The following is a 72089-nucleotide window of genomic DNA, read 5'->3' on the forward strand; positions in this document are numbered from 1 at the left end:
AGTGTTATTTGCAATTTTATGGACTTTAGACTCGAACACCAAGCCAAATTTGTCATACATTGTCTCAAAAATATTACTCTATTGAAAGAAATGTGGCAATATTGTAATCTTTATACGACGTATTTCCTCAGAGTGATTGCACTGAAAATTGATTTAAATCAATTTAAAGTTCCTGATCTGTTCCGGCTCAGCACTTCTGAGTTATGAAAAAAGGAAAAAAAGGAAATGGTTAATAACCTGTGAAAATCACAAATTTGCCCGTTAATTAACGGTCACAAATGATTTTCATACATTTTATCGATTTTCTAGCGCTGTTATTCAGTTTTTGACGAGAAATAATTTTTTTTTTTTTAAAAAAATGATTCATATATTACGCTAGGTTGTTCTGAATAGAGCGTATAATTTTTGTGTATTTTTTACGTTGAAAATTGAAATTTTTGCCAGTGTTTTGACGAAAACTTTCAACAACTTTTAGAAATTGGCTTGTGGCAACAATTTTTACGTGACGTCAAGCACCCTCTTCTTTGCCCCTTCATGTCATGCGCGGGCCAAACCACACCCCTGCTTTTATTCCATAAAACAATTCAATAGCCAACTCTACTGACCACTAACGGTATCATTAAGCTGGGAGTTATTTTGGCTGCAAAAAAATAAAGCACTAATGAAATCGAGGAGAACTGTTTTTATTGAAACATTCTATCGTCAAATATCTGAGAGGTGTTTTTAAGAGCTTGACAACAAGCTTTCAAAAAAGTATGGTACAAATATAAAAAAATAGCTTTAGAAAAAAAAACATGCCATGAAAAAGGAAAATTGTTGCTCCAATCAGACAAACTTTATAAATTACAGTTTTCCTCGCAGTTAAGGTCAGAGGAACTAAATAAGCAATTATACAACATCATACATGTATATATTATATTTATGTCTTTTTTTTGAAATGCACATACATTCCGCAAAGAATAAGTTCCATCCCAACACAACATTTTTGCCTTTTGTTTAAAATGAAAAAAAGTTACAAGTATAGTTTTCTTTTTGGTATTAAGTTTTATGCAGCCGGTTCAATGGTTTTATTTTGAAAATTTCAGATGGAGGGAAGATTCATAAACCTTTTGAGAGAAGGAGATTGTCACTTTAAAAGATTTTAAAATAATCATCAACATTTTGATGATAGTGGAGAATCTCGGTGACAGCTAGCAATTAAAATGTGCCACACATGTATCATGAATATAGATAGCTATAAAATAAAATTTGAAACTGGAATAAATGTGCGCTTTATAAGCTATCCATTCACAGTGTAATAAATGGTATATAATGAAATTATGATATATAAAATGAATGATTCAATAATAAATGAACAATTTGTGAACAAGAAATAGAAAAAAAAATCTCAGAATCGTTTATGAGTACATGAGTAAAGAAAAAAGAACTCGGACTTATGACGGATTCATGGAGGGTTCGGATTTAAAGTTTCTATTAGAGATTATTTGCTGTTACGAACTGCGATTTTTTTGTAGGCTAAAAAACGTAGAGTCAAGTTTTACCTATGAAACTGTATGCTTAGTTTTGTACTAATAATATTTCAAAGAGAAGGCTCTTTCTTTACACAATTAACAATCAGATGAATAAAAAAGAAAAAATAATTGGTGATGCAGTGTTTCCATTTTTTTAAAAAAACAATATTCCCGCCTTAACATTGAACATGAAGGAATTTTGTTCTCACTAACTTACGTTTTGGAACTTTTAGAGTACTTAAATTGTGTAATCAATCAAAGGAAGAGAGGAAAAAAGAACCGCTAAAGTTTTAGTGGAAAATGTTTTACAACCCCTAAATTTAGAGTTCCGTAAGGTAGACGACTTTTTTGCATTTTTTCTCGAGCGAGCCCTGCATGAACCGAGTTCAGCAAGAAGAGACTGATTTTCTTGGTTCACTTCAAAAACAGCTCACCTGCCATTGATCTTCCTATGCAATTAGATACTGCAATAAACGTGCCCTGGTAGTTACTAACTTGGTCTCTCCCTTTTGAACTCGTTCCAAGTAACGTTACCATTCCCGAAACTCTTGTAAGGCGGATATGAGATAAAGTCGGTTTTTTTTTTACAATATTCAACAGTCATGATTCAACACTTCAACGGTCAGGGCAAAATACAACATGGAAAAACAACATGAAAGAAACGGCATGGACATGTATAAGTCGACAACGCGATTGAGGAGCAACAACGAAGGTCTAAAGTTGGTGTGTGAGTGACCCGATTGAGATGAATGCCATTAGTTGGTGCTAGTCCCGGTAAACCGTCGTGGTAAGGGGAGTCTTTGCGAATCGAAGGGGTAGAAGAGGGGGTCCACCTGGCTACTAGAGGCGTCTGTCTCGGGTCCCAACTCCGGATTCGATCCCGAGTGAGGCCTGTCATTTCTGTCGACGAAAGAGAGCTGAAACAGAAGGGAAACATCGTCATCAGAAAAAAAAATCTTGATGAATCTTAGTCAGTTTATAAAAGTTTTTTTTTTTTTTTGTACGCAAAATAATTGTTTAGAAACGAGAAAAAACACTAAAAAAATGACCCGAAACTGTACGTAACAATAAGGAGAAACGGTGCTGGGCCCACACCATTTCGCGGGGAAATTAAAGCCGAGAAATTCTAAAAATTAGAATTAGAGTCAACAATTTTCTTTAACTCTAATGAGTTTTTGGAGCCAAATGGTGTGGGCCTTGTACCGTTTCTCCACATTGTTAATTTTTTTAGAATACCCAGAAACGGAAAACTCACACGTAAAACAGTTCTTTTAAGGATTTTTTTTAAAAAAAAAATTGACGCTTTAAGAGTCAATGCCACCAATGGTATGCAGCGTCAGAGAATTGAATTTGAGTGAAAAGTGCGAAAATTATTCCGTCCACGGCACAGGCGACCAAGAAAAGCGAAACTGAAGATCCACAAACTGCTTTGCCCGAAAAAAACGCCCTAGAAACATGTAAATGTTGCCAAGTTTAGAAAGGTAACATATACATTTCTGAGGAATGTTACGAATGTTCTTCCTTGAAATTTACTCTTAATTTAGAATATATTTCGAATAACATTCACTATTAAATTCGAAGGCGAACAGCCCCAAGTTTTCCCGGAAATTCACGGTACAAAATGAAGAATTTGGCAACGTGCAAATTTTCAAACGTCGTTTTTCCTCGTCGAAAGAGAATAGGTTATTAAAACTTGGGGCAGCGACGGTCGACGGTGGTGGGCCGGCCCTTCGTCCGATCACAAAGGTGTTGAAATGAAATCAAGGAAAGTGTTAAGTTGCTCACATTAACGATCGAATTATACAGCGTTCCGACGCGGACGCTGCATAATATGAGTTATTAGAGGGAATTAGCCAGTGATCTCTGCGGATCGGCCATTATTGTCACTGCTAATTCCAATGATCCGCCGTTTGTGATTTCACGGTCTCGGCCGTCGCCGCGCTCTTCTCGAGTGAGATGTCGCGAGATTTCCAAGTCTCATCTTCGTCTCTGTCTCAATTCGCCTACCCCTTGGCAATATAACCGTCCCAAGAGAAAAAAAAGAGCCGTATCAACATTGAGACGTCGCCAAATCGGACTTCTTTATCACTGAACAGTGGAAAAAGTCTCTTGGATCTAGAGCCCAGACTCTTTAAAAAACAAGAAAAAATACTCTCATTTTTAATAATCGCGCGCTGATAACACAATATTACGTATTTTACCTTTACTTTTATTTATTTTTTATTTATCGACAAGTTCGCGTGTTCGTGACCACCACGACCTGAAGATGGACCAGTAAAGGCCCGAAATGACGTCATAGTTAAGTTAGAAGAAGAGTCAGAAATCAGGACCGAAGATTAAGAAGTGAGTAAAACAATAAGTTAACAAATACCTGATACAGTTATGAATCCAGCCAAAAAAAAAAAAAAAAAAAAAAAAAAAAAAAAAAAAAAAAAAAACCCTCGATTTAATCGGATTTTCGATTGAATCAAAAGGGTATTCGCTTATATGAAGAGGCTTGGCTTGTTTCAAGCAAAAATCCGATTGAATCGAGAGTATTTTTTCTGGTCAACTTTTTTAAGAGTCTGGAAACTGAATCCAGGAGACTCATTTTCCTGTAATTTTTCTCCTTGTTTTTTTTCTCACACCTTCGAACTTCTTATTCAACAGATGAGACACGATGATGGTGGCTCACTGTCCGTAATTGTATAATGTATAGCTATGCAGTGAAGCACACACAATGTCAATACACGGCAAAATATTTTCGATTTGGAAACATAATTTGCGTTAGTCATCCTTGAGGGCAAGTCAGACGCGCGCTAATATTTAGGTTGACAACAGGCCATGAGCCGTAGTTTGAATCCGAAACTCATGGCGCTGTTCTTGTTTCTTCTACGTAGAGATCCATGCGACGACGCGAAAATAATACTGCATTCTTGCAACTCCGTCTTTCATGAGGTCATACATCTGAGCGCACTCAAACAAAATAAGTCCACCCTCACAACATACGCCTTGAAAATAGACGAATGTGCAACAGGTCAGGACTGATGTTGATAAGTGAAGGATCATTCGGGAAAAAGGCACACATTAATCTGTCGCTGCTAAGATTGTGCAGCGTTCGATGGTTTAATATGCGTTTTTGCTGGCTAAAAGCTTTTTATTTTATGCGTTAGCCCTCTATAATATTCTAATTTTATGAGGCAATATTCCTGAATATTCTGTACAGGGGCAAGTAAATTTTTATTGGAGTAAATGAACATCAACATTGCACAATCTTAGCAACACTAGATCGACTTGCGCCCTTTTTTCAAAAAGCCACTTCAGAACGGATGCACGTGATAGGTATATTTAAAAAAAAGCATCGGTGGTGAAAAAAATGAATAAAATAAAACCACCTAGGTCTTATAGTTACATGACACAACTGTTGATGGTTAAGCATCCTCAGATGATACACCTCCTCTAAATTTCCTTTAACAGAGAATACAAGAGGTAATTTTGTCAATTTCAAAACAAATTCCAGGTATGTATTTTACTCTAAAATCAAAACAATTTTGTCACACTTTAAGTTTAAAATTTTACGGATGAAGTCCCGATGAATAACAAACTCGTAACAGTGTTTAGATTTGAACCTAACATTTCTCCCTGTGCCATTTTAATCCGCCCTTATGAACTTTACTTCAGAGGATCTCTAGCAACTAGGATAATCGATTCCGCTTATTCCATAGATCAATCTAGGTACATAGTTCCTACGTGAAATCTCGTCTTTGATTCCTGATAGAAAACAAATTTTTGGGCTCATAAAAAAAATGATAGCTGACCTGAAAAAATTGTAAAAAAATAACTTAACAATATCCTAAGCATCGTATTGCAATTGAACTAACGATCGCTCAAGAGTGGCGTCAAACTTGTGCAACTTCCGAGCAGCGGCGCTCGTAGATTTCAGAAATGGGCGTTTTGCGTTTTCGGAATCTATTCGGCGTTGCGAAATTAATTTAGCTCCTCGAGGGTAATTTGACCGAAAAAAGGACTGCAAGAAGTGGAGTCGGCAGACAAAGCTGGACACTTATGAGTTATGGTGAAAACGCCTTTGTTTGGAAACGATGGAATGTCGAAAAAACTAATTTGTTTTCGGCTGTGAGACGAGACGACTGAGACGCCGGGGCCGGGGCCGGGGCCGAAATCAATTGCCATTCATCGCGGAGTTGAGTGGATTCGAGAATATTCAAAAAAGGAAATTAATCGGAGAAGTGCGTTTCATTAATTCACATCCGAATTGACCGAGTGACAAGTCCCAATGCGCCGTCGTCGTCGCGCCGTCCGTCGCGCGCGCCGGAGTCAGTGCCGTTAATTGGTGACTCTTGAGAGGAGATTTACCTCCAAGGTTGCCTAATCTGAAAAGAAATCAACCCTCTGCTATGTCAAGATTGGCTGAAAAATTCTCTAAAAGAAAAAAAAAAGTCCAAAGTTTGTGAACTACACTTCCGTATGCTATTTTTAGCGAGAGCATTATCACAGAAAAATAACAAATTTTAGAAAAAAAGTTAATGCTAAATTTACTTGCTACAAATGATGATCAAGACGCAAAATTTTAGTCGCAATGCCGATAATGGGTCTTAAAAAAAAAACAGACACACACACACACACAAAAAAGAGCAAAAAAAAAAAGAAAAAAAAGAACGGAAGAAAATAATTGAAAGTTACGATGAAAGAGAGCCCCCTCACTTTGGAGTATCAATGCTGAATGATTCTTCGTGGAGAGATTAGGCGGAAAAACTTCTGAATTTTACCAAAAATTTGTCTTAAAAATTTGTCTTTCTAAGATACGATGGGCACATTTCTGTTATTGAAAGAGTCGTAAGGGAGCTCGAAACTCTGAAATGCCCCTCGACTTCCCTCAATTGTAATCACGATGCGAACTTTTGAAAATGGAAAAACATGGGTATAAAACCTCAGCCTAGTAGTGAGTGCAACGAGGGAATGAAAAAATTAACGAACATAACTATGTCTTTTCATCAATGTTTCTTTTTTGTTTCTGGTTGAAAATACAGTTACAATAGCTGCAAATCATTGCGATTTGTTACTTTTTCATGAATCATTTTACGGCCGAGGTCCTACTTTAAGTTTTAAATTTTGCAGGGCGTCTACTAAAACAGGCTGGTCAAAAATAAGTACTTCTATAGTGCTTTATCAATACATTCTCTAGAAATTCAGTACCTCCTCCAACAGAAAAATTCCGTACTTTTTCAGTACCTCCATTTGACGAAATAAGAAAAAAGTCAATTTGAAATTGCGACAAAAATGACAAAATATTTAAAAATACTCCGCACCTTTTTGCGGAATTTCCGCATTTTTTCGGTACTTCCGGACCTCCCTTAAAAGATAAGTACTATTTCCGGACTTTCCAAAAATTCCGAACTTGTAAACACCCTGTTCTGTATCATCATACAGTGGACTCTCTATAATTCGAACCTCGATAATTCGAAAACCTCGTTAATTCGAAGGAAAGTCTGTTTCCCTTGAAAATCTCTCGATAATTCGAAGAAAATCAATGTATTTTTCTCCCCTCGTTATTTCGAAATTTTTAAGCTAGCGCGGCCCTCTATAATTCGAAATTGCGAAGAAAATTCTCTCTGTAATTCGAAGCGTGGGAAATAAATATGGCCTTCCCTCTATAATTCGAAATAAGACGGTACATTCCCTCTACAATTCGAAGTCAACTGTTTATGTATCTGGGTGTCTGAAAGAGCTTGACCTTTGACCTAAAGATCTTTTGGCGTAAATCCGTCAATTTGCCCCTCTATAATTCGAATTCAGATGGCGCCTTCCCTCTACAATTCGAACCTCTCTAATTCGAAATTTCTCCACATGGAATCTCTTTAATTCGAACTCTCTTTATTTCGAAACCTCGCTAATTCGAGGAAAAAGCCGATTCCCTTCAATTTCGAATTTTCGAGAGTCCGCCGTTTGAAAATCTGAGCAGAAGAGATAATCGAGCTTTTCGTTGAAATGTCTGCGGTGAGGTCGAGGACAGTGGCAGAACCGACTGCCGCTTCCTCGTTGACTTTTTTTCGGAACGGAGACCCGGACGAAACCCGCAACGACGGAGCCCATGACTCCATCAGGCGCGGGCGACGGAAGCCGGGAAGCGGACGAAAGTTCTAAAATTGCAACTCGGGTCGGGAGCGGTGCCGGCGCCGGCGATTATTCAAATCTGTACTCGAGTGCGTTTATTACCTCGCTGATGAGAGATAATGGTTTATCATTCGCGGCCGCTGAGCTGATGCCTGATGCCTGCAAACGCGGAAGGAGGCAGGCGTCACGGTGTTTTGCCGCATGTAAATTTAATTAACAGTGTTTTTTGCCCGACCCGCCCGAGTGGCTTCGTGACTAGGAACTCCGCCCCGGAGTGGAATTTTAGTCGGAATTTTCGCCCGGATCCCGACTCCCGGTTCCCGCCCGAAATGCTCCTCGGGGGTCCAGCGCCGAAAACGAAGTAGCCTCGAACTTTCGAGAGCCTGCAAGAAAGTGGCGGATAAACTCGGTGAAAATGCCGTGCAGCGCAAACCTTTGAAACAGATATTGCACCCGGGCCACCACCAAATCTTGCTTGAGGTGAAGCCCTACAATCCTTTACCACAATGGTTGTGGGACAACCGGAATTGTGTGCTGTTAGAAAACTAACCTAACCTAACCTAACTAAACGCTTAGTTAGCCTAAACTCATCAGTGGCGTGGCGTGCTTTGCGATATATCGATTGTTATGCCATTTAAACCTATGGGAAAGGATCGATTGACATAGGGTGTTCGCAGCGCACACCTTAATAATCGATTCTTTACCATGGGTTTAAATGGCATAACAATCGATATATCGCAATTCACGCCACGCCACTGCAACTCATCTAACCTATACTAACCGCCATTATTATGGCAATATAAATCCGGTTTGAGGAAAGTGGGTTAATAGTTTCCACGGCAAATTCAAGAGAGGGTGAGAACACTGGAAAAAAAACACATTGGATCTAGAGTCCGGACTCTTAAAAACATCGACAAGAATACTCTTGATTCAATCGGATTTTAGCTTAAATCAAGAACCAATCCTCATAATTTGAGCGGATTTCCTTTTGATTCAAGCAAAAATCCGATTGAATCAAGAGTATTTTTTCTTGGCAATGTTTTCAAGAGTCCGGACTCTAGATCCAATGTGTTTTTTTTTTCCAGTGAAGAAGAAAATATAAATGCTTTCTTCTGACAAATTTTCGGATGTATAGGGTCACGAAGAATGAGCCCTTAAACATAATATGGAGGCCCAACGACCTGGAGAAGGAGCATGTGCGGAGGCCCCACAACACCACAACCAAGGGTCATACAATTCCAAAAAGTAAGTATGTAAGTTCCTCAGTGTAAGTATATTAAGTGTCACAGTCACGTCAGTGCGCATTGAGATTGCAGGCTGATTATTGAAAATGACAGACAACGCAATTGACAAAGAAGACGAATAAAATGGAGCGATCCCATTGATAAAGAGGGAGAGATTGTTGTAAATTATTTGAGAGAATTATGGACTAACTATAGGACCTTTCGTGGATTGCGGTTGCCGTCAGTTAGTCCTCAACTTGCTTCTTTTATTCATTCCAACCGCGCCCTACTACTTTTTTTCCTCCTCCTTATCTATCGCTTTGTCTATCAATTTCAATAATCAACCCGCAGGTACCCAAAACTATGTAAACTTGTCGAAAACTGGTGAGACACTGAGCTCATGTACATACATACTCCAAAAATACGGTACGCTGAACCAAACGAGAGATCGCTAGGACTACAAAATGCCCCAGAGACTTTAATGCTGCGACAGAAAAATAAACGCACTTGCACATGCGCATGTACATTGTGCAGTGCGTAAATAACTCTCACTTTAAAGAGTCACCGGGAATGTCCTCGGGAACTAACTGTGGAAGAGTCATACACATTCCCGGCGCTTAACTTTCCCGGAAAAAAGTTCCCCTTTCACAGTTAGGGTTACTAATATTACTCAAAGTATACGGCAAGATTTGAAGAGAGATTAAACGACATTAAGAAAAAGATGAAACTGAGTATTTATTCAGCGGCTTGGAGAACTAGGCGCATAAGCTCAGTTTTTTTTTAAAAAGTTGAGATGTTAATGATTTCAAGAAAGCTAATCTTAATGCTCATTCTGCAAAAAGTTCCTCCCCAAATTCCAAATTTCAAGAACCAAAAAGTCAGCTTTCTTTCCGCCGTAAGATACCATGTAATCTCTAAACTTCAAACACGTACTTCTCAAAATAGCTTTTATAAGCCAGGCAGGCCGATTATGAACGATCGAATTCAGACGGAAATTCTGATCGATTTGGGGACGCTATCGATTTAGAAAAGCATTGCGCTTATGGGCCGGTCAAATCGATAGGACACAAATCGATGCAAAAATGCAGAAATACGGCCCTAAATCGATCAGAATCCCGAAATCGATGGAAATCCAAATCGATGGGTCCGGACCCATCGATTTGGATTTCCATCGATTTCGTGAAAAACCAAGTTTTCCATCGATTTGGGTTTAGTTTCAAAGATGGCGAATCTCGTGCTAGGCTAGTCATTGAGAACTACGAAGATGTTGTAAATGAAGAGATAGAGGAGCGAATACGAATTGAGGAGAGAAGAATATTGAGGAAAACATTAAGGGACAATTGCAACTCATTTAACATGCCAAAAAAAGTATTCCAGCAGAATTTCCGCGCAAATTTACGCGCGGATTTTTTTTTATTTTTTTTTTATTTTTAATTTTTTTTATTTTTTTATTTTTATTTTATTTTTTTTTTCCTACGCAAATTTTAAGGCTCCTTCTGTTCGTTATGTCTCCGTGATGAATTTCTCGCTCGGAAGAAGTCAGTGGGAAGTGTTCTGCGCCCATGAGAATTTTTGGAAAATCAATATCCATTGTACATTGCCAGTCAATCAACTCAGATAACCAAGATAACATAAAAGAGGGCGGGTGGGTTCATTCCCTCCCCCCTCCCTTAAAAAGATTCGTCTTAAAATTGGAAGTATACTTATTTATGAAACTTCAGCTATCGCAATAAATTGGATTTTTTTTGGCTTTCACAAATCTCGACCCTCCCTTCCCCCCCTAAGTATCGCGTGGAGATAAAAGTTCATTGACTGCCTTTGGCCGTGTACAGTAGACATTCCATATCTTGGGTTCTACTGGTCCGATTTTGACCAGAGAGGACTTAAATTATTTATACAAAGTTAGCTTGGCTGGAATCAGCACTTGGAAGATGTGCACGAAAGTATCTAGAGAAAGTAATCTACGAATATTATTTCTCAGCAAAACTGGAATATTCTATGAATTCTATGAATATATCCAGGACTTCTAACCCTCCGAAGGGCTCTCCACCTCAGGCGATATGCGTTATCTACTCTTATGATTTTAAATTGCAGAGCATGATTTCTCCATGACAGCAATTTGAACTTAGGCCTCACTATCCAATAAAGAATTTTAAATTCTGATTTCAACTACTTACACTTAAGAATTAATTAATTTTCCACTTATTTTTTCGCAAGACTATGAAGGAAGTTTGCACAAATATTATAGGGGAAAGAAGAACCCCAAAGAGTATAATATGAGAGGGATTTTACCTTCATTGAGGCTGGCTCTACTGAAACAATGGGCTGTTGAGTAGAAAGCAACACAGAGATTTTTCATAATTTGCTTTCAAGAGGGGAAAAATATGATGGAACATGTTCTTGATTTCAACCGCCTCAGCTCTAACATGTAAAAATACTACCCAGCAAGACTGCGGGATCTAGGGAAATGAATCTGAGAGAATAAGAACTTTACACAAAGAAACAGGAAAAGGCGCATGAAAATTTGTAACTGAAACACCAACTTAGATATTTTAATTGGGACGAAAGTGCAGGCATACAAAGAAAAATTTGCATGCAGCAAAAAACTGAATGGAAGAGTAAAAATTATTTTGACACCAATATTAGGATTTAAAATATGAAATCTCTTTAAGGCAGAATTGTTAAACCTAGCAAATAGTGTTAAAATGAGGTGTATCATTTGAAAATTGAGTTCGCTGTGCATGGATGGTTATGGAGATGTTCAAGGTTCCAAATAAAAATTGTATGAAACGTATAAAACTACAGCTAGATAGGTACTTACAGAAAATTTTGTTCCTCTTTGCGACATTCTAGTAGATTCAAGTGATGAAAAGGGAGTTGATGAAACTTGGTGGAATTAATGGCTGTTTACAATCAACTTATAGTTTCCGAAAATCCTTAAAATGTACGATAGAACAAGCGGAAGCCATAATTCTGAGTGACACAGCTATTTAGAATTGGTGAAGTCCACGGTGACTTGTCGCTCTAGCTAGCAAGTGTTTTAAAACATTTTGAGTTGAACACATAACTGAGAATAATTGATGATAAACTGATCGCTTGCTGCTGTGAGATTGGACTAGTCGAGCTTGTTAAACGCTGATTATCCTGGACTTTAGTAACTATCAGGGCTCTTAGAGCCCCCTCATGATTGCAGTTATTATTGCTTGATCAATCAATCTATAAAGGGGCAGCATATCAAGATAAATAAGCCTCTGGTTAGGCATGCAGTCATGTAGATATTTCTATATAAGGCTCTCCCATGAGTTCATTGTCAATCATCACTCGGGCCCATCATGGAAACTCTTAGGGACAAAGATGAAAATCAAGGACGATTCATTGAATCAGTAAGGAATGGGAAAACTTTCTTCTCAAATAGTTTATGGTATTTTAATACTACATGTGTTTTGGCACTGTTGGACCATTACGCTAGTACTGGTTAGCTGCGCTAACCTAATCGCTACCAATGATCCGATGAATTACAGTTGTGATGTTATGCGCAACCACAGAATTTTGGAAGTGAATTCCTTAAATGGAGAAGTGATATTATAAAATCTTTGACACATGGTACCTGAGGATGTGAGATATAATTACTAATGAAATCACAGATGATAAATGATTTGGAAGCTACCCGAAGAAGGTTATCATAAGCGGCGATGTTTATGATGATCACTCAGTATCCGGCACGAACTAGTTTTCGAAAATTAGAGCACGCACTTGCGAGGGATTACACTACAAATTACGGATGAAATATTAATGACTAAATGTGAATAAGGACCTCGTGTATCACCATTGAATAGCTTTGATCGGTATTCAGAGAGCGAACCAACATCTCGTAGATCCGTCACACACACCACTTTCCGGTTTGCTAACCATTTCTCCAAAGGATAGAATGTGATCCAAATTGACTGCCTTATAATGGAAGTATTGTAATGATCTAATTAGTTCGATAATATCATCAAAAAGTAAAATAACTGACAAGAAAACACTCATTCACCAAGAGACGAAGAGAGAATACAGTGATAAGCAGTACATAAACAAACCTTTCCGAATCAACCGTTCATCGCGCGCGCTTTCAAATATTTTGAATATTACCGCGAATATTTAATTTGACGGACTACAAATCATCATTTGTACACTTTTCATTGTAATTCTTTCTTAATTTTCTTGATTCTTTTCTTATTTATTGGATCTGTTGTCCAAAAAACGGCGCTTCCACTTGGAAGCCATTTTTTTTTTTTGGAAATCGATCGGAAATCGATCGAAAATCGATAGGCCTTAAAATCTGTCAGAAACTCCTAAAATCGATCAGAATTCGATCGTTCATAATCGGCTTGCAGAGTACCTTTATAGGAAGAGTATTGACAACTCGATTTATGTAGCTCTTAGAGCCCAAGTGATTGACAACGTGAAAAACGAAAATCACTGGAAAAAAGCCACTGCCAACCCATGCATTTGAAATATCAATCTATAGGGCCGACAGCGCAATATAAACAAGCATTTTTAAGGATAAAGACTTCGAAACTGGGAAAATGTATGCAAAATCAAAGATTTATACGTGATTTTACAATGTTTGATCAGTTTACCTACTCTCGCAGTTTAAATTGGTACCACTGGATAGTTCGAGTTCATAGGTTGGCTGCCTTTTGGGCCCCAAGAGCTACATGACTTGATCAAACCTCCAAACATTGGCGGATCCAGCAATTTGGCAACATTCTCTTTTCTCCATTTAAATCTATGGTAATGTATCGATTCTTAGAGGGGCCAGGCGCCCCCACAAAAATCGCTCATTTGGCATAGGTTTAAATGGAGAAAATCCATTGTTGCCAAATTGCTGGATACGCCTCTGCCTCCAAGTTTTCGAGTTGTCCTGAGCCTTCTCCTCTAAAGTCCCTCAATGCTGGAAAAAGCGTTTTCCAGTTGGGTGTCCGGAACCAAAGGGTTGAACGGCAACGACGCGACGTATCGAAAAGCGCAAAGTGCTTCGAGAAGTCATAAACAAACGGGAGTCGGGTCAGGGGCGGAGGGGGGGGGCCGCGGGCGGGCGGGCGGGCGGGCGGGCGGATGGTCGAAAGCGGTGACGTAACAAGGGGAAAAAGACCTTGTGGGAATCCTCGAAAAAACCGTGAATCTAGAATCTGGTCACACGCTGGCAAGTGCAGCGTAATGGACTCACACTCACACACACGCCGCGCCGGTCGGCCCCACGCTCGACACTCAACACTTTCACCGAAACGCCTCGACGCCCGGCCCGCGCTCACGCTCCGACGACGCGGTCTTCAGATCGCCAACTAGCGCCCGACCGAGATGCGGATACTACACGCAGTGCAGACTTGAGCTCGGTGGCAAATTACCATCGGTGTCGTGTTCCTGGAGGCAACGCAAACTCCAAAATTACCGATGGGAGTCGACAGTGATGGATGAAGAGATTTTCGTGAAAAAAATAATCAAAAACAGTCGAAATCATGCGAACTTTAGTTGAAATTGGGTAAAAATGACGGATTTAGTGCGTAAAAAGCCGAAATAAAGTGCCGCAATGATGTCACGAAAAGGTGCTCCAAGATGTCATGAAGAGGTTCTATAACGGCGTGATCAGCCAACAGTACCTCAAAATGACCAAGCAAAGACGGAATTAGCTAAAAAAAACCCGAAATCGGAATAGGTCGGATGACATCCGGATGGAGTAGGCGGTTCCCACCTCTGTGGGAGGGAGAGGGGGGATGGAAATTGTAAGTAGATAAGGAAATTAAAATGTCCGGAAAATACTGCTGAAATGATGGTGAGATGATGGTGAAAAGCGCAGATATCATTAACAAATACGTAAATAATCACTTTTTATATAAAAGAAACATATTTGAGAAAAATTCGATAGGATGGGCCAAAGGGGTGGCAGTTCACACGAAATAAAGCCGAGGATACAGCTCTCGCCCTAGTGAAGGTGAGTCAGCCTAACGTCAGGATGTTTCATAAACTACCCTGAGTCTAACGAATTCAGGCTGGCATCAGTCTGTCATCAGCCTGACATCAGCCTGACATCAGTCTGAATCAGTCCGACATCAACCTGAATCAGTCTGACTCAGGGTAGTTTATGAAGCATATCCTGACGTCAGACTGATTCACTTTTACCGGGGTATCTCGCGTGATCAACCGCTTTGCATTCGTTGCACCGATTGTTCCGATCCTAAGACGTTTCGATCACGCAGTCGTTTCGCGGTCTGCAGTCCTGAAATTAAAATTCGAGCGTTTCTCGAGCGGAGGAATTAGGAAAGAACGAATGAGCACATTTCAAGAGCGAAGCGTAGCACGCACGGGTGCACCCCTCCTGGAGCGAACAACAGCGCGGCAAGCACGCTTGACTTTCGACCGCTTTACGGCTACGGCGCGGCGTTGAAGTGCTGACGGCTGGTTTTGTGACCAGAACCATCAAGATGACCAAGGTCGTCGGGGAGCATCTCCCGATCCCCACGATGACGTAAGCCTCATTACGGCGTGCTGGACCCAGACCCTCCCCCCCCCCACCCCCCGATCTCCAAGGGTGCGCGTAGCCCGTTCCGCCGTGCTTTCGGATTTGGACGCTTGAGACTGTCCGTGACTGGCCGGGTTTCCGTTGTGTTGGGTCCGATTCCGTTCGATTAGAATTATGTAAAAAAAAAAAAATGGGAACTCGTTGACACAGTTCCCCTTGGACCGCGGCCGCAGTCGCTGCGACGCCGACGTGTAGTTTCGCCACCCGGTGCGGCCGCGCAACTGGTCGAGTGAAGAGCCGTTGAAAGTTAAGGTCAGGGCGCATTCACGCGGGCCAACTGGTAGACTCCGTGTGGACTTATCGCTTTTTATCGGGATGAAATTTGAAATATTAAGTCGAAATTTTCTATCAAAGTTTTAGTTCTAGTCCAGAGAGTTGATACATGTTCCATACAGTTCATGTCCACGTCCAAAAATGTCCCCCAAATAAGTCATTTTCAGTGAATTTTAAGTAATATTTTTCTTGCGATCCCATGAGATAGAGGAAATGAGTCAGAACAATAAATTTTTCTTTGAATATTTTCTTTCTCCCTCCTCTCTCGCATGGCTTTGACAAGTGGTTGCAAAAACTACTCTGAAAAAATATTAAAGTTGCAGCAACGACTTACGACGTGATTTTTTGTGGTTGCCAAATGGAATATTTTTCTTCTTTTCTTTTTCTTCGTCGTTTCCTTTTTTCATTCGTTCTCTGCTCCTCTCCTGTCTTCGTCCTTTGATCAAGAAGAAGACGACTAGGTTCTCAGACTCGAGTCAACCGAGTGATAATGTCTTTGGAGCTCCTCAAAAGTTCTGAGTTTCCTCCGGTTCGTCGACCGACGCGACGCCACGCCGGTGCGGCCAGCGCAGACCCGGGGCACAGCAGCGATCGAACGAAAAGCGAAATGACCTTGATGAATCGAAGAAAGCAGTCCACTTTCTCAGCAAGCGCCTCACTCCGACTTGGGTAGTAATAACGAGCAACATCCAACATGACTCATTACCCGCTCTCGGTGCCTCGTCATTTTCAGTTGCATGTCGGATTGTCGGTCAGTGAATCTTTTCCTCCTCCCTCCCTCCCTCCCTCCCCCGCCACCCCCTGCCGCCACCACCGCTTCCACCCTCTCGCCAAGCGCCGTGCGTCCGATCCGAAAGATAAAGGTTCAAGGCACTGTAATTTTACGGGCCGACTTTCGTAACATGCTCGGGTATCCGAAGCCAGGCTGCCAACTCACCTTAAAACGAAAAACGCGATTACATCAATCGCTCCTCTGAAATTATTTTGGGGGATTCACGAGGTTCGACAATGAGGATTGAAAGTTACGCGTGGGGCTGACTTCCAAATCACTCGTAATCGTGGTTTAAAGTCCAGCTTCTAGGGCTTGGTCCTCCCTGTTTATATCATTATTAAGTCAAAGGATCTTACTTCTATTACAGATTACTGCCAGCTGCCAGCCGCGGGACCATGACTGCATTAGGTAAGAGTGTGAAATCAGGGGAGATGAGGTTCCAACACTGGAAAGCTCAGGAGTTGACAGTGAAACGCTGGACACGTTTGACATTTTTGAAAAATCGTCTTTTCCGTCGAAATCGGCAAAAGAGAGGAAAATGAGACTTGAAGAGGAAGATAAGAGCAAGGGCAAGAAGAAAAATATTGTAAAATAAAAAGAAGAAATGAGAAAATAAAATATATTTTTCCAGGGAGAAAAGATTACATTAACGCCATGTCAGTTCGCCTTCAATCACGCTGCACGCAACACGAGCTCCCACGTGGTCGAATAGTGGTATCCTCGTGAAACGACACTGACCCTCGAGACTCGCACTAACAGGGTCTTTTTACCAAACGGGTGGATCGAGATAGTATCAGATTGTCAAAAGTCGATGGAAACAGATGGACGTGAGCCTATCGGCATCATTCGATCGAGACCTATCAGAAAAACAGGTTCATTTTTCTTTTTCAGTCGAACTTTGTCACTCGGAATAATGCCGGTCTGTTGCTCCGGTATACTCCAGCAAATTACTCAATTAATAAAGGGAGCAATTATTATGATTGTAATTCATGACGAGGCATCTACACTCGTCACGGACTTTTTGCTAGTAAAAAATATAAATGGCGAAAAATGATACAGAATAGGAGAAATTCTAAACAAGAACAAAAAATACCAATGCTTTGATTTCCAAAATTTCTACAGAAAGTATAAGTTTTACATTTATTTGTGGGATATCCTGGCATAAATATTATCCTAATTTTATCTTGCATTTTCTCTCTTTCACTGTTCCCTCCCCAATTTTATCACTTATTACACCGGTACATTCAAGTAGAGGGTGTGTAACTCTATGCACTTTTACGTTTCAAGATATCCCGAAAAACCTTCGCCGCGACCTCACGACAGCTTTTCATGTAGTTTGTAAGTTTTAAGCCACGTGTCAAGCGTTCGACCTAAATCACCACCAAAATTGTTCGCTCCTTAGTTTGCCCTTCCCAGAGGAGTGGATCTAGCAATTTGGTGACAACGGATTCCTTCCATTTTAACCTATGTTAAATAATCGATTCTTGTCGGTACACCTGGCTCCTCCAAGAATCGATACATTTTCATAGGTTTAAATGGAGAAAAACAGTGTTGCCAATTTGCTAGATCCGCCAATGCCTTCCGAGACATATTGGAAAATCGACTACCTCGATTTTTCCAAAATTTTCAATTACGATTCTTTTCCTTTGAGCTACTAATATGTAAAATTTGCAACATCCGTTGTAAGTCTAACGAGCTTTTTTCACTTGTTAAACTCCTGTAGGACCTATAACTGAGAGATGTGCAGATGCGCGCTGAGTAAAATGATTAACAAAAGAGCAATGTAAATGGACTCTCCCTGCGTTCCAGAATCGAAATTATATCATTTTCTCTCTGTCACGGTAACAAACAACCCCACTCTCAGTAAGGTCTCGTGTGTGAAAGTAGGCTGCTGAGAGCAACGAAAGTTTATCGCCTCCTCTAGTCAATGCCATCTGTCTCTCCGAAGTGAATCCAGGGAAATCCAATCCCGGATATTAGACGGAAAAATGAATAACAATTTTTCATCGAATTTAAGATGTGAAATGCCCCTGGAGGGCTAAACGGAGAGCATTCCCGCCTTGAACGAGTAAAAGGGAGGTTCGAGCCAAAAATGAGGTGAAGATTAAATCAAGCAAGATCATCTGCCCTCTCTACCCCTTTTCTCCGAGTAGAGCAGTGAAAAACGTCTTCGCGTGGTCGTGTTTTCTATTATTCCCTCCTTTGTTTTATGCTCTTGAATTCTCTCGATTCGATTCGAGTCGTCAGTTTCCTCTGCATCAAACATGACATCAACTTCCTAAAATGTTGAGATCTTTGTCGCAGTCGAAGTTATTAAACCACAACATTTTATATCAAAACTGACCACGCACATTATCAGCAATCTATCGTTAAAGTGTCCCCTAAAATAATTGCAATCTGAAAGTTTAATGTAATAAAGCGTCCAATTTGGGCAGTTTTCCGGAAAAATCTATTATTTACGATATGGAATTTTAGAGGTCAAACTTTACTTTATTGGCTCTTTCAGGGTCATAGATGAAGCACTGCACACTAACTAGAATCTTTACAATTTTTCGACACAATTGAGGCGTCCGTTCTCAAATAGATATGGTTAGCTGAAAGCCCCGTCGCGTCGTAAACTTTTAAGAATGGTTGAGAGAAGGCATTACAATCGGCTATTCTCGCATGATAGCCATTGATCACCCGAAATTTCAATTAAGGTTACCATGTTTTCCGTTATTTTACTAACTTTCGTCACTTTTTCAGTATTGAAAAGACGAGGCCGCAGCCGTATCTGCTAACTGTCGGACAGAATAATTCAATGGCACAATAAAAATATGGATTTCATAATTAAGAATGGCAGAAGTCCGTTTCATTTAATTTCAATACGGATGCTACTATTATTTTTAACACAAGTTTCAATTATGTGAGAGGCATGCCGCTGCACTACCTCCTTTCATTTTCCACTAAATATTGATCAATCAGCGGATTAGATGATTTATTTCAAATATTTACATCTAAAATTGTTGATTCCTCAAGATGTTTACTGTTTCACAGTTATTTTGCAGAAAAACATCCGATTACACCCGATCAAACGTACCTTGAAACAAGTTAATTTTACTCGTCAAATTGCCATGACTGATGTTTAGAAGCTCTTTCTTGGCTTTTACTCTGGCAAATCTGACCGCATCAAATTCGTAGTTGCAAAACTTGTGATGACCAACGGATGCCCATTACGCTTTGCGATAGTTGCAGGCCTCGATTCCAATAAGGAAAACGATCAATAATTGCTCGGCGGGTAGCTTCGGGCTATTTTGCAGGCGCGGAATATTTGAATGAAGCCCGGGTGAAAAGAAAGTGAGAATCGTCGCACTTGAACCTTTAAACTTGACGAGGGCAAACAACTTATAAAACGCCGGATATAAATTGGAGCTATAACTTTTTGCATCTATATCATAATTTGTTGTTGCAATATTTCAATTTATGTTCCCCATTTTGCTCTCCTCGGGCATACTTTCGATGGACAGGTAAGCTTATTTCCTCTTCTTAAAGACATCTGATGTTTTGCATCTTAAATTTTATATTACAGAATACCTTCAAAGTATTTTTTGTAAGGTTTCTCAATCTCGAAGATATCTGTCCTTCATCTATTGAGTTTGGTATGTAAGAAAAAGTGGGAGGGGGAGGTACCTTTAAAAATATTTCATTTAGCCATTTGTAAGAAAAGTTGAAGCAAGTTTAACGTAAACGCACCAAACGAATTTTTGAAAGTTATGCATTGAGAGTAATTTTAAATTGAACCGGTCGCATGATTTCTCCTTTAAAAATTCAAAGCTAAGAAAAATATATACGTAAAAATAGTCGTTATAAAGCGTTCTTGACATTGAGTCTTGCTGAGAATAAAAACACAAACCTCTTTTTCTCGATTTAAACTTGAAGTGGCAACTTGGTGCATTTCTGTCAGATACGGTCCAGATGTCCAAAACTTCAATTGACGTAAATCTCTCATCTTACTACAATAAAATGTTTTTACCGACGCTACAGACATGCTGACTGGATACATTGAACTTTAGTCGTTGCTAAGTTACTAATCTATTGTGTCACTTTAGCTTTCCGAGAAAATACTTCACGTTAAATTATGTTGTAATCTTCTTAAAACCGATTTCAAATTACGAATATTCCAACATAGCTTCATTTATTTATTAATCTCAAGCAAGAGTTTCATCATCTGTATAATGATTCATTAAAGATTAGAGCATGGAAAAGCACTGCACATCTGTAAAAGTGTTATCGTGCATAATTCACGTATTCCCTGTGCTCGATTTGATACTTCATTCACAGAAAAGTAGTTTCTTTGGGAAGCAATGACCGAATATACATAACTCTGAGTTCTTTTGCATAGCATATCTCAGTTATCATTAAACCAACAAAACTATACCTCCTCACTCTCTCCGTCAGCTCTGGAGAGCAAAAAAGCCTCTTGAATTATTCCAGTGACCGAAGAAGGAACCAGTGGCCTTTCGTCCTGGCTGTCGACATGCAGTAAGATCGATTGCCACTTTTCAATCGGATTTCAATTCGACATTCCGGGCGAGCACTCATGTTCATGAAAATATTGATAAGAATTATAATTACACTACATTGCCAACATTGGGCGTTGGCAGAAGTCACTAATTACTGGAGGTGAGTGAAATATTATTGCGGCAAAGTCAGACTGGTTTGCATGTTGCGAAAAGCGAGTATGACCGGTGGACATCTGAGTGTTTCCCATTTGTCGCTGTTGATATCACAATCTCACCGCGCTTCTAACGGCACTCTACCCTGTATCCGTCGCGTAGCTTGTGAATTCGGCATGCAGTGTTAAGGTGGCACTAGGTAAGTACTAGATAATTCATCGAACGTCTGTGATGCAATACTATATCGGGTATTTAATGTGCCTTCCGAAGTAAAATTGCAAAATTAAATGTTGAGATATTATTTAAAAAAACGAGTGTTTGAATTGGATTCTTTTTTGCAATCGTTCTGTATTTCTCAAAAGAAAGTCTTCGAAATGTCAACTTCAAAGGGTCATTCCTTCGGGTTTGACTCAAAATTTGAAGAATGGAAACTCAAAACCTGGTGAGCGCCACACATTGGATCGAGTCAAAAGGAGAGGTCGGACAAAATTTTGAAACTTTAAACGCTCATAACTTTGTTTATATATAAAGCTTTGAGGTTCCACAAGTGGTTTCATTGGTTTCCTCGTGAAATTTTCTTCTAGAAGCACCCCTGAATATTTAAAATGTGACAAAATAAACATATCAATTTGCAATTTTAGTCAAAAACTTTGTATCCGACCTCTGCGCCAGGTGAACTAAATTCGTTTAACTGTTTTTCTCCCTCACAGTGACCCAATGCCCTGAAATACCATGAAAATAAGACAACAATTTGGAGAAATTTTCCCCAAATAAAAGTCCTTGAGGCGGAATCATCTAGGTTTTCTTACTGTGAGAAACACATTATTCACAATCTTCGCAACACCTGATGGCACTTACTAGGTTGTTTCAATCCTTTATTTCTCAGCGTTTTTGTCCGGATGTGTTCGTAGAAAAATTCCCTTTTATCAATGACGCAATTTTAAAATGCGGACTAAGGCCCTTTCTTCCGTGGGTCACGCGTAAGGAAAATTTCCAACAAGTTTTTCACATTTCATGAACTTATTTTGTAGGTACTTAGGATATTTCACAGGAAGGAGCGTCATGTCACACCGAAAAAAGAGGATACTGACTTAACATTCTATACGTAAAAAAAGTTTGCGACAGCTCCCAAAATGCTTAATTAACTAGAACAGCAGTTACTATAGGAATTTCAAGGTATAAAGCTAAGTGCTGTGGCGGTTAATTCAGCGTTTTGTGGTTTGTAGCACACACTGGAAAAAATACACATTGGATCTAGAGTCCAGACTCTTGAAAACATTGACGAGGAAAAATACTCTTGATTGAATCGGATTTTTTCTTGAATCAAAACGAAATCCGCTTAAATTGAGAGGCTTCGTTCTTGATTTAAGCTAGATTCTGATTGAATCAAAAGTACTTTTTCTTGTCGATGTTTTCAAGAGTCTGGACTCTACGTCAGAACAATGTGTTTTTTTTTCAGTGCAGTTTTTTACATCCAGAATGTTAAGTCACTATCCTTTTTTTTCGGTGCATAATCTGAGGAATTTCTGAGAAAGCCAAGATGCTTTGAACTTCGTTTGTCGGACAGTAAGTTTCGTGAATCGTAAAGGTAAAGCGGCACTCCTTGGCCAGTCTTCCGATGATGAATCCAGGAGGATTACAGGTTCGTGGTGTAAGGACCGGAACCAATGCATGTTGCGGACGCTTCACGTATGAGGCGATTTCACGGTGGCGCATAACCCGGCTGGGATTCAATCAATTCAAGCGGCATCAATTAAATGTGATTAAAAACCCCTTAGCACGCTGTAGAACAAGTGTTCTGTGGGTAGAATGTCGAGAGTCGAGAGCGTGTTTCAAACTCGAATCGGTAAGCAACCGACGCACAGTTGCCTGGTTTGACGTTTTTAAAAGATTTAAAAATGGAGATCCTACCTCCGAAAAGTTTGAGATTCTCTGAGGAAGATAACGAACTAACATATTCTTCAGTAAATTCAACACTGGAAAAAAGCACATTGTATCTAGAGTCCAGACTCTTGAAAACATTGACACGAAAAAGGACTCTTGATTCAATCAGATTTAAGCTTAAATCAAAAGTAAATCCTCTCAAATTAAGAGGCTTGGTTCTTGATTTAAGCTTAAATCTGATTGAATCAAGAGTATTTTTTCTTGTCGATGTTTTTAAGGGTCTGGACTCTAGATCCAATGTGTTTTTTTTCCAGTGAAGGAGAAAATGTTTATTATTTTCCTTACTAAATATTATTGATTGGGTAATTTGCAACTTAAGGATCTAAAGTAAGTATTGTCGAACCAATAGTCTTAGCAGTTTATCAAAGCGTGGTTGTATTGTTCTCAAATTTTTCTTAATAACTTGTTTTCTTTATTTCAATTAATTGATCATTCGCCCTTAAGAATGTCCCTAACTGCTTGATAGCATTCTGTCACGGAGAAAAAAACTTCGTGCATGGGACCCGAAGTTGAGGTCATATGGATCTCTGAAGTTTTCGGATCACGTATCTAAAAAATTGAGGTCCACCTGCCGAAGTTCGGATCAGACATCTGAAGTACTTCGCTACATACCAAAGTGCCTCGATGTCTAATTTGAACTTCGGCAGCTCGACCTCAAGTTTTCGGATGCGTGATCAGAAAACTTCAGAGATCCATATGACCTCGCAACTTCGGGTCTCATGCACGAAGTTTTTTTCTCCGGTCGGATCGACTAAGACAGATTGAATTGTCGAATTGAATGATTTGAATTGATACATGTAATAGCACAAAAACTTTGGAATGAATAGTGCAAAATTTGGCAACCAGAAACGCAAGATATTAATTTTAAAGTGGGGAGGGCCTGTTTGCGGAAAATGTACTTTTTGTCGACAAAAAGGTCGAGGCAATTGCCAACACTTAGTAATTATATTTCATTATGAACTTCAAGAGAGTTCCTAATTTGCACCCTCCCGAATTTCACCCACGGAAGCGGTTAAACACTCTTATTTGCACTAAATGGAAAGTGCAGCAAGTCCATTTTAATGACCTGGAGTAACTAATTTCAAAATATGGAATGCATTATGCAATTTCATGATAATGTCAAAGAAAATTTTCTCCACACAGTATATTTTTCAGGATTTTATGCTGCGTTCATAATACATAACTCTCCTTTGAAATTTTACGCCCCTTCTGAACACGTTTGGACAGGCACCATCTTTCGAGTTTTTGTGAGGAACGCTTCTTTCATAGAAATCAACCTACCTACATTTCACGTAACCTAATTTATTCTCAAATTTTATTCTTCTACCAGAGAACAAAACAAAATATGCCCTTGAAACTGTGTGCACATTTCCCTTGGGTTTTGAAGAATATTCTCACACAATTTCAAGTCAGTAGAATAACTACTTTTCTGTTGAGAAACAAAGGCAACATCTTACGTAGTTAGGCTAGTTTTGGTCATGTCCGTCCAATTTTTACCCTATCTGAATGTACATTATGAGTCTTGATTCGGGCTTTGTAATGCCCAATCGTCATGGGTTAAGGCACCTAAGGGTTGGCGAAGAAGGCCTCAGTATGCGACATTATATGTCAAATATTTTGAGCTCTATCGCACGGAGAGGACAAGATGGACAATTTTGAAAGAACGAGGTGTGGGTAAGTGTTTTTGCACCGAATTCAGCGTCATGCGATTGTGGTAATTTATCCGTTGTGTTTTAATGCGCTAGCCATTTGCCGGGTGCTCGGATATTCCGCGTAACCCAGTTGGACGCGATTAGTGCGCAAGCACGTCTATACGCTAATTGCTCGCCGAGTCTAATGTGGAGCATCGCAGGGCGCATGCCCTACCAGGCGCCCTGCTCTCACTTCAAAAATTCCCAATCCGCCCTTCCCATTTGCTGATTGTTTTGCCGGAGAGCGAAAACAGTCGGTGGCGTGATTTAGCACCCGCAAACAGTTACTACTCTAAAGCTACGGAACCTTAGGCGCGTCTGGACGCGGCGTCCTGGACGCCGGCGGAAAATGCTGCTACCGAGTGGAGGGCGAGAAGACGCTCACATTTTGGAGCACGGCACCTTAGGAGCGGAATCTGTGGATTTTTTCCGCTCCGTCCGCCGTCAATTTCTCGAATTTTCGTTGATCGGACTGTATGCTCTGGGCTGCGAAAATGGCTGTACGCGCTTTTTTTTAGGAGGGTGTGGATTCGATCGACAAAAATCGACCGAAAAATAAAAACGTGAATCGATCGACACAAATCGATGGACAAATTACTAAAAAACGGGTGTCGATTCGATCGACAAAAAATGTGGATCGATAGACGAGAAATGATTGACAATTACAAGGAAAACCGGTATCTAGTCAATCGACATGAATCGATCGAAAAACCAAAACGTGAACCAATCGACGTAATTCGATCGATTCACAACTTGGTCGATCGATTCACGGGTTTGTCGATCGATTCACGGGTTTGTCGATCAACTCACAGGTTTGTCGATCGACTCATAGGTTTGTCGATCGATTCGCAGGTTTGTCGATCGACTCATAGGTTTGTCGATCGATTCACAGGTTTGTCGATAGACTCACAGGTTTGTCGATCTATCCACGGCTCTTGTCGATCGATTCACGGAATTTTCGATCGATTCGCGGCTTTTGTCGATCAATTCACGGCCTTTGTGATCGATTCGTGGGTTTGTCGAACTAAACACATTCAAAAATCGGTAGGAAAGGCAGCGGACTGAGCGGAATTTCTCGGCGTCTTCGCTCCGATCTGTTCGCGACAGATCGGAGCGTCCTCGATCGGCGTTCTCCGCAGCGTCTCTTCGCCGCTAAGGTGCCGTCCCCGCGCAAAAATCATTAGACAGATTTATCGGCGTCTGGACGCGCGTCTAGGACGCCGCGTCCAGACGCGCCTAAGGTTCCGTACCTTAACAGTTATTCTACCCCCAACGCCTCCAGAATTTCGCAATTCTCGACACATAAAAACCGGTCTGTAGATCCCGATCCCTACGACTCTGGTCCAAGTTTTCACTAAACGGTCGAGACCATGCGAAATGGGAGTTTTGAAAGCATATCCAATCCTATCATTCGTAAATTTTTTCCCGTCGAAAATTCCAAAAATATGTTGTAAATGTTTAAAAAGTCGTTATATTTGGCCTTTACGGTGAGTCTAATGGAAAAATGAAACTGCAAACATATTTTCCTCGTTTCGCACTTAATGCGACTTGCTGCGTTCTTATTAAAGTCGGTCCGCATTGAAAAATATTTTTCTTGGGGTTTTTATTTATTTTGACTTAAAGCGTCGTTTCTTGTCGATTAAATGTTTTTTTTTTTCCTTTGCCTTATCCTCACCCTCTTATTATTCCCTCTTTCCTTCTCTCTGCCGCTTTCTCTTCTTCTTATTTTCTCTTTCCATTTCGTCCCTCTTCCTCTCGCGAATTGAACGTATTTCTGTCAAACGAAACTGAGCGCCAATTTTAGTTCCTTTTGAGGATTTTAGAATCCCGGGTAGCGAGTTCTGTCAAACGGAACTAAGCGCCATGGAAAAACATTGCGAGTATAGGACGGAACAAACATTGTGTTCCGCAACACCCGCCAATCCAAGCCCCCCTCTCCCTTCCTGTCCCTACGGAGCTTAGTTCCGTTTGACAGAAATACTTCCAATTTTGAAGCGCCTTCGTCTAAATTTGTTAGGAATTAATCCCACCGAGAGTGTCGAACCGTGATCAGTAGTTAAAAGAAGAACACTAACCCAGCATTAAGCTACGAAGTCGCACATTAATAGAGATGTCATTAGGTACATGCCACAGGAACATGAAAGCAGCAATGCATGCCGTCACTCCTTACCTCGCGATCTGCTATTTTACACTCTGGTTCTTCGAAAATACCGGTGATTTACGTAATCTGCCATGGTAGACCATACGACGATTTCTACAACTTCTCTTTATCGGTGAGCAACCAGCACACATTTTTGAATCACCGCGTGATGAAGCCAAAGTGAAACCATATCGAAGGGTGTTTACCGTAGTGAATGATGTCGCGCATATCTCATACCTCTTTCCAATGGGCGATGTGTAGAAGCTGTTAATGGATGCAAGAACTTCGCACATCAACTGTAATAATCATTCACCAAAGAAAGACTCCGGTCGTGGACGCCGTGCTAACGGGCTATATGGACATACCGTCCGCATTCTAGGCTTAGAGGCCAAAAGTTCCGGGTGGAGAACCCAGAGCAATCGAAGCTACGGCTCCAGCACTCGGAACTTTCGGTTTCTGAGCCCGGAACGAACGGTATGTCTATATAGCTCATGCTTTTTTTTTCAGTGTAATCAACTAGGTAGGTAAACAAAGATTTGAAGTTTCTAGGATGAAAACCCCTATTTTCATCCTAAGGTATTTATCTAAAGGTTTCCCTTACGTTCCAATGGCGTGGCGTGAATGATCGATTATCGATATCTCGCCATTTGAAACTATGGTAAAGAATCGATTACTAAGGTGTTCGCTGCGAACACCCTGATAATCGATCATTTCTCATAGGTTTGAGTGGCATATCAATCGATATATCGCAAAGCACGCCACGCCACTGTTACGTTCGATCTCATACTTATTTCAATGCTATACGCTACGCGCCTGCAAGGAAACTCTCTCAGGACGGAAAAGCGTTCATGAAAGCTCCTGCCTTTGAGTGCTTTGATTTATTTGTTATCCTGTGGACACAATCCATCTTGAAACAAGTCGGAGCTGTCAATGCTGGCGTCGTGTCATGAGGGTATAGTCTCCTTTGGGAGTGAACTCGGTAATTAGACTGTACTAGATTATGAGTGCGCGTGGAGAGTAACCGGAACTCGAAGTCGGCCCAGTGCCCTGCGGACAGCCGGACGGCCCGGCCGGACAGACTGACAGACGTCTGCATACCGCGTGCTCCGATCCAAACCCTCCGCGATCTACCGACTACGACCCAACTGCTCATTAAGCCCATCTATCTCATTCTATGTTGCCTGCCTGCCCACCGAAACAACCTGATAATTAAGAAATTCAATTTTTTTTCAAAACGGTCTAAAATAGTTCTAAGTTGCATTTTTGGACGTCCTTCGTGGTTAACACACTGACAGCTAACTCTTGTGCAAAGCGAGGAAGTAGGACACAATATGAGGGATTAGGGAGCTTAGAGGATGGCAGAACCAATAGAAAACAAAATAAGTCATTTGAATTGGGGGCCGAGTGGCACCCTCAACTTTTACGTGTCCAGAGGGTGGATTATTGAGATTGATAGAATAAGCGATAGACAAGCACAAAGAGAAATTGGGTAGTTGCGACAGACACAGGAGATAGTAATAGACTAACTGACGACAACTCTCGAGCGCCCCACCCCCCTCTCCCTTGGTCTATAACAACCACCCGACTCAAACACACTGAAAAGAAAACTCCGGCCATGGAAGCCGCATTTACGGGCTATATAGACATACTGTCCACGTTCCGGGCTCAGCGGCCAAAAGTTCCGGGCGCAGCGTCCGGAGCAATCGAAGCTACGGCTTCAGCACTCGGAACTTTCGGCCTCTGAGCCCGGAACGGATGGTGTGTCTATATAGCCCGTAACTCTTTTTCCAGTGTAACATGATCACTCCGCATTTTCCCTCTGTCCTCTTTGTCTATCGCTTTATCTATGGATTTTATTAATCAGCACTCTGATTCGGGGCGAACTTTGATCCGACAACGACGCGGGCATGAGTCGGCCATGTCCAGCTTGGGCATCCAGCGATTCCAGTGGCCGATGCGATGCCGATTAGTGAGCCATTGTCGTCGTCCCCCCGACGTACAGACTTATCTCAATCCCCACGTGAGCCCAGGAGAACATGCAGTTATATAGAGACCAGGGCTCATGTTAAAATCAAGGTACGCCCTTGCGTCACGTTGTGACGGAGCCGCAACTTTGGTGCTGCTCAGCCGGCTCCGTCTCCGGCCTCTTCCGTCTTACGTTATGCGATCGCATTGCGCAATGGAGCTCCTCCTTCTGCGCCGTTGCCGCCTCGTCCGAAATAATCCCGGATAATCCCGGCTTCGACCCCGAAATTCCGTCAATCCGGCAACACCGCCGCTCACCAGACGACCCGCGTCTTTTCATCAATGAAAGCAATCTCGCGGGAGATGGACGGAGCTTCTGCCGACACCGCCGATGAAATTGAGTCGTTTTTTGCAGGAACCACGCATGGGCCTTGCAATGCTGCTCGTATTCTACGTTTTCGTCTACATACATTTTTTCTACATTTGCTAAGGAATAGATGCAAATTTTTAAGAGCAGTCCGAGACAATGATAACAGTGGGAAAAAGAACGATGAAAAACGGGGAACAAGGCTAAAAATACACAATTAATAAAACCCGAGACGTTTCGCCTCAAAACTGAGTCATTTTCATCAACAATAAAAATTAAAATATTTTTTTTTTAAAGAAACGATGAAAAACCTAAGCCCCAGGTACATGGCAGTGGCCGGGATCTGAGAAATAAGCACTAAGCCTGCTAAGGAGGAACGCCGTATGAACATTCGAGAGTTGCCCAATTTCCTCTGATAGAACATGCATTTCTGAGGCAATTTATGCACATTTTTCCTTGAAATTTTCAAGCAATCAAGACCAAATTGATGACAAAATTATCTCAGAAATTGGAGGAGAAATATCATAAATTTTTCTTGTAAATTTGGTTGTTACTGAAGGGAATTTGGCAACGTTTGAAGGCCATAAGCGTAGCTAGGTCATTTTGCTGGGGGGACATGGCCCCCCACCACTGGGGGGTCTGTCTGGAGGATATGGAATATTCCCCAGCTCAATGGGGGGTCCCAGATTTGAAGGCGTTCTAAGAGTTCGGTTGGGTCACGCAACTAAACTAACTTCTCGGCAAAGCGGGAGGTATCGCCAGATTTGAAGGCGTTCTAAGCGTTCGGTTGGGTCACGCAACTAAACTAACTTCCCGGCAAAGCGGGAGGTATCGCCAGATTTGAAGGCGTTCTGAGCATTCGGTTGGGTCACGCAACTAAACTACCTTCCCGATAAAGCGGGAAGTATAGCCAGTATATTTGAAGGCTCTCCCGGCGATCACAAACTAACAGTTAACTAAGCGTTCACTAAAACTTGCCAGGTTCCAAAAGATTTTCAGGCAGAACTAACATTTATTTCAGTCATATAAGATTAAGCAGACGACTGCGATGTGAGCCTTATAAATGCATTATATCTTTTGTACCAAGAAACTAATAGTTCTGGCTCAGGCTCATCCAAAAAAAGCACCTATCTGCACCTATCTATCCCTTCTGCAAGAGACTTCATAGGCGTAGCTAAGTCATTTTTCTGGGGGGGCCTGGCCTCCCACCACGGGGGGGATTTGGGGGATATTCCATATCCCCCCTAAATGGGGTTTTCGGGGGGCCTCCCCCGAAAAATTTTTGAAATTGTAATTCTATTTGAGCGCATTTCGAGGCACTTGTGGCGCTAATCTTCCTTCAATTTCTGCCTAAAAATCACCCAGTTTTATGCATTTTAAGGTTAAAATACTTTGAAATTGTGCAGTAAACAGGTTATTCTACTTATAGGCATCCTCTCACGGGCCACGGCGACAGAGACTTACCGTTGAAGAAGGTGTTTTTGCACCATCCATAATTTCTGGGGGGGCCAGATGATACTTTTTCCAATTCTGGGGGGGCAGGCCTCCACTGGCCCCCTCCTTCCTACGCCTCTGTTGAAAGCTCATTCGGCGTTCTTCCTTAGCACGGCAGTATGACTTAGAAAGTAGAAATGGAGGGTTGAGAGTTAGATCATTGCAATGTTACAAAGTTTTACTTGACAATTTGTTTCTTTCCCAGGGATGGTTTCAAATTGTCCTTGCGATTTTACTGAAATTTCTCGAAATTTCAGTAAAAAACATGCACCTGGTCAATAAATAAAAAAGTAATTTATCATATTGAACTTCGTGACTTTACCATTCCCTCCAAACTAAACATTTTGATGGCTAGAGGGCGAAACCACTCATCTCCGTTGTGTTACAAAATCTCCGCTCCTTGTTCATTCTTCAAACGGAAACAAGTGGACTTAATAGCTTGATTTATGCAGAATATTCTGCTGATAGAGAAAAATCAGGGTTTTTTTTTCAAGAAATTACGTCAACTAGTTTTCCACGAGAAAAGTCTGCAACGTCGCAAACGGATATACGTGGTCTCGTATACTTCAGCTATTGATTTGTGAGCGCTATTAAGTAAGTATTGCTAAGATCATGGAGCTATTTCTTTCATTTATCGGGGACCTGATGACCTGTGATTCTTGTCATGAAAATAAAAGTCAAATTAGGCTCCAATACAGTATGGGAAGTGAAGGCATTTAGTTTCCTGCGCAAGGAACACCATGCCAAATCAAAGTGACTTATGATGGCGCATACCAATTTTAGTTCTGAATTCACACTCTTTGGTTATGGCTATCTAAATAAAGACACCCCATAGACAACCTGTTTTTACAAAAGGGGGCGAAAACACGATGGATTTTGAGGAGCAAGTTCTGGTCGTCTTTAAATCCTTCGGCTCATAATGATGCTTCAACACAATGCACAACCTGGGTGATACTACAAAAACTATTGAACAAGCAGTTCTGTGAAACTGAAAGTGAAGACAATTCCCGGATGGAGCTGATACTCGGGGTGAATGGTTGAAAATCGAACACCTTGAATTTATAGTCTCGACTATGGAGTAACCAAAGTAACACCGTTCAGTCCCTATCGAAAAGTGGTCTTCATTTTAGCGTTCATAAGGAATCACTTGTAAATCTCTGCGAGATAACAGTGAAATATATCTGATAAACAAAAGCAGACACGACGCGCCTTTTTCTAAAAGCGCCTTCAAATACAGGAGCGACAAAACACTATACGCACGAGTACGAGAGACATTGTTATCCCTTCTCCTTTTAACCATTGGATAACAGGCACAAAAAAGTGCGTCTAGGGATCGTATTGATCATTTAAGAATCTCATTCTTCATAAGAAGATCATTTTCACTCTACCATCGAGTTAAGAGGTATTCAATTAATTTGTGGATGGAGAGCGAGGAAAGAGGAAAGAGAGATGAGCAAGGAGAAAAATGCAGAAAAAATAATCAAATGTAACTGCAAATTTTGGCAACTAGAAATGAGAATGCATGCGTGATTTCTATAGGACTTTGAGGTTACTCTCTTCAAAACGAGATCAATTTTAGGGACAATTGAGGCATTTTAAGTCAAATGTGGCGAATAGACCAAAAAGTATATGAATGCATTCGAAAATATTGACTCCTAAAAGTGGGTTCTCTCAAAGATTTTAAGAGAGTTTAAGGAAAAAATAAGTGTTAATGAATAATTATGTGAATCTAAAGAATACATGCTATGCTTGGATTTGAGGTGTTGATAATGGTAATAAATATAACAGTCGACCGATTTTAGATGATCACAGTAGTGGATTGGTTGAGTATTATCTTCCATGACCACTTTTGTAGTATCACCATTGTTGTGGTATTTCACACCCGAGGATAACGACTAATTTTTATAGCAATTACAGTGTTGCTTTTGATTTGATTGATCAAACCCCCAGTGATGAGGAGGAGCAAAGTCACCCATCAAAGGACTGGCGACTTTTTAACCTATGCGCGTTTAAGTCGCTGCCGCTGGGCCTCGGCGAAGCAATTAGCAATGTGTGAAGCCCGTGTCCGTTCTATCACTTACATCAGTTTGAGTGAGCGTCCAAGTGTCATCCCTTCCGTTTACTATCCTCCTATCAATTTCATATCTGCAATTTTTCATCTCTCTCCTTCTTCTCAACTCGTGTTTACATAATCATACAGTGTTGTCAGCATGAAAGTCTACAAGTAAGCAACAAATGTGACTCCGTTGGTTCAAATATTACAACAACGGCCTACAAGAAAAATACACGGAGAAACTTCAGTTCATATACGGACACTGAAACCTTCAGTTCAGGTATACGCATGCGAAATTCTCAGTCATGGGAATCGAACTTCATGTTAGTAATACTAGCCGCAAGAATCGTATTCTGTGCGAAAGACGTCGGTTACTTGAACTGAAGTTCGGAGTGTAGAACTGCAAATTTCGTTTACCTGAACCGAAAACTTTAGTGCCTCATTTGAGCTGAAGTTCAGCCCTTGCAGCTCTCCGTGCAGAAAAAATTCCTCTAATTAGAATGAAATTCTGATTCCCCCTTGTTAAGTGGCAACTTTCGTTCTACCTCGGAGATGATAACAATATGATTTATATTACTTTTATCCTTTTTTGAAATCAAAATTACGTATAACTTCTCTCTTATAGAACAATGTTGCATTCTGACAAACGTCGCTTTTTGATGTACGGAGTAACTACTTTTTAAGATGAGCCTCGTCCTCCGCATAATTTAATTTTTTCCAGGGCTCATCTAAAAATGAAGTTATACTCTTGCATCACAGAAACAGTGAAAAGAGTATTAATATAAATCATCTTTAATTTTTAACGAAGGAAAAATAAATATTGAATGCTAGAGAGTCCATAATGTTTGTCCAGCTCAGGACTGTTAATTTATAGACCGTCTTTTGAGCAACGTCTTCGACTAGAGCTGGCGTGGTTATGGTATGACAGAGTTTTAAATCACGTAAGTTATAGGCATTTCTTCGTAATCACGATAAAGTCTGTCAATTTAATATACTGTTAATTTAGTTAGATCTTGAATAAAAAGTGAAAGTCTATTTTCGTATACCATTCAGATTGTAATTTTTTTGGTTCCCAGCATTGAAAATAAGTGCTTGGCTCAAGCATGATAGTTCTTAAATTTTTGCCACTGTATTTTTTTCTTGTTTCATGCTGAATTTCTTTAGAAATAAGAAAAACATGCTTGGACTGAGCAAAAAAAAACAGCTTAAATTTAGATACATCACACTGGGAGAGAAAATCTCTACGACCCAGTGTCCAGACACTTTAAAAATTTGACAAGGAAATAACTCTTCATTGATTCGATCGGATTTTTGCTCGAACCGAGAGCCAAGCCTCTTAATTTGAGCGGATTCACCTTCGATTAAAGCAAAAATCCGATTGAATCAAGAGTACTTTCTCTTGTCAAATTTTTTAAGAGTCCGATCTCTGGACCCGAAAGACTTTTTTTCCAGTGCACTCTTGATCCAAAAAAATATTATTGGTCGAATATTTGAGATTTTTTTTTCCACTTACATTAAGGAGTTTGTATAAGCCCCAGTGTGCATGCTCTCTCCACAAGCTACTCTGGGCGCATAACTGAGCGATACGGTGGGAGAAATCCCTTGATTGAAAACACCCTTGATTCAATCGGATTTTTGCTTGAATCGAGAGCCAAGCCTCTAAATTTGAGCGGATTTACTTTTGATTTAAGTAAAAATCCGATTGAATCAATTCTCTTGTCAAATTTTTTTAGTCTCGACTCTGGACCCAAAAGACTTTTTTTCCAGTGTACTCTTGATCAAAAAAAAAAAAAATTATTGATGAAAAATTTGATATTTTTTTTCATTTTATTTTTACAGCAAAGAGTGTGTATATGAGACCCAGTGTGCATGCTCTCTCCACAAGATACTCTGCGCATCTAACTCAAAAATCCGATTGAATCAATAGTATTTTCTCTCGTCAATTTTTTTTAGTCTCGACTCTGGACCTAAAAGACTTTTTCCAGTGCACTCTTGATCCAAAAAAAAAAAAAAAATCGATGAAAAATTTGAGATTTTTTTTTTTCATTTTATTTTTACAGCAAGGAGTTTATATATATATGAGGCCCAGTGTGCATGCTCTCTCCACAAGCTACTCCGCGCGTATAACTGAGCGATACGGTGGGAGAAATCCCTCGTTGACAACCGTAAATTGGAGCGTTGTGAGAGGCTCGGTTACGCAAGCGCTGCTTTGAGGTGACGAACGATGAGGATGGAGCTGTGAGTTTTGGGAGCCACGGCCGCGGCCACGAGCCACGCTGCCATGCTAAGAAAAAACGCCGTATGAACCATGAGGCGTTGCCAAATTTCCTCTGATGAAACACGAATTTCCCGGTGAAATTATGAATAATTTTCTTTCGATTTTTCAGTTAATTTTGTACGCAATTTTACCGAGAGTTCCTGAAAATTTCAAGGAGAAATGGACGGAGTTAAACAGAAAGGAACCAAGCCACATCGGGATCGAACCGAGAAAAAGAGGTTTAAAGTTTGGCTCCTGCATAAGACTCAATGTAAAAGATAAACTTCCAGTTCAATTTCTGCAAAATTTGCTCCAACAAAAACTTTGAATTTTTAGCGATAGTTGGTAGAGCAGCGGTTGAGTTCAATACCACTCATAACTCAATTTTTTCCAAAATGTGGGTTGGTTCCTTTCTGCTTAACTCAGTCCAAATATTCATAAATTTCCTCAAATATAAGCATTTTATCGAAGGAAATTTGGCAACTCTGGAAAGTGCATACGGCGTTCTTCCTTAGCTCGGCAGCGTGGGCATTGGCGAGCGTGCGACAATGATGCGCTAATTGCCCTGAAATCCATTTCACCGATCCATCGGCCGATTGCCAATCGCTTCCGGACTCGGAGCACCTTGCCGCGCCGCATTCCGCACTCACGCCCGCCAAGCGACTCCTGATCCTGCTCTTGAACGTGACATCGATCCCAGGCCACGGGCACGGCCCAACGACACCGCACATTGCACCTCGGACAAGGGTGCCCCTCAAGACGAATCTGGAGTCCCATTATGGCACAGAGAAAAAAGGAGGTGTTTGCATCTTATGGATTATTTACCCTGTGACGTAGTCGGCACAACCTGGCCATAGAGTACCTATATTGAGAGAGTATGGCCACTGGGCCCCATGGAGAGGCTTAGAACCCAAAAATGGCGGTGCGTTTTTTTGGTTTTTGTGGAAGGGAGGGAGGTCATTGCCAATTTTTGACGGTTTTCACCAACCACGCTTGCTACCAACCTTACTACATCTAAGATCATTTTTCTCAAAAATTGCACACGATTAGCCTTAAACATATGTAGAGAAGTCGCACTAGTGCATTTAGGTAAATTTCTCGTTACTATAAGCAAAGAAAACTACATTTTGAGTCATTTTGCATTACATTAATTTATGGCGTCCGCCATTTTTGGATCCTAAGGGCTCCATTCAGCCTAAGATGGCTCAGCCAATCAGAGGCGGTAACACCAGTGGCCATACTCTCTCAATATAGGTACTCTACCTGGCCAGCAAAATCCGGAATTCGAAGTACGCAAAACGAACCATAACGTCCAATTTTTTTTTTGAAACTAACTCATGATATAATTTCAAACAATTTATATAGAATGGCTTTTTTCCATAAACTACACAAAAGCCAAGAAAATCGATCATATAAGTTGTCCGTACCAACTTACGTCGTCAAAAAATCCATGATGCTTGAAATGCAAACACCTCCTTTTTTTCTCTACGCCTTCACAACGAGACAACTCGGCTTGTGGATGTCACAAACGGGAATAAACATTACACAAATTGAACGTTTTTTGTAAATTTTGATTGACTCATTCCCGAATTCCCGTCTCCGTTCCTTCTCTTATTCCGTTTGTTCCTTGCCGTGCCCCTAATTTACGGTTTACTCCAGGTAATACTATTTGCAATATTGGTGAAACGGTAATCTTTATTCCCGTTTATGACACTGTGGAGGCCTAACATACGGGAACCAATCAGAAATGGATTCGTATTGTTTTTAACACGAATCTAGAGTACCTATATGGGGAGAGTACGGATGGAGTAGGAGTGTGTTTGATTTGAACTTGTACTCTTGATTTTTGCACATATCTTGTTTTAAACTCGTTTCAAGTGACTTAAAACTATTTTGCATTCGTTTATAGTCAGATCCGTAGCTGAATTTTCGTGCTAGAATATTTGTAAATTTGATGGAGGGTTTTTAAATCGATTATTAGATGCTGACCACCTGAATTGTGTTTCTACCCGTAAATTTTCGATTGCGTTGCTAAAAATTCAAGGTGAAATCAAAAGTTAAGTAAAATTCGTTCGACTCAAATTGATGTGTATTTACTTTTGACTCAATCTACCGTCATGGAGTAACATTGTAATAATGATTAGAAGAACCGTCCGAACCCAGTCATCTTTTAGTCCCGTATAGTAAGGTAACAGAGAGTATTGATCAGAGTGAAGAGAAATCTAATGCAGTCCTTAAGCCGAGAAGTAAATCATACCAGCCCTGCACATCTTCAGTGCGGCAACTTTGGGAGTGCGCCTGGTTTCATAAACGATAACTATTTTAACACAGGCGTCGTGAAATGGTATGCTCGTCGTTTTGAAGGCGTTTTTAGGCAAACGCCAGATATTGGTATTGAGGTCGCGGAAATTAGATGGTTACTTACGTCTCTGAGCAATTCTCTTAGACGATTGAGGCGGTCGTCCATGCTTCTGGTGGGCAGGTACCTCGCATCCACAGGGATCTTCGTGCTGACCAGCAGGAAGAAGATGACACTGCATATCAATGTGACTCGGAGCATCTGCACAGAATTCGGAACATTGTAGTTGTTACTCATGAATCGAAAAGTAATTGTAAATGAAAATCTCAAATCTGATTTTTTTATATGTATGCGTGGGCAGGCTAATTGATCATTTTATAAAGATCCTACGCAGAGAATCAATCATTAAATCTTAATGTTCATGTATTTTTTGATGAAAAATTCTTGTAAAAATTTTGAAATCTCTGAGCTTTTATTAGGAATTGTTGACCAGAAATTACCCTTAATGTGTCCTTCATGATGAAATTCTGTGTAAAAAATAAAAAGGTATTTCATAGTTTAATAATTTTATTCGATAAAATAAAATTCGCTAGATGATAAAGTTATTTCGATTGAATTGGTAGTTTAAAAAATTCAGAGGCTTTAAAATTTGAAAGTAAAAATTAATCCAGAACAAATAGAATTAGTGAAAATATACCAAGGTGACTCGATTGTTTTTCCTTTCAAAATATTAAACATTGAAAGGTATTTGACCAATATGCAAAACTTGGAAATTTTTGAATACTTCATTAGCTCCTTATAGGTATTTGATAAAATATCTGAGTTTCCTAATTTCCTGTAACAAATATCATTCATGGATATTTATCATCCCATACTAATTGAAGCGTCATTCTTGCAACGAACTATTTTACAATGTAATTTGTAACTGACTCACTGGAATATAAATACAGAAAAAAAGCTTGAGCAACAGATGGTAAAAATTTGGATAACCTTTTTTCAACGTATGAATGAAACGATCTCAAACTTTTTTGACACATTTTTTTTTTAATGAATCAAAAAAAAATATAACTCAAACACTGTTAAACGGAACCTTTTCCTGAACTGTGTTTTTTCCTCTAGTAACTGGGTATAATGATGCTCCATCCACAGCTGCATTTTAAATAAAGTACTTTTTCCCAAGTATTGCTGTTTTTAAACAATGTTTGCAATGTTAAAAACTATTTGACTTGGATTCTCCTCGACGTGGATCAACGTTGACTCAAACGACCTGAGGTTCGAAACGACTTAAATCTGGAATACCGTCTGTGTAACTCAGAAACAACCCATAAATCCGTACAAACTTCCAAGGAAATAAATAATTAATCAGTCATTCTACAAAACCTGACTCAATTTTTTAAATCGAAAAATTGTCTCGTAAAAATCAGGCGGAACCATGTGAAAAAGCAGGTCTATGAAAGTTACTTGCAATGCAATAGTTCTCGATAAAGATGCGCCTGCAATCATGAGGGATACGTTTTGCTATACAGGTTCAACTCATGCTTATTATTCCTATGAATCTTATCGCCCACAAACCTCAGACCTGAACCCAAACAAACTCTGGTATTTTTTTTTAGTACGAGATGTTTAAAAAAATCAGAAGCTGCAGCAGAGAAAAACTGTATCAGTATCCTCCTCTTTTGCTCTAAAAATAACTTAATAGTAAAATTCTCATGTCATGATTTAAACGATGACAATGCTTCTTCCACCCACGAGGGAGCGAGAAAGTAAGAACGCACGACCCAGAGCACGCGGTTTGTCCTTTTGAAATTATTTTAAGAAGCTAAAATTACTCTCGACGCAAATTAGAGAAAAAATTTATAACTATAGAAGTAACTGTAGAGCGAAACTTTAGTATTCCTCAATGATATTTAAACATGGAAAAAAGGGGGAAAAGTGGGAAATAAGATTGAAATCACGCAAATAAACTCCGTGAAATTTTTGGAAAATAGTACATTGTTACCACTTTACATTTCTCATAGAAGTTAGTTCTAGCGCCACATTGACAAATGGACGTATATACTAAAAGTTTTCTCTGAAAATTCGAATGCGCACTGTTCACGGAGTTTTTGCTGGTAAAATTTTCTCCCGTACAATGTTCCGCGAGCTGAAAAAAAAGAAAGAGACCCACAAAATTTTTCGAACGAAAAATAATTTCCAATCGTTTCTCTCACTTTTCACTTCAAATTATTATTATAAATATATAATCACTCGTGAATAGCTTTCATTTATTTATTTTTTGTCGAAAAAAAATCACATTCCAAGCCATTTCGCCCCCCTCAATAATTTCAAAGTTCCCTGAGAGAAGTAATGAGCGGTTGCAAAAATTATCCTCAGAGCTAAAAGAAAAAAAAAAATCACTTTATCATAGGGCGGAAATACACATTATTATAAGCTTAAGACAATGAGGGTAATTTTTAAAAACAAATCACTGTGTAAGAAAAACTGGATTAAAGGTTCTAGAAGACTACCTTGGCAGAAAATTCCGATGTGGTTTTTTCGCGGGAGCGGCTTCACCGAAAAGGCCGAAAGGCGCGAGGCGACCACAGTGTTGAACGGCGCGGAACTTTCTCAAATTACCAACCCCTCGCCGAAAAGTGGAATTTATACTAGCCCCGGGGTCTGTGGGCAGGGATGAAAGCTCAGACTCCCCAGTCTCCAATCACGGGATCAGGTCCCTCCCAACCCTTTACCACCCACCCCTTCTCCGCCCTTTCCTTTCGTCCACGTTCGCCTCATTTTTAGTAGTTTCATCGAGGAGCGAGCGAGGCGCAACAAGAGAAATAGTGTCGTAAGTTTATGCCATGTTGCCGACAGGATCGTAAGAATAAAAGAGTTTTATGCGAGTGGAACGAGACCCATTACTTTTCTCTCTCTCTTTTCGGAGTTAATGTCTTTTTTCCATGAAATTAATGACGATATCGTAAGGGTACACATTTTGAGCTCCCCTTTCTTTTGTCATCGAATGATACTTAAAAAAGAAATAACGATAATCATATTTTGTTTTTCCGCGTCCTATCCTGATACAGCCAATAATTAAAGTTGTAAAACCGTAGTAAAAACACGTTTATTGTGATTCACAAAATCCTCATTTGAAGCAATATGATGCATAATGATACCATCGCAGGTTTTACATTATTTTTTACAATTATTAGGTAGTGTAATGTCTTTCCTGATAATTCCAGAAAAATGTTAAATTATTATCTTTATCAAATGTAACTCAGAATTCATTTTTTAATGACAAAGTATGAAAGAACAAATTATTTTATGTAGGTATACTTTCGAAGTGGCGAGTTTATTTTTGACGGGTCATTTAGAATTATTACGAGGACACAAGCAACCGATTTTGTCAGATGACGGAGATGTGGTATTTTGATTCTCGTATATTCACCGACACAAATGCACGTAAGTACTCGAGCTCTCGTTGAAGGGACGATTATTCTCTAATTCAGTCTAAAAATTGGAATTTGATTCTCCAACGAAAAATGCTCCCTGCTGTACACGACGAATTCGTTATAGGAAGCGGTCCAGTTCATGTGTCTGTAACGGTAAAAAGTGTAAAGATGAGTGTGATGTTCGAGGAATTAAAAATTTACGTGAAATAATTACCATGTAAATTTTCCTGGAATAAAGCTATATGAAAAACTCGTTAAAATGATAATTTCCCCTGAGAAAGGTTCGCGTGAAAAGATAAGGCTTCCGCAAAAGTTACTTTAGTTAAGATCTTGTAATTATAATACCAGTGCTCTAGCATTTATTTTTTAAACCTTCTTTTAATATTTTTGGCTTACTTTTTTCTGTTTTAGCGGCTCTGGTGCTTGCACTAGAGCTGCTATTCCGGACGGTCCCAGCTGGGGAGTATCAATGCAGCATGTTACATTGTAGAGACCGCGCGTTGGTTGATGGGAATCGGCGCCATTTTCGGCTATGTTCCTTGTCATGACTTTATTTTATTGCATACTGTTTTATTGTTAGTCAATGCTATGTTGTGTATTGTATTTTTGGAATCATGGTGATACAGTCAACAATTCAAAACTTGTTTGTGCTTTTATCTCGTGATGGAAAAAATGTACTTTACGTTCAAAATTTGAAAATTTGAATTTTAAAGTTTTCGCGGTTAAGGAAGCTTTAACCACTGGGTTGGAGCTTCCTAGTCATTTACTCGATATCAGCTGATAGCAAACAAAGGTTACCAGGGAAACCGTAAACGTCTAACAACTATCGTGGCCATTGGGGCGATTATTGAAATGATATCGACTTTATGTCGCCGCTTACGACAGGACATAGCCCTATCTTAACTGTGTAATATATCGCAATTCGATATTGTTTTGATTTTTAAAAGGAGCAATTCATTCATACAGTTCCGATTAGTTTTGGCGAACGGGCCCTTAGCCTGCTTAGTACGTATAATCCCAAAACGCAGGAAAATAGATTGTAGGAAAATATTTGCATCGGAAAATCGTAACAATTTTCCCCTAGATGTCTTCCATTCCGGGTACATATTTATTGAAAACGGCGACTTTTTCAACAGTCCTATTTTTATCTACAACATCTAAGTGGCCCTTCATAATCATTTAATTTTGGCCCCTGGCCAGAAAAAGGTTCGGAAATTGCAGTGATTTTGCCGAAAATGCTGAAGTAAGTAAATTTGGGCATTTTTTTTCCTTCTTCAAACTCTGTGGAGAAGCACTTCTCCTCCAGTACATCTATTTTTTTACTTATCTCTCGCAAGGTACATTTACAGAAGGTGTGTTCCAGTATTAACAGTTCAGATTCGTTGTTTTTTTATTATAACGCTTATTTCGGAAAGCAATTATTACATTGTTCAATTCTACTGACTTTCAACACTCGATTATACTCCCGGCAAATTCTGCAGCAGCGTTTCAAATGTTGACTCTAATGCTTCCAACAGCCATCCGATGTCTAAGAGTTTATTCCTAGATTTAGGGATTTTCCGGAATTTCCAGGGATTTAGGGATTTTTCAGGAAATCTAGGGATTTTTTTTTGATGAGGTAAAGTTACCAAAAATCAACTTTTTAACCTCAATTCTAGCTTCGACAATCGAAAACATTTTTTCATCTATATTTTGTAGGCCTTTTTGGCAACACTATTTTCCCCGCAAATAAGCCGGAAATTAAAACGATTGCGTCCTTCGATGTACTTGACATTCAACTGCATTCAACCTGTTAATAATAAGAAATCAACTAATATTCTTTCATTTTATTGGTCTGGATTAGCACTGCTTTCAGAGAGCGCCAAAATTCAAACGAGCCAATCAGATTTAAATATTGCAAATCGCTACATCGAATGACATCATGATTCTTCATAAAAAAATGGCGCTTTTTGCAAAATCTAGGGATTTTTTAAGTATATTTGAGCAAATCTGGGAATTTAGGGATTTTTAGCGAAATCTAGGCATTTTTTTTCTTCCCCGCTAGGGATTTAATATCGGAAGACTGGCTTCCAGTATCGTAGCGTTGATCGTCGCTGATGTCGAAATGGAACCTAATGCCGGACTTACTGTAACACCTCCATTCCTCAATTCCGGTGAGGAATACGTCTCTACCCTTAACTCAATATAAATATACAAATTGATAAGTGAGTGCTTTAGTCTCCTGAAAACAGAATTGCGAAACTTAAAATTGGAGAAAAATGATGAGTAAATGAAAAAATGGAACCAATTGATGGGATATGTCGCATGCCATTCTGACACAAAATATGGCGTCTATCGAATCACCTTAACTAAATAAAATAACCAAATTTTCAACTCTCAAACTATCAACTATCAACTATCAAAATTCAAACTATCAAAATTTCCAACAATGACAAAAATGATTGTAATATACCTATAATGTAATGAAATATACACGCTCTAATCATTTAATTTGTATTACCTTTATGTTATAACTTACATGTTATACTATTTTTATAATAAACTAGCTGCTCCGGACGCCCTACGGGCGCCCTCCACAGCTAGCAATGGTGGTGCAGTACCTTAATTGGAATCGGAGCAATTAGTTGAATCTACTTAATAATGATGAATAAAATGTCTGTAACAATACGTGTTGTTAGCAATACGCAATACTGCAGTTAATAAGTCAGGGTCAGTCAAGCCGCAGAGAATAAGATGCCAGGATATCAAGAAGCTGTGAGGCGGAGCAGCCGAGGGATGGCAAAGGAATGTGGGTGGCGAGTGACGAACTGACGAACGACGATGCGACCCAAACTTCCTTCTTTGAGGTTGGTGGAGGAGAGCTATACGAAAGAAAACGGAGATAGCCGAAAGAACGTGGTGGGAGGGGTGGCTGAGACCCTAGAGGGGGTATCTAGGGACGGGCAAGCAGGTAGCGGCCGGATGACCGCTCAAAACAGCTGAACTTTACTCGTCGATAAAAGTAAGAAAATTTGAGAAAATCGAAAAAACAATTACAGCCTGCAAATCTACAGATCAGAAGCTTTCATTTAAAAAAAACCCCATGCAAATCGGTCCGGTGGTTCTCTCAAAGTTAATGTCCCAAAATGCGGACTTTAGTCTGAATAAATGGGAGAAAATTTGAGCCCAGCTAAACTTCACTCGTCGATAAAAGTAAGACAATTTGAGAAAATCGAAAAAACGATCACAGCTTGTAAATCTACAGATCACAGGCTTTCATTTAAAAAAAACCCCATGCAAATCGGCCCGGTGGTTCTCTCAAAGTTAACGTCCAAAGATTCGGACCTCCGTTTTAATGCATCGAAGACAATTTTAGAAAATTATGGGAGAAAATTTGAGAAAATCGAAAAAACGATCACAGCCTGCAAATCTACAGCTCAGGGGCTTTCATTTAAAAAAAATCCCATGCAAATCGGTCCGGTGGTTCTCTCAAAGTTAATGCCCCAAGATTCGGGACTTTGCATTTTAATATATAGGATTTTGCCAACATGCTTTTCAATTCAGTCTACAACATTTCATTCCGACGTGGCAATAATGATTTATAATGCCCCTAAACATTAAAATGAATTACAATAGTAATGCCGCATTATAATGTCGTATTATACATCGCAACGATTCATGTCCTACTGATTATTGATTATTGTAAGATGAATTCTGTTTTCTCTGATTGTATGTTTCATACGTGCGAAGCAAGTACGGGTCACTAGAAACGTGGTTCGTACGGGTGGCTGATGAAATTGATCTTCGAATACCTTTTGATGAGCTAGGGAAATGGAACCATCTGCATCTCATGGACAATAAATAGTTGCCGTAATTAAGGTCATCCCGTGATTAAGGTGCCGTGATTTAAGTCATAAATTCTTCATCTAATTCTTGATTCATCTCCAAAATGTCTGCTAAAGCTTTCATGCGCTTCTCCTTGTATGCATGAATGAGCAAATTGGGTATCGAACAAGCGGACACTTTTTGAAAATTTAGATGATTCTGGACAATATCGTACAGAAGTCCACGAGCTGCAGATAGAACCATTACCTCTATAGCTCATCAAAAGTTATTCGAAGATCATTCAACAACCTCTTTGACAAGTTGCAAAAACTTTTCGTTAACAATAGTGTCACACGGTACTAGGAATATTTACTATTTAACGAACCTTATATTTCCCTGACTCAGTCCTAAATTATAGAAGTATGCGTTACTTTTCCAGCAATCCAAAAAAACAATTATACAAAAAACCAATACCTACACTTTCAGATATAAAAATGCAAATTTTTTGCAGCCTCGCTAAACGACTTATCAACCAGAGATTTTTTAGGAAGCGGACCTCCAAAGAGCTTTCAAAATTAAAAGTATACAACAAGTGATAATGCCATGTATTCGCCATATCAAAGCCCAATACACATTTATACACCGGCTACGTAAATCTGCTAAGTTACAAAACATGAATCGACAGTTGTCGGATTGTACATCAATGACAAAATGTGTCTAGGCCCTCATTCTTGACTACAACTACTGCCCCCAGAGCCGCTCTCCGACGCCAATGCGTTGGAGCTTCCTGCTTGTTTTATATTTTATTTATTTACTTTTTTTATTTTCTATTTTTATTTTTAAACTGTAGAAACTGTAGGTAGATAAGCTGTTTTTTAGACGCGGTGTCACTGATCCTACTCCGCGCCGTCGCACAGTTGAATAAGCTATTGGTAGAGGTTGGACATGAATTTGTCAAATAAAATTGCGCGATGTTTATTTGGTTTCATGTAACTTTAAGGAAACTATATTGCAGAAAATTTAACAAGGAAACCATCTGGTCTTTTTTTAAACCGCTTATGTCTTGCATTGACAAAGATAAAAGATGATCAAGTTTCCACGTTTGGTTCAACCGCTTCCGCTGACTCGCTACACTGTGCGACGCGGCAGCCAGCCGAAGCGCGGCAAAAGTGAAAGTAGATCATAATATTAGCCTTCTACACTTATATTCTGATTTTGTTTCAGATACAATCAGTGCCTTCGATAGCTCAGTTGGCAGAGCGGTGGACTGTAGTTGGTTTCGGAACGGTAATCCATAGGTCGCTGGTTCAACTCCGGCTCGAAGGACATAATTTTTTGACTGTACCAATTTTTAAAGAATAATAAACCTGACCTTCAATGCGCCACTTCGGCTCCTTTCAAGGTACTCTGAGCTTGAAATGGTACTTTTTGAATGAACTGATCCATATTTAATAAATGACGCTTTTGATGCTTGACGAATTCCCGAAAGGAAAACTACGCTCAGCACAAACATTTACCATGAACTAATAAAGTTAACAATATAAGGTAGTGGAAAATTACATGCACTCTGAAAATTCTGCATCAACCGCATAAACGAATTTTCCGTGCGCTTAACTTGTTTACTTTGTCCTTACAGCATTCAGAATAAAGCCGACTCCCCCTTCCCCCCCCCCAAAAAAAAAAAAAAACTAAAAAAATAATAATTAGGATTTATTACTCTAAAAATCCTATAAAATAATGTAATATTATAATTGCATTACTCATATTCTCTTTTTTTTTTAATTATTTATTTGTACAGTAGGTCAGTTGTGCTGAGCTCAAAATTGTGAAGCTTGACTATAAGGATAGCCAAAAAAAATGAGATTTGCCCAGACAATAACTTTTTACGTTCAATATCATTGAGATATCGCGGTTTAAAAATTCGGTTTATGACGTCATCCGCCGTGGTAGTAACACCCTTGGTTTCTTTCACTTTGCTCTCGTCCAAGTTTCACGTTGAGTAACCAGTGCAAGTGTGTGTCTCACTGACTGATGGGAGCGAGGTGGTAGAACCAAGGGTGTCACTACCGCGGTAGATGAAGTCTTAAAAATCGAATTTTAGCGCGATATCTCGTTCAATATTAAACGTAGAGAATTGCTGAACAAAATAAAAAACATTGAAAAATAAACAGAAAAATCGGTGGCAGAACAAAGTCACCAAGAAAAATGCTCTAAACCCTTTTTTTTTTTTTTTTTTTTTTTTTTTTTTTTTGCGAACAGCAATTTCGAACGATCAAATTTTTTACATTTATAATTTACAAATCAGAAAGTAGGTAGTACAACTTGACTCAAGCAAGCTTTGTTCCTCTAGGCAACTTGCAACATTTTGTTTTTTAAGAAAAACATACTTACAAATCCGAAAAAAAATGGTTTTTTGTCCAAATTTTGAGTTTTTTTATACAAATCAAATATGACTGTGTTTAATTTGTATCTTTTCACGTTAAGTCCCCTTCCTCCTGACACCATCACACATAAGTGCCAGTGAAAGGAGAAGAATAGGTCCACCTAAAGAATGACGTGCTTTTCTTTTAGGTACCGAGTTATGAAAACTTTCACTGTGCTGAGCTTCGTGTTTTCATCAGTGCACATCTTATCAAATGCATAAACGCAATTATCGAATGCACCTACTGTTGTATTCTAATCTCATCTCCACTTACTCATAACCTTCGGTAGCTCAGTTGGCAGAGCGGTGGACTGTAGACGGTTTCGTGATTGTAATCCATAGGTCGCTGGTTCAACTCCGGCCCGAAGGATATTATTTTTCTTGCATGACCAATTGACCAATTATACAAAGTTTCACGATGCGCCTTTATATCTAAGGTATTCTTCAAAATATTTGGACCCTCTAAACCTCACAATTAGATAATTCTAGTGACTGACGACGGGCGTATTCGAATGCAAAATTGAACCGCATAAAGTAGAGCCAAGTCTCCTCTGTCATTTGCAAATTTCGTCAAACGATTTACTCTTTATGAGAGAACGGTGGTGTGGATTCTTTTGAAAATTTTAGGGGACTTGCCCAGTGATGTGTGGCAAATTTTCTGAAATTTTGTGAAAAATAAATAGCTCGATGAAATTTTGCAATGACTTATAAGACGTTGTTCATCTCCAATCAATAGACGATTTATGTTACTCATAAACATGGACAATTGTAATTTTTAACAACTGATCAAAATGTGTAAAAAAGGAGGGCATGGAATGTTTGCAAGGATCTCAGAATAATTTTGGTAAAGGAGCCCCCACATATTTCTCATCGATCATCACCTAACAACCATTAAATTTTAGTACTAAATAAAAGTATCAAATGCGAACTATCAAAGCGAAAACTTTTAATACTAAGATGATTCTGAATATATGATAAGAATAAAAAACATATACATCGGACAGAAATGAATTGACTCCTTCGACAAGAACATGTCCTCACTTTTTTGCCTTCATATTGGGAGGTAGGCAAAAACGTGTGCAAGATTAGTGTGAGTGTCATTACACAGGGAAAAATAACCTCGAGTATTTATAGACTGTGCTTCCAGGACTTTATGTCCACCTACCTTTCAGTTTCGTCCATTAAATAAATGTCCACCGCTATTTATGTCCACTAGACGTTAAGTCCAGTCTTTATTAAGTTCACATGATTTAATGTCCAACCATGAATATGTCCAAAACTGTCCAAATTGTGGACATGTTATGTCCACATTTTTTTCTTCTCATTTAAATGACAGGAACCACCGCAAAAATGAATGCATACTACTACTACCTTCATTCTTAAAAACATTTCATTCATGAATCAAGTCATGAAAGAGAACAGACTCTAAGAGCAGATGAAAACATATGTTCATGTGTACGGATATGATAAGATGAAAACCAAAGCGGGAGCATAGGAAACGCTCCAATGCCAAATTAAACATTTTTCAGTAACAGATGCAGTCAAAATTGAAAGTCCTCTTAAACTAGTTATTTCGTGCGCCTTCAATCTTGTAGGATACTGTGCAACGCCTCTGACGCAAAATGGTTGCTTAAAGCATTGCGGCGCGGCAGGCGACTAGCGTGATACGCGCATAGGCGCCTACAAACCTAACGGGATACTTCACGCGTTGCGCAATGCGTGAAGTATCCCATTAGGTTTGTAGGCGCCAGTGCGCGTTCTGCGCTGCTAACACGCCGCTCCGCTCTGTGTTAGGCTCTAATATTTAAACTCACGGAGTCAACGTTTTTCAACTCATGATTTTGAAATGTTTGCACTCTCTGCATTGATTATTCCCTTTTAAACTGATGAAAAATAAATATGCACTACTGGAAAATATAATGTGTTTTTTGTAAATATATTAGTGGTTCCGTGTCAAATTTAATGATTTCCAAAGCATTCCAATTTATTCTTTTATGTTTTGGGCTTTTACTGTGATGCAGCTTTGCTGGTGTAAGCGCAACCAAACGCTCAAAATTGGACGCATTTGACTCAAGGGGGTCGATGTACAAATAAGTTAAAAAACAAAAAATTGCGTCCTTCTTAATTTTTTTCCTCTTTTGTTAATTTTTGTACAGTTTCTTTCATCACAACTACGGCTCATTGAGATTCATATCGATGTCATTGCTTGGAAAAGGTTTTACAAATATTTACCACGTTTTAAAAATGTAAATGTTTTTAAAATGAAGTAATCGATTTCATTAAAAAAAAAAAGAATGTACATTAAAGGCATATTTTATATCGGAAATTTCAAGGATAGAAATGAAACCAAGTATTTTCCAAAGACAATTTGAAAAGACGAATCAAAAGAAGAAATTACCTAACATTTCATTTAAAATATGAGTTACGATAACAACACCTCATTTTCTCTTAATTTTCTCATTTCGATATTGTCAATATAATTTTACACACGGACTAAAATATGACGCTTGAATTTGATTTTAGTGGACTTTACATCTGTGGACTTAACTTAGTGGAAGTTTAAGTAATGGACTTAACAATTGTGTGGACTTTAGAACTGTGGACGTAAAAATTGTGGACATAAAGTCCGTGTACCTAGACTGTAAAATTCATCTAGACTGCAAATTTTAACCAAGCCCTAATTATTTCTAATTTACATGGTCCTAGGAAACATTTTATCTGAAAGACGAGAAATATTTTGATTTTCGATGTAACATTGGAAATATGATCTGATGGACTGTGAAAGTTAGTGCTAAGCTTACCTTCTATGAGAGTTACCGCAGATTTGATCAAGAATGTAAACACATTTTATAAGCTCTGGTGTGAATGACAGAAGGAATCCATAAGCTATCTACAGCGTTATCGTCATAAACCTCTTGCTACACCTTCAAAATTAACTAAAATCAATACACGATGGAGGATACTATTTTGTTTTTTAGTTTGATGAGATGGCCCGGAAAAAGCTAGTTGTAACAGTTGTTGAAGATGAGTACTACGTGACGATGATACAACATGGACAGTGCTGTCAAATAGGGCCGAATATTTTCTGTGTTTTATAACATCACCGAAAATAATTTCAATTATTACTCATTTGTGAAATACTCTTCCTGACTTGCTTCTTCTTCATACTGTAGAATTATGATCATTAATTTAAATTTTTCAAAATTTCAACAGTGAGAAGATCAATTTGCGAGCGTTGAAAATAAAAAGAATGAATGATGATAGATTTAATACCTTTAGACTAAAATTCGAATTTCACTAGAAGACATAACTCTTTATGTGTATTCATAGTGCACCGGCAGAAAAATTGATTTATTATTTTGTGTGCTATACGTAAATCGTTATTTTCCAGATGAAGGAACATGACTCCATTTCAAGATTGCAAAATTGAATAAATTAAATACATGTTTTGCAGGAGTATGACGGCACAATTTCCAATACAATTTTTCCTCATTTTTTCTTGTGTAATCAGAAGGGAGAGAAGCAAAGTGTTCGGTTAAAAACGCCTAATAGTAATTTCAATAAAAGAACAAGTAACAATTGGAAATTTATAGCGCTGTAAATAAATAGTTGTTATTTAAGTTAGTTAAGATTCGTTCTTTAGTTTGAAAAACGAACGTATTCAGTGTTTTAATGAGTGCAAGATTTTGACACGTAAAATTATCTTGTTTAATTTTTTTCATAGTGCACGCGACCTGACAACGTTCTACTATTCTCAAATAGCCCACGGCGACGGGGACAAACAAACGTGTGTACGCAAATAATTCATCGGACTCTTAAAGTGAAGATGCTGAATAATACTCCTAACATGTAAATCTTTATTGACCCCATCAAGAAGCGTAACCGCTCGAGACTGGTAATAATTTGCTCCGTGGTTTTATTGTCACTAATAACTGCTAATTGCACTTTCTTTACGAGACGCACATCCGCAAGGCTTCCTCAACCTGTCACACAAAAAAATCTCTCCAAAAATTTCGTGTCCTTAACTATACTTCCTAGTAACTTATTCATTCACCCATACACATCACCGTGCGTAAAGATTGAGTTAAGTTGGACGAAAATATATATTATCAAATCACAAATCGAAAAAGAAGACTATCTATCCAAGTCCGTGGAAAAAATTTTAGTTAGTTAGTAATTTTAATTTACGACGATCAGCAACCAGGCTATTCACGTCGAGGACCAAGAAACCTTAATTTTTTAAATTTAATTGCTTGAAAAGTTTTCAAATTTCGGTGACTACTATTGGATCATCTGAGCTTGAAGGATGGATGTTATGAGGGAGGGAAGCATAGATTTTTGGGCAAGAAAGCAAAATATTGTCAATTGTAAGGGGGGAATGTTGACATAGAGAGCAGAATGGAACTGGAGATTTTGAAATGAAATGAGAATGCGAGAAAAAAGAATGGCCGATTCGAAGTCTTGCAATTTGAACTTGGCAGGTGCGGTGTTTGTTGAATTTTTTTTACGTTTCTTATATTTATTTTTTCGCATTTAATTTTATTTTCTACGATTTACTACTGCATTTCATCGATTCATTGTTTTATTCAAATATGTGCTTTTGAAGTTTTCAACAAAATAGTGGTTCTAATTCGATGTCGTTGCGGTTTCCACGGTCTTTTTTTTAACAAAAAATCCGGAGGCATCGTTATTATTTTATAACAAAACTAGGGGGTACGGTACGTCCCATGCCTGCTACGGAATATTACGAAATAATAAAATTTCGTGCCGTGTGTTTTCTAGATTTCAAAGGCTGCGGTTCTGAGACTATTGTTTAACCTACACGTGGCGTTCTATCTCATCAGATGTTGGTGCTTTTAAAATGTCACCTGTAGGTTGACACCCGACTTTGTAATGCACTCGGCTACTTGAGTATTATTTCTATATTTTTTCAATTTTTCAGCGGCATGACAAAGCACCGGCAAAACGTATCCCGGTATTTTTAGTACTCTTACAAGCCTCAACCGTACTGAATACATGCATCCTTTATTTTCTGTTTCAAATCTTTCATGATACTCACAGCGCTGAAATACACTATTAATCGAACTGTCTTTCTCGAGGGGCCTCTGTACTAAGAGGGACTCATACATTGCATAATATGCCTTTATATGACTTCAACTTTCTCAAATCGAGTGATTTCTAGACTTTTTGAAATTTACGATCCACACAGTTTCTTTTACAGCTTTAGGCTTATACTTGATTTCCTGTTTTTACAATTTTGTTTTTGAGTGCTGACCGTCATATCATGCCCTTCTACAAGCATAACAGCACCTCAGTCGCTACAAAAACTTTAAACTGAGCTATATTCAAATTGAATAGTTGAAAAAATTGGGAATTATATCACCGAAAATGTCCCGAAAATTACCGAAAATTATTGCCATTTGGACCAAGTTCGTCAGAAAGGAACCAACCCACATTAAGTTGAAACTGAGAAAAAGAGGTTTGATGTTTTATTTCTGCATAAGGCTCAATGTAGAAAATGAACTTTAATCCCTCTGTTCACAAACTAATTTCTGCCTCTCGACATCCAGTTTTTGGCAGGAGAAAATATACGGCTAGTTGAATTAGAAAACATTCTTCACTCATTTTTTTCGTAATTGCGGGTTGGTTCCTTTCTGATAAACTTGATCCAGTTAAGGTTTCACGTTGAAAAAAAATCAGTTTCAAGGGAAGACTACGTAAAGTTGTAAGCTGTTAATGAGGATACGAGCACAAAAGAGTGATAATTTCAACTATATTTCCGGCTGATTCCGGCGCCAGCTAGAAGTGGCTTTGCACCAGTAAGAAGCATGGTTGATTCAACCATATCTATGGCTGGAGCCATACCCCTACTTCTGTCTCTAGATTACTCTCTTAGCTAGCGCCAAGATTACTAAGATAAAATTATCATACTTTCTTCCCGTGATATTGTCAGATTTTAATGCATTATCATGCCCTAGATTGGCCCAAAAATTGTTCGAAAACTTCCGCAATTCATTCTCTAAGAATCAAGAGAAAGCTTCCTACTGAACCCTTAAAATACAATTGTCTCCTCTTAATAAGTAGCGTAATTTAAAGTATATTTCCTGTAAACGGTCACACGCATTTATTCTAAAATATTGGGTTTATTATGATAGTCAGTTTTGACAAATTAGCATACAGTTTATTAATAACGGCACAAAATGTTAGTCAGTTTATTTTTGACAGCTCCGATTTTGAAGAAATTTTGAAATATCTTCGCTCGTTGATTTTAGTTCTTAGCACCTATGAAATCTCTGAACTCTCTACATTGCCGGGCAAATCCACGCACTTTTTCTGCACACTTCTTCAATGGCACTTGTTTGAATGTAGTTGCAGTTTCTCCATCTTCTTCCGGGATCGGCACATAAACGACGCAGTTGTAATCGGTGTACCTACAGAGAGCCTTTCTAGCATTCGGACATCTGAAAACATATGGTCGTAAGCAGTATATATTCATGTGAAAAGGTACAAGGAAGAGCCCTTATTACACCCTCTCCGCCCTTACACATCACCACTCCCCACCAGTTGAACCGGTAAAAACACCCCTCGCAAGCTAAACTTAAGCATCAGATGAGACTATTTGGACGGCTTTTACCGAGACCATCCTACCTGCATCTCACATTGCCTACTACTTTTTTCTCACGTTCAGAGGCGGATCTAGCAATTTGGCAACACCGGATTTCCTCCATTTAAAGCTATGCTAAATAATCGATTCTTGTCGGAGCACCTGGCCCCACCAAGAATCGATACATTACCATAAGTTCAAATGGAGAAAAACAATGTTGCCGATTTGCTGGATCCGCCAATACTCACGTTTACAGTTTCCTAGCAGAATAAAATAACAACTTAATTTGGGGAAAAGGCTGCAAAAAAAAACAACAACAAATGATAAACGAAAAACCTGGAACATTTCAGAATATTAACTCTTCTATTTTGCGGTTGAAAATGGAAGTGTTAATATTCTGACACGTTCCGGGTTTTTTGTTTCTCTTTTTTTTTTTTTTTTTTTTTTTTTGCAACCTTTTCCCCTTAAGTTGTTATTTTATTATCTGAATTTTGGCTGATTACCTGAGTTGTTTTTCATTCTTAGCAGAGAATTTGACTAATTGACTTTCTGTGAGTTAGCTTTGGATTATGCAGAATGTACTCTCATATAATTTTAAGTTTCAGTGTTTTTCAGTTTTCTGTTAAATAAAAGAAAGAAAAAGAAAAAAGAAGAAGAAGAAAAAATTAGACTATGTTTGGTGTAGTTAGGCTTTCTGATTAAATGCGTCAAATTTCAAGTTCCTTATTCGTAAAATGTATGCCAAGGCGTCGCTTTTTAAATCGGTCATTGGACACTGTCTAAGTGCAAACATAACAGTACACATTGAACTTTGCATTTTCCAACAATTTAAACCTCAGCAAAAATTAACGATTCTCTTGATAGACAAAATTCTGAATATATCTCTTGAATTAAAAGCCTGCAAACATTACGAATTCGGTTATGCATCAATGTGTCTAATAAGTCTCTGCGATTCGAAGGTCACAGAACTTCGACTGTACAAAAAATGTCTTCGTGTTCTCGGGAATGAGCGGAGTTAAAAATGTAAGTTGGTTTGATACGAGTCTCGAATGCTTTACGCAGGCATCGTTTTTTCGTAGAAGCACTTTTACCACCCGTAACTTCTATCACACTTTCCGACGTTCATGTTTTTTTCTGTGCAGAAATTTAATGAGTAATCACGCACACACCGTGGTACTGTATCATTGGTACAGGCACCGGCCATTTTTTCCTTCTTTCATTCACGCTATTTCGTGGAGGGATCAAATTTACCACTTGCGTTTAAACTTACATACAGATAAAACCAATGTATTAAGAATTGATAATCGATGTAAGTAACAGGTCTTAGTTCAAGCAAGTATAAAAAGTTCATCGACAACTTGGAGTGTAGTGTTATGGCGGACAAGATGGTCGGGCCGCAGAGTTCATAAATGTGCATCGAGCGTCCTCTCTTATTATAATAATAATTTGCTTCTCCACGATTCCATTGTCCCATAAAATTGAGACTTAAAAGAACATTTTAAACGCTGCACTGCGGTTAATTCATGAATTTTTTGAAAGGTTGATTCGCTGAATTAGACTTTCAATAATGGAGCATTAAGCTAGATTCAAAGTTCAGTCTACGATGCTTACAGAGACTTTTCATCATCATTGAGAGCGTTGAAATTATTCAATGCTGCTTGACATCTAAAATCGCCCAATTGGCTCCATGCAACTTGACAAGAGCCACCGCACTGAGTTCCCCTCAAATACGTGAACAATTCAGTCCGATATCCTTCTCGAACATCTATCTGTCAATCAAAATCATGCGCTGTTGTTTAAACTGTTCTCCAACAATAATTAATCAGAATAAGAACACCTGAAAGATAAAAATGAAGGGAGAGCTAGGGGGAAAAAATTAGTGAAGTCAAATTTACACAACAAGGAGCGCTTGTAAAAAATGCCTGTACAATATAGAACTGCGAGAGTGTGTACATTTTTATCGATGTGATCATAATAGGTTTTTAAAGAGCTTCCGAGAAAAGTCTAAAAATTGAAACATTATAAGCAAATACCAGTATTGCTTTGACTTTTGGCAAATATCCCTGTCGAAAGAAATATTTTCAATAATTAAAAAATTGCAGCAGGGGATGCAGTTAAGTCTGTTGGAAGCAAACTTCTGCTAGAGTAAATAAGAATAGTGAGTGTGACTTTAAAAAAATGACTCAAAAATCACGATGAACGCAAATAAAAAATCTAGAATTTTTCGACACGTGTAGTCTATGTATTTTATTTGTGGCTCATAAATTGGAAAGTGACCCTCAAATATTACCAATAGTCTACCACGTTCCTATAAAAATGAAATGTCTCTTGGAAGTTGAATCCCGGGGAATATATTGAGATAGCAAAAAAAAAAAAAAATCAAACATGAAAGGGGGAAAACCTATTGTGTTTTTCAATAGAGCGCTGAGAGTGACATCGAATAAGATGAGAGATCTAGAGCGTGTATTAATTTTCGAGTGATTTTGCACAATGAGATTTTCCACCCGTAAAAGTCTAAAAGCCCGTCTGGATCTCCGAATATAGAAAAAATTTAAAACTTTGTCTTAAGGCGTTCGGTTTTGTACAGATTGGAACGTTCTGGTTGAATTGTTACTTTTGAAATTCACCAATTCAAATTGAAAAATGAGCCACAACCTAAGATACCTACAATTATTACATTCTATCAATTGTAAAAACTTCACAAAACAAATCGAATCCCACCAGAACCTATTCATATACTGCCGTGCTAAGTAAGAACGCCGTATGAACATTCGAGAGTTGCCAAATTTTCCTTGATAAAACATGTATTTTTGACGACATTCATGCCCGTTTTTCTTTGAAATTTTCAGATGTTTTAGATTAAATTGCGTACAAAATTGTCTGAAAATATTGGAAAATAATATTCTTAATTTTTCCAGTAAATTCAGTTTTTATCGAGGGAAACTTGGCAACGTCTGATGGCTCATACGGCGTTCTTTCTTAGCACGGCAGTATAATTGACTGTGAATGTGGCGTATCTCGATTTCAGCATGAGCTCTAGAAAGCATGGATTTATATATGAAACCGGGTTCACGTAGAAATCGAGGTACGCCCCAAAGTCAGAGGAGCGACGATAATAGTCTTCTTTAGTAAGTTAAACTTTCGAGCTCATACCCGTGCAGTCAGCGGAGCAGTTACAATTCCAAAAAAACTGGGGGCCAGAAAAAAAGAAAACACAACACACGATAAAGTGAGGACCATGATGGGCAGAATATGTTCAACACAGACTCTGAGCTTTAATGCACCGTATACGTGTCAGACGACGGTTTTATGCAAGGGTTGTGGAAAATCTCAATATAGAAAACTCGCGTTGGATGATTATGAAAATTGACAGCGCATGACAACGCTTGAACGAAAAGCACTAAAACATCAACGCGCTTGCGTGTGCGTAGCAACTATTTTTAACGAAGAGCTTTTTGTGCTTCCATTTTTCCCTCTTTTTTCTTTTTGACTCGTGAAGTTTGCATTCAAAACCTTCAAGGCAAATGAAGTTTCTGACCCAATTTAGTTAGCTTTTTCATTTGTATCAGGATTCATATGTACTGATTCTTTAAAATGTTACTTACCTTTCTGTTTTCATGATCTCCTGGGAAAAAAAAAAAAAAAAAAAGTGGAGATCAAAAAACAGAAAAGGCAATATTTTGAAAGAATTATTGCAGACCCTGATTTAGGAAACAAGTAAAAATGACCCGGTGCTCAGGGTCGGATTAGCCTACTTGCCGCCGATGGGCCGCCTGTGTTCTGCCGCCCCCTTCTCATCCGTTTTGAAACATCAATAAAAACCATCAAGTGAACGTGCAGCGGGGAGGGGTGCATGAGACGTGTTTTCTCATGTTTGACACATTTTTTGAGAAGCCCCGTCAACATTACCAGCAAAAGTTCACGGAACTTTGCGCGAAAGTTAAGGTCCGTGAACCTATCTCTGAGTGAAGGCCTTCCATTTATGAGAAATGAAAGAAAGAATTATGAAAGAACAAACTGACCGCACTGTGTTTGACGCAATGCCTGAAGCATTCCTACAGTCAAATAGGTGCTGTGCGTTTCACACCAACCGCTTCTGAACGCACTGTGTTTGACGCAATGCGTGAAGTATTCATGCAGTCTTGTAGGCGCTATGCGTTTCACGGCGACCGCTGCTGACCGCACTGTGTTTGACGCAATGCGTGAAGTATTCATGAAGTCTTGTAGGCGCTATGTGTTTCATGCCAACCACCGCGCCGCTCCAAGTTGCGAGTTGGGTTTCTCTCTTAACTCGACTAATTAAAGGTGTCGTCTCTTGTATCACCGAAAGACGACAAAATTAGAAATTACTATCCTTCTATTCTCAGGAAATGAGAGATTTTGTCGCCTTTTCTCGTCTGTACGTAAATTATTTTCTGAATCCGATTTTTCTCTCTCTTTTTTTTGATACCTACATTTAAAAATTGCAAAATTTGCCGCCCCCTAAATTTGCCGCCATGGGCCGCGGCCCATGCGGCCATCCCCTAAATCCGGCCCTGCCGATGCTTCATTTTTGGCACCCTAAATTGCTGGGGTAGCCAACAAACCCTCACCCCGATATTTCATCTTGATAGGTACGAGGGGCATTCGTAAAGTAAGTTAATATTTGTCATACAATGAAGACTAATGAAGACAATGTTAACTAATGAAGATAATTTTAATCTGTAAAAAACGTTTGACTTGTCATACTTTTAGCTTTCTAAAAAGCTTCAGGTTGTTTTTTTTTTTTTTTTTAAATTTGGCTCTCTGAGTGCCGAGTAACGTCAGTTTACACCCGCATCTTGCCACGACGTGTCCAAAATTTACGAACGTCGCGGGGTGCTCAATGAGTGTTACTCATTGATTTCTTAGAAAGAGGTACCATTAAATTGATGCTGACAGAAACTGTGATGTCATGAAAAGGCTTAAATTAGCAATCAAAAGAAAAAACCCTGGCCTTTTGTTCCGTCAAGTGTTGTTGCTTCATGACAACGCTACAGGCCCAATACAGCTCATGTGACAAACCAGTTATTGACCTCCTTCAAATGGGACCTTTCCCCCCATCCTTCTTATTTTCAAGATCTCGCCCTAAGTGATTTTACTACTTATTTCCCGGGATAAAGAAGGGTTATGGCGAATAAAGTTCCACGGACGACGATGAAGTGAAAGATGCTGTATGAAAGTGTTTGCGACAACAGAATCGACAGTTCTCTGATGGAATCAAAAGGCTCATGTCACGGTACACAAAATGTGTTCAACGAGATAGGAATTACGAAGAAAAGTAATGTAAGGTCTTCTCAAACATAAATCTTTTCAATTTTGAGCGAAAAATCGCATTTTGACAATTTGCAGGACGAAGCCGCATGCTACAGTCCTGCGACCTTTCCAGCGCGCGTAAATTTTCGACACGCGGTGGCGAGAGATGGGTGTAGGAAAACTGATGTTACTCGGCTTTCAAAAAGCCAAATTTAAAAAAACTGAAGTTTCTTAGAAAGCCGAGAGTGTGACAAGTTAAACGTTTCTTACAGATTTAAATATTCTTCATAACTATAGCAGGCATGACAAATATGAACTTACTTTACGAATTCCCCTCGTAGTTCAATTATCTGAAACGTTACCGAGTGGTGCGGGAATTTAGGATCACACTCTAGGCTGTGTTACTAAATCAATAAATATTTCAAAATATACAGCAGATCACGAACAATATATAATATCTCCATAATAATTACACCTGCGACATTGTTCATTCAAAAATTTGCATATAATTATTGACTTGATTTAATCAGAAAGGCTAAAAATTGTAATCCTGGAAATAATATTTCAGCTAGTTGTTTATGAGTTTCTCTCGTGGTCAGCACGCCACATGCCCCTAGGCGCCCTAAACGTAAATGTGTGCAAAAAAGGCAGAAAACACTTCAACTGGCGGCTTGTAACGTGATCCCTAGCGATCGTCAAACTAGCGATTCTTAGAACTCATGTTTGATTGCGCTCTTTTGGGGGATTCTGAAGTGCTACGGCGTCAAAATTTGAGATTTATTACCACAAGCACAACGTATGGAACAATAACTTTCTCGTCAAAATTTGTCGAGTTGCGACCCATTTTTGTCTGAGATTCGCCTTGGATGGCATGATCGCTTATATCGGTCGTTATTTCGAATTTAGAGCCTCTGCTGGCTGAAAATGAGTTTTTTTTTTTTTTTTTTTAAAAAAATTGCATGTCCTATGAGCGTGATTAAATAGAGATTGATACCCTTGAAACCTGCTGAACTTTTTGAGAGGGAGAGGCAACTAGAGCGTGGAGCGTACAAATATGTCACCATTTTAATTTCGGGCTCTATGTTGAGGACGTAAGTGAATGTCAAATTGGTGATTTTCCTCAGGAGATCATGATTCGCCCCTCTCTGGCTCATTTTGGATGTATAAATCCTTCATAATGGTATTTTCGGAAGGCCTCGAAAATCTCTAGGACGAAAAGAAGCCGGTACACGGACTTTATGTCCACTTTTTTTACGTCCACAGACTTTTCGTCCACAATTTTTACGCCGACAGCAAGCAATTTTTAGTTCTTAACTTATTTGTACATCGACCTCCTTGAGTCAAATACGTCCAATTTTGAGCGTTTAGTTGCGCTTACACCACGCTGCAACACAGTAAAAGCCCAAAACATAAAAGAATAAATTTGAATGCTTTGGAAATCATTAAATTTGACACGGAACTACTATTTACAAAAATCACATTATATTTTCCAGTAGTGCATATTTCTTTTTCATCAGTTTAAAAGGGAATAATCAATGCAGAGAATGCAAACATTTCAAAATCATTAGTTGAAAAACGCTGACTCCGCGAGTTTAAATATTAGAGCCTAACACAGAGCGGAGCGGCGTGTTAGCAGAGCAGAACGCGCACTAGCGCCTACAAACCTAACGGGATACGTCACGCATTGCGCAACGCGTGAAGTATCCCGTTAAGTTTGTAGGCGCCTATCCGCGTGTCACACTGGTTGCCTGCCGCGCCGCAACGCTTTATTAAGCAACTATTTCGCGTCAGAGGCGTTGCACAGTATCCTACAAGATTGAAGGCGCACGAAATAACTAGTTAAAGAGGACTTTCAATTTTGACTGCATCTGTTACTGAAAAATGTTTAATTTGGCATTGGAGCGTTTCCTAGGCTCCCGCTTTGGTTTTATCTTATCATATCCGTACAGTGTACACATGAATATATGTTTTTATCTGCTCTTAGAGTCTGTTCTCTTTCATGACTTGATTCATGAATGAAATGTTTTTAAGAATGAAGGTAGTAGTAGTATGCATTTATTTTTGAGGTAGTTCCTGTCATTTAAATGAGAAGAAAAAAATGTGGACATAACATGTCCACAATTTGGACAGTTTTGGACATATTCATGGTTGGACATTAAATCATGTGGACTTAATAAAGACTGGACTTAACGTTTAGTGGACATGAATAGCGGTGGAAATTTATTTAATGGACGAAAGGTAGGTGGACATAATGTCCTGGAAGCAAAGAAGCCTTAATTAACGCGGGTTAATTTTTTTAATCCACTTGGATTTTTATCCTCGAAAATGGTGTTTTCCTAAAGAAAATTGTCACTCTCTGCAGCTTCAATCGCTTGAAATATTTCACACAAACGTACGGTCTTGGCTCTATTGCAATTTTGTTGTAAAAAATCGTGGTCCAAATTTAGACCTAGATGGTATCTAGGTATTTTGAAATTCAAAAATAAAAATTGCAATATCATCTAGACATCGACGAGCAGGACCATTGAAATTGAATGAAAATCACCCAAATTTCGGCAAGAATATTTGTCCGCTAACAACGAGTGTTTCACCGCCCAATTCCGGTAACACCCCCCCCCCCTGCACCCTCCTCTTATATCAGAGGGATTTTACTTAACTCCTCCGCACCTAGACCCAAGGAAGCTTGAAATACCAGAATCCCAACTGAAGTTTACGGGAGGATAATCGGCCATAAAGTTCGCCCGCACAGAGACCCTTAAGCTATGGCCGTTTACTTTGAAAAAGGCTTCGATCCAATCATCGGCAACTAGAGTAGCCACCATGCTGTGCCGCGCCATGCGCTATGGCCTCCTTGGTTATCTAAAAGTTCGTGCGTTCTTTATAAAACGCAAACCAGGTAAAACGCAAACCCCGAAAAAAACCGGCAACTGTTGGATGGTGACAGGATAAATTGCTAACTCGGCGTTGTCGTCCATCTGTCAAACTGGTGGCTAGTCAAATCGAGTTTATGTTCCATGTTTTCGGAACGGGTAGTCTTCAGAAAGATCCGGAAACAGCATAGAATAGCGGAATTCGTTGCGGAATCATTCTCGCACTTGAAACTACCAATTTGGAGTTCTCCAAAATTTGAATAGCTGGAAAACATCTACATACCTATTTATTAGTCAAGAATGTCTAATATTTTTCACTGAATAAATTTTCGCATGTCGTCGGATAAATTATTTTTTTGGCAGTGTGTCTGTTTAGTAGTAATTTCTTGCCTAGCCACTGCTGTTCATTGTCGGAACGGTGGGAAGTTAATCGAAGCTGTTCAATCCGGAAGTGTTTTTGAGTCAGTTTAAATTAATTAATTAATTTCTTTTTCAGTCTGAGCCCTAATTGAGTGGACATTCTACGAATTTCGTGTAGGTAGGTGAAAAAATCCACTTTTTGAGGAAAAAGTAGTCTTTCAGCAGTTCATAGATTATCTCCACTCGCTACCACGCCAAAGGAGCATATCATTGCGTCTGATCATTGAAGGTTTCTTGAGAACCAAGTTGATGAAAAATGCAGATGAAACTGTAGCTTTTCTTGTTCTTGAAAAACTTTAATGGCAGATTTTCTTATACAGCGAGGGAAACGTCTCTGCTCCATGGTCATAGTCGCCATGACTGAAGATTTCTTCGATGGTAAAGTTCCTTATCACCTTTAATACGCTTTAATATCACAGGTCTTTACATCTACCTCATTGTAAGTTGCTTTCAAGCCTCTACTTTGACAACTTTATTCTTGATGTGGAAGCCAACGCTTTGTTACCCACAGGAGTTACTTGGAAATAAATACATTCATGTAGGATACCTAGAATTTACTACCGACACGCAGTTTCCTTTGCTTCAATCTGCTTTTGCGCAGTTCCTCATACTGTAACGTGACAAGACTGAGTCATAGAAGGGTGCCTCGGCTCCCTACTAAAGAGAGACAGGGTGCTGAAAACACGAACACAAAAAGATAAGAGGATGAAACACTAAGTATACTTGACTGCAAAAGTGAAAGAGCCGGTTGAGGCCCAGCCTCAAAGAAGTACAACTGGAACTTCTCACACTAGTCCTAATCGGAACATTTTAATTCAAACATGGAAAAAGTTATGACATAGGTACCTATCGAGCATTCTTTTTGCACATCGCGGTAGGACATGATACTTTCAAAGACGAGAAAAATCAAGTTTATTTGCCATGAAATTAAAAAAAAAAATTAGGCATTTTCACCGCGACTTGTTTCTGAAAACACAGAAATGAGACATTGATTTTTACACGCAACTTCATAAGAGTTTTTCACTTTCATTGAAGAAATTTGAAGTTCATTTTATAAATCCTTCCATTTTAAGGGGATGCATAATGAAGGTGACATCACTTAACCACAATCCTATCTGCAGTTGCATCATTTCAGATGTTCTTAAATTTTTTACTATTTTGAAGCATAACGGATCAGTACATGAAGAAAAATTGCATGTAATGCACCGATTCTGAGATGCTATCAATCCATATTCCTTGCACAATGGAAATTTTTCTAGGTTCACCATTGATGTGTATGTCTAATCACATTAAAAGATAAAAATAAATAAAAAAAGCCACTTAGCGCCCCAGCTGGGTCTTATTAGAAAAGATATTAAAAAAACTTAAATTCCCTCCAAGTATCAGAATGGAAAAATCCTGAAGACCTTTCTCTTCAAATCATGGTGCAAAATTAAGAGGAGAACGTTTCTCCAAAGTTCATTTTCAATTAAGTCTATTATTGGACATAGCCTTTCTCTGATGAAGAAAAGGAAGACATTAATGGTGACGCTAGGCTTTTATTGCTCATCAGTCGAGGTCAAATTAAAAATCGAGACCTGGTTACTTAGGTATCTACTTTAAGGGTCAGAAACAAAGCATAAATTTAGATTAATTTACAACCATTGATGGAATTTCCTGATCCACTATGGCTCTCGTTCTGCTAAGAGAGCTACTTAAACTTAGAGGTCTTTAGTGTCGTCCTCGGCAAAGACAAGCAGCCTATACATAATGCTCCATTTGCAACAAACGATAAAATGAAAAGCACAATGAAAAGTAAAATAAAATGCACAATGGTGAACTAGGTTCGATTGGTTCGGTGCGTTCGGGCATCGACGTATGACCATTCGCGAATCGACCTCTGACCGTTCGCCACGAATCGACCATTGCCGATGTCGACCTTTGCTACTCGTTCATTTGTAACGGTCTCTGGTTTGGTCGAAGTTGCGTGCGATATATCACATCGATTATGTAAAAAATGTCGGTAATTTTTAAATGTTTGATAAAGAAAGGACAATAGGCGTTGGGCATAAGCCTAAAACATAAATCTAATCCCAAAAATAGGCAAAGTTCAGAGAAATGAAAGCAGAATAGCATTTGGAAGAGAACCGCTCGTTCCATACAGTTATCGATTGCTGTATCGAATGCGACTTTTTTTCCAAACAATATTCTACTTTCATTTCTTTAATTTTTGGGTTTAGAATGATTATGTAAGGTCATGCGCAGGGGGTGAATATTGTTTTTGGCTAAAAATTCAAAATCTGCCGAAATTTTTGCCTAAATAGAATGCGACTTCGACCGAGTTGATACCTTGACGAATCAGGAGGACCACATATAAACAAATGAGATTGGCCCTCTCCTCACCCCCCCACCCCCCCTCCCCTCCCCTCCCCTCCCTCCCTCCCCTCCCCTCCCCTCCCCTCCCCCTCCCCTCCCCTCCCCTCCCCTCCCCTCCCTCCCCTCCCCTCCCCTCCCCTCCCCTCCCCTCCCCCCCCTCCCCTCCCCCCCTCCCCTCCCCTCCCCCTCCCCTCCCTCCCCTCCCCTCCCCTCCCCTCCCCCCTCCCCTCCCCTCCCCCTCCCCTCCCCCTCCCCTCCCCTCCCCCCTCCCCCTCCCCTCCCCTCCCCTCCCTCCCTCCCCTCCCCCTCCCCTCCCCCTCCCCTCCCCCCCTCCCCTCCCCTCCCCCTCCCCCTCCCCTCCCTACCCCACCCATTTACTGTTTCGGTATTTTATGCTGTTTCCGGATCTTTCTGAAGACTACCCGTTCCGAAAACATGGAACATAAACTCGATTTGACTAGCCACCAGTTTGACAGATGGACGACAACACCGAGTTAGCAATTTATCCTGTCAACACCCAACAGATGCCGGTTTTTTTCGGGGTTTGCGTTTTACCTGGTTTGCGTTTTATCTGCCCCCCTTTTCAGACTCCGGTCGAGCGCTTCCGCTCTCATCGATGTCAAGCAACATAAACCATTCCTCCCATTTCTCGTTTTCTTCCACAATCCGGGTATAATATTCTCCGTGGACCTCACAATCGGCTCACGCTTTACTTATTGGGGCAAAGAAACCCAACAGACTTACGTAAGAACTCATTTTGCTGATTTGTCTGATATAAACTTGATTCATCGTCCAAAGTGTCACTGATTGCTGGCCTAGTGACAAAATATCCCAGCCTAGTGATAAAATATCCCAAATGCTCAGTCAAAGACAATATATTTTCGGAACTCGCTTAATAATGACTGATGAATTTCGCTGGGAGAGTTTTTGCAAATCAGATTAGGATTGCCATACCAAAATGGCCTGGTTACACGCTCAAATTTCCGTCAAATTCCGATCAAAATGATGACCAAGATGGCGGCTGAGAGTTATCTAGATTGATGAGTAAAATTAATTAAAACAAAAACAGCGTATTGATTGAAATAAGCATGAAAAAAGCACGGTTGTGAGAAATTCAGATGAAGGGTGAGCCCCACAGCTCCATTATCTACCATCAAATTTTTGCAAGCTGCAGAAATTTGATGGTAGATGGTGTGCACCAGTCACCATTTGATCGGATATTGATGGAAATTTGAGCGTGTAACCAGCACATTAGTAACTCCACTCTTTGGTCATTAGTCATCAGTCATCATCAGGATCGCCTGTCATCATCTGAGCTATGACTTCATGGAAGAAAGAGACATAGGGGTTAAGTCCCGACTTGGACATTTCCAATTAATTATGGTAGTGCCCCAATTAATTGTGGTATTACCCCAATAAATCAGGTCGCTGACCAAAATTTTGCGGTACCACCAACATCAATTTGAAATGCTCTTATCGTCCAACAAAGTGGGGTAGTACCACAATTTTAGGGGATAACCACTAACACTTTTTTCCCGTCATCCGAAAGTTACTATTATACTATCGGAAATATATCAATGCGGATCCTTTGGACACATTATCTCGGACATAAACACGTCCGACTTCTTCTATATTAGCCAGTGGCGTGGCGTGCTTTGAGATAATATCGATTGATACCCCACTCAAACCTATGAGAAAAGATCGATTATCAGGGTGTTCGCTGCGAACACTTAAGTAATCGATTATTTAATTACCATAGCTTCAAATGGCGAGATATCAATAATCGACCATTCACACCACGCCACTGCTATTAGCTCGTTCCTTTGTGTGACATAGTTTCAATAATCGGACCACATACCCTCCAATTAGAACTACACAATTACATAATAAGTGATTCAAGTATTCGAAAATGATAAAAACTGAACCGACGCTAAACCGGCGAATTCTTGCCCGAAGCGGCAACACAGCGGTGACGGTGGTCGGTCGTAAATCTCAGCGTTGGCGTGGAGACAATGAAGCTTTCTGCTCCTTCTTTTCCGCGAGTATGTTGCACGTTGTACTTACAATTCGACGCCCATTACGACGTGGTGCGGCGCGGCGTCAATTGACTTGTGCTCGCATCGCGCCCGCGGTGTGGCGCCACCCCCTTCGCCCCCCATCCCTACACCTTACCCCCCTCCGGACCCCCCTCAGCCCGCGCCCCTCAACGTTTACGAGACAATTTGCAGGGAAGTTGCGAATGCGCTCTCGGAACGTCTCAATTGAATGTATTTAAATCAAAAGGTACTATCTCGAATGTGCCTGGGCCGTTCGGTGCATTGGAATGTATGCATATAAGGGTCCATGTTACAATGGATATAGTTCCTTTTTGATTTGAATACGTCTCGTTCCTGGTGCACGGTGCACGGTGCCCCGACGAATGCGGAGCATCCGGTAAAGGGCGGTTCGAGGGCCCCGGTCGTTCATCGCCCACGTGGTCGTCACGTTGCGAAGTTTGGTCTCGGTGGCCGATGAGTTTCTCGCTGACAGCATTTCGAGGAAGCAAAAACTGGTTTTGGTGAAAAATGACTTCAAAATTACAAGAATCGCAATCGAAGCACTGGTCTTTGATGTATCAATGATCTTTATCGGGACTTTTTAATTCTTGTATTTTTGGAAAGTTGAGAGTGAGCAAAATCAAATGAAATCATCTGATACGTACAATTAGCGTGCATTGTAGTACTATACACTGGGAAAAAAACACATCGGATCTAGAGTCCAGACTCTTAAAAATATTGGCAAGAAAAAATACTCTTGATTCAATCGGATTTAAGCTTAAATCAAGAACCAAGCTCTTATTTGAGCGGATTTCCTTTGATTTAAGCTTTAATGAGCGGATTTCCTTTTGATTTAAGCTTAAATCTGATCGAATCAAGAGTACTTTTTTTGTCAATGTTCTTAAGAGTCTGGACTCAAGATCCAATGTGATTTTTTTCCAGTGCAGATTTAATTCAGCCATGCATAGTTCCTTTTATCAAAAAGACATCTAAATAATTTTTTATTTACTTTTTTTCCCACCTCTGTCGGGTGAAATTCGTTTCTGATGACAGGCAAAAAATGCTGGAAGTTTCCCTATAAACTTTGAGTATATTTGATGCAGCTTTGCAAATTTTGCGTCATGAAGTCGATTGTACAATATTTTTCCGGCGCTCAGCGTGATTTTTATGTAAATTTACTCACAAGCAAACTCCACTTTTAGGAGTATATTCTATGATCAACTAGCCTAGTTTTTTTTTATTTTTGTTTTTTTTTTTCTCCGTTTACTCTACTCTACATAGAGATGAAATGTCGACGAAACGAGGGTCGTCGGATTTGAATGTTTCAGCCGTTTGCAGTTAACAATAAGCCTCTTATCTTAATATAATATGAGAATGAAATGCTTAAATATCGGAGTCAGAGTTCTGCATGCATAAAAACTCGTTTTCACACCTGTAATCTTGCAATAGTGGAGCATAATTTTAAGCTTGCACCCATGCATCTGTATTTGTATCCGTGAAATATAGCAGTCGCTACCCTATAAGGAGCATCATTCTGCAGTTCAAGCAATTGCACACTTTCTTCGGGCACGGCTGTCACATTGCGGCACAAAGTGAGATTTGTATCGTGGAATCACGAAAAAAATAGAGGAACCTCTACAAAGTTGCCACTCGATGCATTAATATACCGTTTTTCAATGTTAATTTTAAGATTATAAGAATATTGGCAACTTCGGTCTTTAAAATGGAAAACTGAATGTACATACAGCTTCTCTCGCGAGGCTTTCCTCTAAAATTGTGCACACTTAATGATTTACGTCATGTGTAGGTTATAATAACGAAAAATGCGACACCTCTAACTGATGGCGATCGCAATATCGCATGTGTTAAGTCACAATTTTTGATTGCTTGAGTCACGAAGTACTTTTAATCATGGTGGAACACTATCATCATATAAGTTGTTAAAAAATCAAGCGCAGTTTCATGTCGGAAACTATTTCCATTTGCGTCAAGTCGCGCTAAAAGTTTCTAGAGAGCGATCGTTTGAACTGTGACCTCATTTACCGTCTCTCCATCCAAAAAACAGGTGATGTTAGCTGTATTGCGGAATTCTCCATGGGATTTCAAATATTCAAATTCCATTCACAAAACCCTTAAAGTTATCCACCTTAAATGAAATTAAGTCAGAAAATGCCTTCGGGTTAACCATATTGTATTTCCAGTCAAAGATGTTGACAGACGTGGTGATATTTTCACCAACGTGCGTTGACATTCAGCATTAAACTGAAATGCTCATTGCGCTGCACTGATGTTGGACCCATAACTCAAAGTAGATCCGAAACGCGGCTGCAGGTGCTTTCTTGATTGGTTATAACAGCATTTCCCTATGGAGGAAATCGTGCTCAAATAAGCTTTTCCCCTCTCCAATGGGGATTTCGGTTTAATACTATTTAAGGCGGGTTGACGGAATAGCAGCACATATGTCAAAACAACTCATGCGTCGAACCGCTCCTATTTTGTTAAAGATGTGGACTTACGTTATTTACGCAGTTTCCATCTGCAGAAGGAGGAGCTTGTCTACCGACACCAGAAATCCTTTGTTAAAAAATTATAAGTCTACGCCTTGACGCAAAACATTTAGGGTTAATATTCCCTCTCATTATTTCTAAATATTACCTCTAATAAATTATAATTTATCTCATTATCTCTCATACTTCTATAATACACACTATTCCGATAGTTTCAATTTCTATTAACCCAGATATAATAGTTATTTAAACCTAACTAGCTTATAAAAATATTAATATGTGAAATTAAAGATAACTTAAATAAGTTTTTTTAACCTTGTATCGCACGAATGGAAACCCTTCAAGAAAGCCTCATCCTGAAAACCTTGAGAAATATTTAAGGGGTTTTGTTTTTTGTTGTTGTTTTTTTTATTCTTTCAATTTTCCCATCTTTTCCCAGAGCTTGAAGTTATGCAACACGATCTCTCGACATGTGTGCATGTGCGTTCAAGTAACTGAAATGAAAAATGACCATCGCAGTGGCAAGTTACTCGACGCCTCGAAGTTTTTACGTTTGATTCGCCTGGTTTCCGATACGTGTTTCCGCGGGCGCTGCTCACTCATTCGTGAACGAAAAGATGAATCATGTCATCGGATTTTACAAACGTCGCAATTTCACCTCGCGTTGACGAGACTCGCATAAAAAGTAAATAAAATTAAAAGGAAAAGTTAAGAAATAAAACTGGTTTTTCTTCTAAGTTACGGTACAGCACAGGGCGTAATTTATGGAAGAGAACTTTTTATACATGGTTTACTGGGAAAAAAACACATTGAAGAGTCCAGACTCTTAAAAACATCGACAAGAAAAAATACTCTAGATTCAATCAGATTTAAGCTTAAATCAAGAACCAAGCCTCTTAATTTGAGCGGATTTCCTTTTGATTTAAGCTTAAATCTGATTGAATCAAGAGTTCTTTTTCTTGTCAATGTTTTCAAGAGTCTGGACTCCAGATCCAATGTGGTTTTTTCCAGTGTTTTAAAATGGACGGCACGCAGGCTGCACTCGTGCTGGGGAAAAAAGCTGAATGAGTAATTGAATATTGTCAAAGATATCTTGGATGAAATATCTTTAATTGGGCAAAAACTATCGATTTATTTATTTTCTGAAAATGTTCATATACACTAAACTAAACTTTAGACCAAACAATCTGAAAACTCCAAAGGTAAAAATTCGGAATAATTTTCAAAATTGTATTGATTGTGCTTGTTACCAACGGTAATATTAGAATAAATAAATAATAAAGCATTAGAATTAATCATTCCGAGACCAACACAAAACAAACGAAATTACAAATATGCGGACTTTACTTTAAAACTTATGCTTAACATACGCGAGCGGATACTTTTCAGATTGCAATTTTACTACTTTGACTGATAAAATATATTACATATATATTTCAAATGAAACCTCAAAGAAGACGCGCACAGTGCCGGAGCGAAAAGGTAAGTAGTGCACAACATCAAGGGCAATATGCAGTATGCACCTCTAGGCTCACAACGCGCAACATCGTTTAGTAGCTCATTCAAAGCTCATGAAGGGGCATACTATTGTGCGCTCATCGATTTGAAAAGTATTTAAGCTCTCCCGTATTTTTGCTGCCTATGCGAAAAATGAAGGCGAACCTCAATTGGACGAGTTCTGCCAATAAGTCTGCACATGATCTATAGCTCCATCAAAGTTTATGGAGCAAGATTAATGTGTGTTTCTCAAATAGATAACTGTTCGAGCTCCGCGGTAGATATGTTGCCTATGCAGCAAAGTTGAAGGCGACTTGCAGATGGTCAATACCTACTAATAGGTTAACAATATCATTTATTGATTCTGTCCCAGCTCATGAAACTATATATAATTGTGCGTTGCGAATAGAAAACTATTCACCCTTCCCGTTAGGTTCATGATACATTTTTTATAGCCAAAACTTTCAATTTGGCGGCTATTGCCCATTGACTCAACGTGTAAGAAAGAAATATCTATAGTTATAGAGACTGTTTCAGATAACTTTGGTTTTTTCGCTGTATGCGCGGAATAGGGAGAAGGGGAAAGTTATCTGGAACGGGTAAAGGCGTATAGTTAGGTTATTTTACCAGAGGTGTCTACCCCCCCCCTTTCCGTCAGAAGTATGGAATACCCCCCAGTGTAGAGGGGCCTCTCCCGGAAAATGTTTGAAATTTTAACTGAATTTTTACGCATTTTGAAACTTCTGTGCCGCAGCTTTTCCATCAATTTCTGCGAGGAAAATTCGCTGTTCTCTCACTTTTGGCATACAATATTTTCAAGTTAATGGACTCAAGGGGTACCTGTTTATTTAGTCACTGCTCATTTAGCCACGCGGCGAACTGCAACAAAAATTGTTGCATCTTCTTGGTACGCCCTTGGAAACGGGCTCTAATATCTCTCTTCATTCATTTAGTCAATGGGCGATGTTCGTCATGGTAGTTTACAGTAACAAATTTCCAGTGAATCTTTAAAGATTTGTGCCATTGTACATACATAAAAGCCGCTTTCATGACGCTCTTTGGCGCTCTGCGAAACCCAGCCGCTAAAGTCTCCTATCCTCCCAAAGCCCTTCAGGGAATCATGATGCCATTCTGCTGAGTTAATGCTGCTACGCGTTATGGATCATTTCCTTGCATTAACTTGTACATCAGGATAATTATTGCTTTTCAAAAACACAAAACGCGTAGCAGCGCACATGGTGGCGGATCTAGCCCCTGCATCACTTAAAATCACATCAAAATCTTGCAAACCTTCAGGTGTTGCCCAATTTCTTTAACTAAACCACGAATTTTCGGGAAAATTTGCAAATATTTTTCCTCCAATTTCTCGGATAGTTTTGTCCGCGATTTCATCTAAAGTTCCCGAAAAATTCAAGAAAAAATATTCATAGCTTTCCCCAAAAATGAACATTTTATTGAAAGAAATTTTGCAACTCTCGAATGTTCGTACGGCGTCCTTCCTTAGCACGGCAGAACAGGCACAATGGATCCCCGGTGAAGTGGGATATCGACG

The 72089-nt window shown here is 39.3% G+C and overlaps 1 protein-coding gene and 2 non-coding genes across 3 annotated transcripts; 2 read left to right on the forward strand and 1 right to left on the reverse strand.

Annotated features, from left to right (window-relative positions):
• Positions 1-662: 662 nt before the first annotated feature.
• LOC109043810 (uncharacterized) lies at positions 663-39972 on the reverse strand. Its single transcript, XM_019061130.2, has 3 exons — positions 39825-39972; positions 37444-37578; positions 663-2428 (listed from the first exon to the last, which is right to left on the reverse strand). The coding sequence occupies exons 2-3, from the start codon at positions 37576-37578 to the stop codon at positions 2267-2269; spliced, it is 297 nt and encodes a 98-aa protein (XP_018916675.1). The 5' UTR covers positions 39825-39972; the 3' UTR covers positions 663-2266.
• Positions 39973-45788: 5816 nt separating this feature from the next.
• On the forward strand, positions 45789-45878 carry TRNAY-GUA (transfer RNA tyrosine (anticodon GUA)). The gene is given in 2 exon segments: positions 45789-45825; positions 45843-45878. It is a non-coding gene; the product is annotated as a tRNA-Tyr (tRNA).
• A 1376-nt stretch (positions 45879-47254) lies between these two features.
• TRNAY-GUA (transfer RNA tyrosine (anticodon AUA)) lies at positions 47255-47344 on the forward strand. Its single transcript is given in 2 exon segments — positions 47255-47291; positions 47309-47344. It is a non-coding gene; the product is annotated as a tRNA-Tyr (tRNA).
• The last annotated feature ends 24745 nt before the right edge of the window (positions 47345-72089 follow it).

The sequence above is a fragment of the Bemisia tabaci genome, chromosome 4, assembly GCF_918797505.1.
Source record: "Bemisia tabaci chromosome 4, PGI_BMITA_v3".
Classification (NCBI taxonomy): Eukaryota; Metazoa; Arthropoda; class Insecta; order Hemiptera; family Aleyrodidae; genus Bemisia; species Bemisia tabaci.

Coding starts and splice junctions, on each gene's coding strand:
- LOC109043810 (XM_019061130.2), bottom strand. CDS start 37,578: ATGCTCCGAGTCACATTGATATGCAGTGTCATCTTCTTCCTGCTGGTC. Junction 2,429..37,443: donor TAAGAGAATTGCTCAGAGAC/GTAAGTAACCAT, acceptor CTTCTGTTTCAG/CTCTCTTTCGTCGACAGAAA.